At 41.6% G+C, this 72,089-nt stretch overlaps 3 protein-coding genes across 5 annotated transcripts; 1 reads left to right on the plus strand and 2 right to left on the minus strand.

The window, feature by feature from the left end:
* Positions 1-17,056: 17,056 nt before the first annotated feature.
* On the minus strand, positions 17,057-53,676 carry gcgra (glucagon receptor a). 3 transcript variants are annotated; one of them, XM_040123710.1, is made up of 14 exons: positions 53,391-53,676; positions 27,741-27,894; positions 27,065-27,161; positions 26,027-26,134; positions 25,720-25,814; positions 25,430-25,524; positions 25,020-25,209; positions 24,352-24,511; positions 24,075-24,135; positions 23,359-23,428; positions 21,599-21,687; positions 21,302-21,446; positions 20,346-20,387; positions 17,057-20,250 (listed from the first exon to the last, which is right to left on the minus strand). In XM_040123710.1, the coding sequence occupies exons 2-14, from the start codon at positions 27,792-27,794 to the stop codon at positions 19,843-19,845; spliced, it is 1,614 nt and encodes a 537-aa protein (XP_039979644.1). In that variant the 5' UTR covers positions 27,795-27,894; positions 53,391-53,676; the 3' UTR covers positions 17,057-19,842. The 3 variants fall into 3 exon arrangements, with proteins under 3 accessions (XP_039979644.1, XP_039979642.1, XP_039979643.1); XM_040123708.1 differs by having other exon boundaries at positions 25,014-25,209; XM_040123709.1 differs by lacking the exon at positions 53,391-53,676 and adding an exon at positions 28,433-28,474 and having other exon boundaries at positions 25,014-25,209.
* A 13,019-nt stretch (positions 53,677-66,695) lies between these two features.
* Positions 66,696-67,664, plus strand: LOC120784032 (G-protein coupled receptor 183-like). The gene has a single exon (XM_040117453.1). The coding sequence runs from the start codon at positions 66,696-66,698 to the stop codon at positions 67,662-67,664; it is 969 nt and encodes a 322-aa protein (XP_039973387.1).
* Positions 67,665-67,992: 328 nt separating this feature from the next.
* Positions 67,993-70,968, minus strand: LOC120804997 (nuclear factor 7, brain). The gene is made up of 6 exons (XM_040154808.1): positions 70,382-70,968; positions 70,019-70,114; positions 69,708-69,938; positions 69,600-69,622; positions 69,391-69,509; positions 67,993-69,276 (listed from the first exon to the last, which is right to left on the minus strand). Exons 1-6 carry the CDS (start codon positions 70,778-70,780, stop codon positions 68,738-68,740), a joined length of 1,407 nt encoding a protein of 468 aa, XP_040010742.1. The 5' UTR covers positions 70,781-70,968; the 3' UTR covers positions 67,993-68,737.
* Positions 70,969-72,089: the final 1,121 nt, after the last annotated feature.

Consider the following 72,089-nt stretch of genomic DNA (forward strand, 5'->3'; position numbering starts at 1 on the left):
GCCACGGCACGACCGGCACTGTTAACGCTGGAGCACAGACGGGAAAACAGCTCAGAGAAAACAGAGCTGGAGCATCCTTTTAACTCATAAAGTAGGAAGGGGTTTTTGAGGGTCTGAAGTGCTGGTAGGATAAGGATTGCAGAAAATAGGCCGGTTGACCTTTACCTAATGAAATGCAGACGACGAAGCCTGAGCTGTTCTACAGACATGAGTGGAAAAACCAAAAGGTCACTTAACAGTGGTGTTCTGAAGTTGGCAAGCTAACATTACTGAGGCATGTTGTAGATGGTAATTAACAATGTATGTGTCTAATTATGTACTTTGTACATAAAGTATAATTGTTTGCAAACGGTGTACTGTATGTGACCAATTATTTCAGTACAGAGAATGACGAGGGACACCCAAATACTACAACTCATTAAAAAATAACGTTTTTAAATAGGATGGTTTTCTGTGTGATATATTGTTTTCATGTCTGCATTTAACTTAAGAAGTATACATTTATTTAGAAGACCTCTTTCATTTTGCCTGAAACAAAAACAGTAAAAGTCTTGTGCTGGCATTAATGCATTAATGCCTAATAATAAATGATCAAAGGCTTCTTTGTGTTCTCACTGTTTTGCAATGTGAGAGTATCTGCAGGCAGTTTTTTTTTTTTTCTTTAAAATCTCAGCAACCACCCTAAGGTGGTAAAAGAGGTCATGGTCAACACATGCAGGCGCACTTTGAATCTCTGTTTCATTTTATTCCTAGAGGGGAATAACATACAAATTATTCAGGAGAAGTCCATCACCTCTTACTGAAGAATTTCAAAATGTACTTAATAAAAAAAAAAATGCTGTTGCATGCACAGTTATCATGCATATTTATGTATTTTTTGTATGAGTTTGAAATTAATGTTAAGAGGAAGCAGACATGAATCTCCAGTTGCGTTTTTAAATTGCTGCTACAATAAGGCCATGGTAAGAGTAAAATTAAGAGTAAAGAGTATAGTTAAGAGTAAAATCTGAACTATAATCTTCTGAAATAACACCTCTTTTATAATTGTAGAATAATTGTTTTATTTTACTTCACAGTGTTTACATCCTGCTCATGGCTGTGTGCCTCCGTGAAGAAGGGCGGCTTTGGGCATCTCCGTCCCCGACCGATGATGCAGCATGGCTTTAAATTAAGACGAGCTCTGTTCCAACTGGGCCTGATTTAAACTGACTCAGAGTCGACCATGCAGGGTCGTGCCTTTAAGGTTAACATGTTGGAACTGAATATGAAAGACATCCGTTCTGTGGGCTTAAATCAGTGGGTCTGCATGCTAGTCTTTTTTTTATATCATGTGCCTTTCTGATTTGTTTGTGTTAATTTCGCTGTCCACATCAAGTAACCCTGTCTCCTATATATTGCATTTATACCCAGCTAATTTGTAATAGCAAATAAGTTCTGGAGGAAACTCAATGCCACCCCGATGATGTTATTTATCAACATAATGAAGAAACATTGTTAATCACTATGGCGTATATAGCAAGTCACAAAATTATGATGCTGCAGACTGTAAAATGGTTAACTGCAATATCCAGTCTTGCAGTATAATATCATAGGAACTAAGGCATGATTAAACTTATTTATGCTCCATTATAGGCACTCACTAACCCACTGGGTTAAAGGGAAAGAGCTTGGTTTAATGCAAAAAAAAGTCTCCAGTGATCTGAAGCGCAAGACATGACGTGTTTACTGTATTGACAGTTCAACCTCTGTAGACATTACGCATTTTTATTAGTCTTGCACACTGACCTAATTCATACTGCAAATTAAAATCTGCTTTTCCACACAGCCAGAGCCTGCAGCTTTAATGTTCACATGGTACGGATCAGCTGAAAGGTCACGACGGAGGTGCTCACACTGAACGTAAGCGGGGAACCCAGGGTTTGTTTTGTCCACTGACAACCCCAATAGAGTTTATTCAGACAAGACAACCCCATTCTCAATAATGCTGTGAAAAAGGAGAGCAAGGCAGCATAACTTTGTGCCATTCTACTATGAATGGAAAGAGAATATAGAGCAGCAGGTAGCTCAAAGAGGCAGACAATATGGTGTCTATACAACAGCACAGTCTCAGTCAAGACTACGGGTTCAGCCACGGCATGTAAAATAATGCTCCAGTGATATCAAAACAAGCCTACTACAGTTTATAGGCTAACAGATCTTTTGACAGCCGTCATGTGGGAAATGAGATCACGGAGGTGCTCAAACTACACGACACCGCCGACTTAACTTTCGGACCGGTCAGAAATCCAGCCGATGGTCCGACGGCCGGATTGTTCATTGTTCAGGTGTTTTATCAGACGTCGTGACTCCCCGTCAATCTGACATTGACGACAACGGATCTGGCAGAAATACAGCCCTGCTCTAAAATTAGTCGGTGGCAACGAATTCAGGGTCAAAGTCAGGCTTAATTCGTACAGTGTTTTACTATACGGGACGGAAAGCATTGCCGCCACACTGGTTTAACCAAAACTACGATCGTTCACTTACATCAACCAAAGTGCCTGAAAACCCAACAACATGCTGGGCTCAGGATGCAAACCTCTGCTCTCCGGTGTCAGATTCCTGCACTTTGTACGCTCACCATCCATCCAGGGCACCTCCGAACAGCCTTCTGTGCAGAACAAACATGTAACACTTCCTGAATTTACAAAAAAAAAAAAAAGGTTCCTAGTGAACATAACTAAGGCGGCAATCACATTTCTTATCACAATGTTACCGGGAAAACAAATATATACACACGTAACTTTTAGGAGATAGGGTTCTGTGATGTGTCTGATTTTTGTACTGCATGAACAGGTGAATCAAATGAATACATGTACTTACACTTACACAAAAGTACATGAACACACGGAAACACAGTTGTTATTTGTGTTATTTGTGGTGAGGAGGGCTTAGGCGGCCACAAGGTGGACGACAGATGCTGAAGTCGTGGACTGGCAGAGTCAGACCTAACTACAACACAAGCTGTTTGCACTCCATCCTATCCTCTTCTCACTGGACATGTTTAATCAGCTGCGGGACGTTATCCACCCCACGCTTCTTGGACTGCCCACCTAATTCCACTCGATCTGCACCGAGGTGTGCACCACACCGTTTCCCGCGCCAGCCCCTGAATTATTGCGACCTGCCTTCCAAAGATAACTCCCTGCCTCCTCTCTCTCCCCTCGTCCACCGCAATACTCCAACGTGCCTCACAAACTCCAAGCTGGAGAGTCAAACTGTCACAGCTGTGAAGTATTTTGACGTCAGTTTCATATTCAGTCAGCAATATGTGAGTTATAGAAAACCACAGAGTCTGAGGAAATTGCCTTTTTTGTCAGGATGAGGGTTCTTGGGAACGGACAGTGTCAAGCAGATTATGACCAGCAGTGACGGTGAGAAAAGATACAGACACGCGGACAGAAATAGAAACTTGGACGATCTCATAAACACTTTAGGTTTTCCATCTCTGTAAGTATCTCATAAAACACCATATAACAAAAACACTTTCGTGTTTTGATGGTTTAAATTTAACAAATCTTAGTGGAATTTAAATGAATCTAATTTCATGATATTTACTGCAAAAGTAAGTTATTTCATTACTCGCTCAGGTCTCATCTACAAGTTTTCTTGGTGTTTTAGTCTGAGGAAAAATTGAGCTGGAGAAGTCATACTCACTTTGGAGTGAGGTAACAAAGTCACTGGTCTTATCAGTAAAACCAGTAATTTGGTTCATCACAAATCCCTTTCTTATACAGATCAGTTTACCCCTACCTCACATGTTGCAATATTATTTGGGCTTCCACTTATTCCACCAATATTATTAAGAACCTTTTATTTGTCAGACTTGCTACTTTTAGTAATCGCATTGAAGTCTTACATAATTTGATAATTGTTTTTTCATAGTTTTATTTTTTTTAGTGAAATGTTTATATTCTATAAGCCCAATTTTTTAAAATCTCCACAGCACAATCCCTTTTCTAATCCTCTAAAGTTTCGTTGTTGTGTTTTGTTACATCTGCAACTGAATAAACTAAACGTTTGCTCTGTACTTTTACTCTAAAATCTTCTGTCTCCTTGATAAATGTCTCTGCTCCAGTTATTTTGCTGATCATGGCAGACACACAGTGCATTTGGGGCTTTCGAAAAAAAAAAAAAAAAAGTGACAAAGAGCACTGCAGGAGAACTGGAGGCTGGCACTCTAGGCGCTGCTGTGAATGAAACTGAAGAAATCGCAGCGAGAACAACGGGGAGGGCTGATGTTGCAAAGCTGAGGATTAATCTCACAACAGCACAACTGCAGAGGAGGAAAACAGTGTTTGGGGGTAATACTGTGAATCTCTCCTATCTGTCCTATGAAGGAAATGTTACTCTCATCACACGCCGCAAGGTTCCTCTGACATTTGAACATCATAAAGAGCAATTTCTGGACAGAATCTATTTAAAACTTATTTAGCTGTAACACTCTTAATTGGAATTGGAACTGGAATAATTTGCCATCTGTTTGCTGCCCATGATGGATATAGTTTGTCATTTTTATTGACCCAATAAAGCAGGAATATCTAAGGGAACAGACTTTCCGACATACAGTACGAACTGTTCTCTCTGATATTATATAGTTGATCATACCAAGCAAGATGGTTTCATCCTTGAGGGAAAAAAATAATGTTCATGGTGATGAAGATGTAGTCGGGAAACTGTGCAAACTGAGGATCTTACAACTGAACTTCCACAGATTTTTCTTATATGAGCCCATTATGGTAATATTAACATTTTTCCCCTCGCAAGCCAACCTGACACCACATACCCACAAAAACAGACACGAACACACACATACATCTACCCCCTTACTGTTTCTAAGCACTCGATTGCTTGTAATTAAATCATTTCCTTGTGTTGCAATTAGGGTTCCTAATGCTTTAGTCTTTCCTGCTATATTAAAATGCCATAAAGATTTCTTTAGCAAATGGGAATTGCTAATGACTTACCATTAATATCTGCAAGCTCTGGTGACGGTATCAACCCACTGATAAGCTATAACTCTAATTACTCTAGATTGTGTTAATGGTACACTCGCGATCATTGAGGGTATTCAACACTCCCTAAAGCCATTTTGAAGAGTAATTAGCATCACTCAGTCCAACTTTAATACAGCTAAAATCTGACTCAGATACACTGCATTTAGTCCTCTCCGAATGGTCCTCATCAGGTATGCTAACCAAGATGACACAACATCTCCGCTCCGGCTTTTTTGTCAGCTGCTGAAGCTGCTGCTCAGCCTCCCTATTTACTGTCGCTGGACCTGTCAGACCTTCCATTCTGTTATGTTGTTATTGAACATATCTGCCAAGTGGCAGAAAACGCTGATGCTGAACATGTCAGTAAAATGCCTGCTACCTGTTTCATCATTTTTCCGCCAAAATAGCTGATATCGCAATGCACTACGATACTTTCTCTTAGAAACTACAGCAATATCAAACTTTTTCATGGTTGTGTTTAGGCACTCGCAGTGCTTGGTTAAGGTTTGGGAAAGATCCGGGTCTGTTCTAATACAGAAAAAGTGCACAGTGATTTGACGCACGAGACACAAAGTGTTTAACATTTAACTGAAGCCAGGATCTTTCCCTAACCTCAACCACAGTGCTTTGGTTTCCTAAACGTAACCACAGAGAGTACCCAGGATGCAAACCTCCGGTCTCTGCTGTCAAAGTCATGCGCTTCATACGTCCACCATCCATCCCAAGCAGCAGGTACTTCTGACTCTGGGGTGGGGTAAAATGTAGCGTTTCATTGACTCAAAAAAAAAAAAAAAGGTGCCGAACATAATCCAGGCAGGGATTGCATCTGCTGCAACAAAGTAATTGGGAAAACAGTTGATTAATGTATGAACACAATTTCCAGGAGTGGTCTTAAATATGCACTTCATGGATACATAGTATGATATTGTGTTAAAAGACCGAGGCTAAAGCTGCATGTCCTCCTCCGCAGGGATCCATGTCTGCAAGACATGGATGATAAGCTATGACTGAGCAATCACTGTCTGGGTGAGGGGTTCAGTGCATGCTAGAAGAACTACAGAGAGTGAGCAGAAATGAGAGAGATGTAGACATTATTTAATAAGGCGCCCCTTCCAGGCACTTTACTTTGTCATAAAAGGTTTATATAATTTTCATCATACACTAGTCTTTCTGTTTTCTTACCATTTCATGTTAAGGACATTTACATGCAAGTTTTGAGCAGAGCAAATGGCTGTTGGCTGTTCTTCAATCTTTTCGTTATCCTGGAGGGTTTTTGTCTTCTTTCTTTATTTTTTTAAACTGCAGTTCTAAGGAGCAGGGCATCTGGGACGTGAACCTCTTTCTATTATGTTTAAATTTAATATGCAAGGAAAAACTAGCTTTCGTTCTCCTGAGGCAAACTAGCTGATACTCAAAGAGATAATCTGTGTGTTTAAAGCAGCTATGTGTGAGAGAGAGAGACAGCGAGAGAGGATCCCAGTACTGCCTGCGAATCTCTTCAGATGCGCCATCACCTCTATACAGTGCAGATTGGAAACGCTTAACCTCAGGGCAGAACATTCATGCCATACATCCATACAGGGCTGGAGGAACCCAAAGATAACCAAGTGAGGGGAGGCATAAATAGTGGCCCGATTCTGTCTACAGTCAAGTGGCCGGACTGCATCATATCTGAGTGTTTCCATTTCGGTGGTCCTGGTTCCCATGATCCTTTAGACTGCCGGGTGATGAAAGCCTCTGTAACAGCGCGGACCTCTTTAGAGCTGACAGAAATGTGATTCGACCTGTACAATATTTATTTGTTGGATAAGCTTCATGATGGAGGAACTAAAACTGAATTAGTACATGAACTGTAAAGAGAGAAGGACTATTTCTTTTCTGCCACAAGCAGCTGGAGCAGCTCTTTTATTTTTAGCCTCGTAGCAGAACATGATTAAATGTGACTATAAGTGAGATAATGACTACAATCTAGCTTGACATGTTCACACCTGTTCTCTGGGGATTATGGAAAGGCATTGTAGGAAATCAACGAAATGTTGCAACTAAAGACGTAGAATAAACCAATGTTAAAGCTACTATAGTCAGTATTTTTACATTATCAATGAATCGTGTGAAATGTGAAAATGTTGCTCGAAGTGGCAAAACCCACAAAGAATCAGCCAACTCTGCAGTTCCCCTCTGCATAGTATCTTTTTACCGGTACTTATTGCTTTGTTTTTACAACCTTTAACTTGCTGTTTTGATTCATTCTCATCGCTCTCATCAGCTTCGTGTTCCCAGCCAAAATCAGGAAGCTATTTTCAGGGAAAAGCTCTCATAAAACTTCTGTGCGATACCTGCCCAGAAACCAAACAGCAGACGGACAAAGTCAGCGACCATCTTGTGAACGAGCTTTTAGCAGCTAAAGAGCGAGATAGTTCCCTCAGGAGTTGGTGGAGAGAAAACAGAACTAAAAAGAAAACGAATATTGAACTTAAATTTAAGGCTGCAACCAACCATTATATTCATTATTAATTGATCTGCTATTTTTTTTATTGATCAATTAATTAAATAGTCTACAAAAGATTGCGAAAAAATACCTATCACAACTTCCCAGAGCCCAACACGCCTTAGATGACAAAGAAATGCGGCAAATTATCAGAACATTTTCTTTGAACGACCTTCAAAATGAAGTAATCGATTGTTAAAAACAGTTTATTTTTCTGTCAATCTAATAGTTGATTAAGCAACGAATTGTTTCAGCTGTACTTACAATCATAATGGACAAAGAAGTGCAAACGTTGCTCCTTTTATTCTCAATGTGTAAATGTGCCACTGTTTGTCTGTGTATGTCTATCTTCTGCTCACAGCTTAACACGCTGTTGCCAAGTTGCCAAAAAAAATTCATTAAAGCTGATTTGGGTCAGTGGGTACACCAAGAGGACAAGACTGACATCATATAAGCGTTCGCTAGAGTGGACTCTTTCATTAAAGGAAACAGCCTTCTTGCTCTTAACAATTCAAACTGAACCTTGAAAGTGATAAACACAGTCTCCTTTAGTTAAATCCAGCAACATGCAGACGTTCGGCAGCACCGCTTCATGGTAGACGGATTGTTCTCGACTCACTGATGAGTCTGGCAAGAAAAACACGATACATTGCTCAAGTGAGGAGACATGATGTCTGTTCATAAATGTTCTTGACAAGAACATGCGCTGCATGTTCTAGTAAATTCTGCATTCCCTAATGTATGATGGTCTAATGGTATGGTGTGAAGTAACAAATGGGAAACTGTCAGTGGAGATATAGCTTGCTTTGCTCGTTCATTGCCAAGGTGCTTAACTTTTGCCTGTTGACGATTGATGGACTCATCCTAGAGGCCGTCACAACTACTCCTCTGAAAGTCCACTGGCACTGTGAGAGCTACACAAAGCAAATTTATGGATGTGTGGTTAGAGTGGATGTTTTAATCAACAAGGTCCTTACGTAAGAGGAGACTTGAAGTCTGCTTTACTTTTGGGGCAAAAACCGACTACATCCCTTCAACAGACACTGCTCAGCTTTTTTTTCCCATCAGACACACTCGCTTTCTGTCACTTACGGTCCGGCTGCAGGCGGGCCGGCTTCGCTTTGCTCCAGGATCCTGCTTGTTTCGCTTCTCTCGCTTGGACACACACAGAGATGAAGATCAGTGATAAGACAGACATTACCTTAGCGCGGACGCAGGTCAGTAACGCGGGATGTGGTGCTTGGGATACGCAGTAAGATGCAGTGTTACCGGAAGTTCACAGCTGTTTAAGCTTCGCCCACTTTGCCGACTTCGTCACTTGTAAGTGTGGTTACATCCTCAGTCAGTGCTCTTAGCATTAAAGACTCCACTGGCAATACAGGGTAATTTTTAGCTTTCTGTAAGTACCCTTGACTAACTATGTGTACTCTGGGATCCATTATTCTACTTACAGAGACATAATAGCAGCATCAGTTAGTTTATTAACTATAGTAGTTGCTTCCAAGTTATTCAAAGTACTACATTTTTAGCCATGCTAGCATCATGGCTCTGTGGGTGGCAATGTCAGTCTGTCTGTCCACCAATTTGGTCCAGGATGAAATATCTCAACAGCTATTGGATGGATTGCCATGATATTTGGACACTCATGCCCCAGGCTGTAGACTGTGTGTTATTGTTACATAAGCAAAATGCATCACAAAGATGTAATGTACACTGGTGCTGAGATATAACAGAGGGCCTTTAAAAAATACTATCACTTTTATTTTATCTAGAATTGACCACATTAGTAATAAAGCCTGCCTATGTTTTGCCTCTAAACTAGTTACTATCGCACTCATCTCTTACACAAATAACTGCAAAAACCCAAAACCGTTAGACGGACTAATGTCTGGCCTGGTTCTAGTCACGTGGTTTAGAAAATATTAAACTGTATAAATGAATATTCATTCGCTTATTTTTTTCAAACTGGACAGACGCGCAGACATGTCGGTATCACAGTAATGATGTACATCACTGTCCGGGAGCAGTCCTTGGCACATGAGTGCTGGTGCTGTAGGATAACATCAGGCAGACCAGGTAAGGTTGATAGAGAGTGAAGTGCTCTTGTATCCAGGTGAAATTGCAGGTGGGCCCATGGATAAAACCGTGGATGTCTCAGATGAGACTAATACTGTGTTTCTTATTCTTCAAATTATAGGGGCTCATAGGGGGGCTGCAGACGCCAACCGCAGAGAGGCTGTTCACTGGGAGAGTCTGTGGTCAGAGGATGTGGCTTCGGGGTAGGGATCTTACAATAGATGGATTATATAGAGAATGGAATGAACGGCTTAGAGATGAATTCTTTTTATAATTTCCAGAGGACAAGACCATGATTCCCCCTGTTGGATAAAACATGGGTTCCACGAAGGAGGAAGTTTTGAGGAAAGAAATACAACGCGTAAAGACTGAACAAACAACCTCAAACTCAAACATAGCAACTATGAGATGGCAAAGGTGTTTCAATCAGCATAATGAGGAGTTGAGACAGGTTTGACCTTTGGTTGTCTTCTTTTTTGAGTGCAAACATGTTTGTTGTGATTTAGGAGTCTTGAATCGAGTTCCACTTTATTCTCCCCTCATCTGTGACTGCCAATCAGGAAAGTGGATGAAAAATCCTGTTTGACCAGACACTAATGAAATGTCTGATTGAAATTCAACATCTGCGGATGACGAGTCTTTGCAGCACCTCAGTCAGGCTATCACTGCAACAATCCTCTGCCCCGGTGGGGCCACTGGCTCCGGGGGATTTAGCACACTAGTGGGTCCTGGTACACGTCGAGGATTAATGAGCAAAAATGAATTCAAAGCAGGCAAGTTTCTGTCTTTTACTGGAAACCACCTGCTTTGCAGATGAGCAGACAGTCCAAATCAAACAGGTAATTAACTTGTTAGTTAGTTTGTGTACATCTCCTACCAGGGGATATTAGTGTTACATTGAGCATCAGTATTCACTCACCGGGCTGCTGAGTAAATTAATGTGCAGAAAGCCGGGCAGACAGCTTTAATCTCCTGGCAGCCTCTCTTCACTCGATCTGTTTCTTCACTGTGAAACTGCAGCAGGTAGGAGAACAGCGTGATGCTAGCGTAGCCTCTCGCCCGACGCTCAGCAGTCCCTACTAGAGGCCAGACAGAAATGTCATAAAGTCTGTTCTTGCTAGTAGGGCTCATCAAGGTGGTCGTGAAACCTTAAGCAGGAAGTTACATTTTGTCCCGCAGGCGAGGGGGTGGATCCACGGATGTGACACTGTAATAAGAAGGTCATAGTCTGGTCAGAGAGTCCCATTAAGAAAGTCACACAGATGTCAAGGTGACCGCTTCTGGTCACGAGGCTTATTGATTTCAGTGGGCAGGAAAATCCATTCCAGCCCGAGAGCGGTTGCTCAGTTTTGGTGGTTTATCTTATGACTGCGCATTTCTGCATCCTATGCAGAGCTTTTAATGACCTAATCTGGGTAAAAAGAGCAAAGCCGTTAAACTGACGAATTACGATACAGCTGAAATTTGATACCCAACAACGATGATGATGTCACTTTATTACAGTTTTATCATTGTTGTGTTATTTACCCAAATTGAAATACGATGTTGGAAACAACAGTTGTAGTTGTATAAAATGACTTTCAAAACGGCAAAGAATACATATATTATTATTATTATTATTAACAATCAGTAACACATAGTGATGTAACAGTGCTGGAGTGGATTACAGTATAACAGTTCGTAACCATATTAGGGTAAATAACCCATCAGAGAACAATGGTCCGTATTGAAACAGGGTGAACTGTCTGATCTCTACCTGGAACTTTCAGCTTTGAACAACATGACAATCTTGGCTTTTGAATGGGATGAGTGTTTTATGAAGACGGGTTATCACTGAGTTATTACAGGTCAAAAGTTTAGTACCTCATGAATATCATATTTTGCATGTGCACATGTGTAGGCCAATTTGACAGGGCAGGTGTAACAGCCTGTTTGTATTCTAGTAACATAGGTCATATATAATGTGATTTTTTTTTTTTTTTTTCTCTGTACACCTGACAGTAAAGCATAAAATGAAACCTGTAGCCTTTGGGAGTGAAGAGGACAATTTGTCCTCCTGTGAGCCACAATAAACATGTTCACCCCAACACCTCGCTCTGTCCACACCCGGATCATCTGACTTCATCACCGTCATGGGAATAATTCAGGCATACAGGATACAACCAGTCTCTGATTCACCATCCTTGCTGTTGACTAGATGAACATTACTGGCCTGTTTGCCTCCTGCCATACTGGAGCTCAGCTGGTGATACAGGTGGGCAGACGTTTAGCTTTGCCAGAAATCAGCATTTTTGCAGGGTATCAGTTCATCCAGAGATACCTATAGGTGGAGAAAGTGATTCATTGTTGATTTTTTTTGAAAGCTGTCACTAGAAAACGTCAGGACAAATGCAGTATCCGTTACAGAAAAGCTGACATGAAGAGCTCGAAGGGAGCTAAACGTAAACTCTGAACAGGCTCAACAGTCTCCGAGGTACAGTAGTTGGATCGGTGCCGCCTGCGGTGAGGTGGTATGAGTCTCTAAACATCAACATGAATTTGGCCTCCCCGACTCTTTGAGAGGTTTGACTTAAGCCATAATAGCTGATTTCTTCGCAGTAAGGTTTTGTAATTCAGACTAAACTAAAGCACATAATAGTAACTACTCAGAAATCTGTCTTATTGAAAGGTGATGAAAGCCTGGGCCATATTTGTTTTTCTTTAATAGTGTTTTATAAAGAAATGCAGAAAACCCAAATGCATTCAGTGGAATAAAATAAATGATGAAATGAATTCAAATCTCATCAGGCTTTTGGCTTCTTCCCAACAGTCCAGTCAGACTGGAAATTCTGGATTGGAATAACTAATGAGTTAATATCATATATGATAGACGTTTTCATCCTTAATCGCTCTATTACATTTGCCTGGATGCTACAGTGCCCCACGGTATTTCTCAAGTTTGGATACTTGTAAAGTAAGTTTAAGGTAAAGATTAAATCAGGAAGAAAGAGAACATTGGAAAAGCATTCCTCTTTTCTGATCCTGATGCAAAGTTTCTTTCTGGCCCCACGTCGCAGCCCCCGCTAAGACTCAGTATGGACAAAACTGTCTCCTTTTTGTTGCGTGAGTTGCTGGTTTGACTCAGAGGTGAGGTGACTGTAGATTATCAGTGTTTCCACTCCGAAGTGCACATCTGTCTTTGTGAAGAAAATGTTATACTCCTCAGGCTGATACGGATCGAATATCTGGTCAAGCATAGCTAAAACATATGCACTCGTGGTACCGTGAGGCACATTAAAAATGTCCACTAGAAGGTACAATTACAGTATCCCAGTACCAAACAGTGCTTCTCAGTGACAATAAGCAATGACGAATGTGATACTGAATACACTCTGCATCATTATCCACATTTACATCTGTTTGGTCAGTGTCTAATTATTTTCCTCACAGTCTTATGACCATTGTTAATAATCTATCTTGTCCATCAAAGCGAATGAATCAGCAAGTGGATGAAAAAAAAAAACCCCACCAATTACTCATGTGTCAAATACATTTCAGTGCGTGTGACAGTTACAAGCTGTTATGCAAAGTTATCAAGTGATTTATCAGCTTTGGAATAACAAACTAGTCCAACTGTGTATGGGTTTCTAACATAATAGAAGTGAATTAGTGTCTTTTAAATAATAGCAGGATGAAAGCAGTTGAAAGAACCGTTTATAGCATGTGTAAAATTGCCTTTCTATCATTGCCAGGGCTTTTTTGAGGCTATTGCTATAGCAGTTACATCCTAATTTGAGTAAATTATGGAGAGTCTGGCTGTCTTTTTTTTTTGTGTCTAATCTCCTCTGGAAATTATAAGCAAGCAGAAAGTTAGGAAAAAAAAATGTCTCTCACTGTTAAATTGACAGTTTTCAAATTAAGGATGAAAGTTTTTTAGATCGGGACTAGTGTGCAGCTGATTGAGTCCAACTTTGCAGACTTAAAGGAATAGTTTCTCAAAATGTTGATTTATTCCTTTAAAAGATAAATCGAACTGACATTACTACTGTGGGACATCAGCAATGGCCTTTTATTCCCTTGGCCATTTTGAGCCACACTGCTGATGTGCATGGAAAAAGCCCTTCTTTTAATCTTCCTCTGCGAGAAGCTTTCGGTTATCAGACTCCCATCCAGGCCAGTGAATTTAACGAGAACCATGTCAGTCACTCTGCCTCAGTGCTTCCGCACCAGCCACCACACTCTCTGACATATTGGATTTATTGGACTTATTCTCTGTTTGATGGCTATAATCTGATTGCACGTTTAGTTGATTTAATTTGGCGTGCTTGTGACCAGAATGTGCATGGGTGTTGACAGACTATCAGGCTGTGGTGAGGGGGATCTCTCAGATGAGGCTGTGTGTGTGTGTGTGTGTGTGTGTGTGTGTGTGTGTGTGTGTGTGTGTGTGTGTGTGTGTGTGTGCAAGCTGAGCGGGTCTTCTTCATATTACATGGGGATGCAGTAGCTTTGGTAGATTGGGTTGCTTTGACCCAGAGCGTGTGTACCCAGGGGGACTGTGCTCTGCTTGAGAGAGACGATAACGTGACTTCTCAAACACAGCTAATGAGCTCTAACAACCTGACTGATGACGCTCATGCATTAACCAAACCGATGAGTCCGGTCTCTCTTTGCTCTGCTCTCCTCCACCTTCTGCAAAACTGAGTAAACGATGTTAATTTAGCGGAGAGGCACGCCACACTTGAAACATGAGGAAAAGGTTTTTTAGTGTAGACCAGCTACACTTTTCTGTCAGCCATTTTTCATGCTTTCACAGGCCGAGACAAAAATCACATGACAGGCAGTGGAGTTCTGAGTCATTGTGCAGGGGAGAATATATAGAATATAGAATAGAACATTGTCCAAAACCTATTCCCGTTCAGATTAATTAGCCTATGTAATTGCTTCATTGAGTTGTTTGTGCATTGTGATCATTTCTAAAGGGTCCTTAAGGGATAAATTGATATCACCTGCTTTCTACACACATGACTACTCTTAACGTGCCTTTTAACCTGCACACATTTTTTCCAGCTAAATCCTTTCACCTATATCTCAACCCTCGAAATCACCATAGTGTAAAATGGTTTTCAAACATCTTTAAAATCAGTGACGCTCCTACTTAAATAATCGAAAGGCAAAGTAAATGCTGAACTGGTCAATGCAAAAAAAAGTCCAGTTTTTCAGAATATTGCTCATTTTTGTCTTTAAGAGCTGCTCCTGAGACTGGCAGCGCCCATGCTCCATTACTAAGCGAGGGTGGAGTGGCGTGATAAATGGGAGCTGCCTGGTAAGGGGATTTATACGACAATACAATAGGCTGGTAATTTATGACTCTATGGAGTTTACAGTGATCAATAGCTAAACCAAGTTAGCAGAGAGCAGTTTAGATAAGCCTCTAACGTATTTAATAGTTTTCAGTGATTGTTTCCAAACTGCAAAAGTAAGGAAACATTCTTTTACTTTCTTTGTCCTTCTACTTCTGTCGCCCTTGGGCAAACAGAGGCAGGAAAAGAAGAGACACAGAGACAGAGGGGATGAGTAAGGACGATAACAAGACCAAGAGAGAAGCAGTACACACTTAGTGGGAGTAGTCTTCATTTTCATGTTAGCAATGCCATATCTGATATTTTCTTAAGTCTGTGCTCCGGGCAATGCCATAACTGCAGTACTGAGGCTTGTTCTGAAAAGGCCTGCCTTTTACAGTTCAGCGTATTCAGTGACTTTGCTACTCCGAACCAACATGACACACTTTCCTCTTCAGATAAAGTGCTGGAACGGAAAATGACCTCTTACTACCCATTTAGACATCAAGAACTTTATGGCAGCACTGATATTACACACATTAATATAGCTTTATATCATATATATATAGTATATGTCACTTATGTTGTTAGAGCTGTTGAAAAGTTGAAGTATTTCTTAACACTGATGTTATCCCTTGTGATGTCATAATTTCACATGGCCCAAAGCAGATGTCACAGTTCACTTACAGTGTTAACTAATCTTGTAACATTTTTTTGTGTACTGCATTCAGACATATAGAATTTAAGTAGCTTGGCGACTGGGTGAAATATGTGGATGTTAAATATTCACTCACAAATGCACACCATCTGCGCACTGTGCCTGGCCAGCTGTGCCATGCCGAGGATCCTGGGAAGTGATGACAGCACGGGGGACATGAAGCTGCCCTGAAAACCTGTCAGGGGGCTTGAAGGCGGAGGATAACTCACTGGCTTTATGGCCCAATCACAAACAATCTCTTTGTACACATCAGGACACGAACCCGGCTCACAGGCCTCAGGGGGAAAACATAAACACCACATCTATTGAACTATCCTCCCAATATATTTACTCATTGCGCATTATGGAGCACAGAAAAAAGATGTTTCCACCACTTCCCATCTTATTATACCCAAGGGGCATTAAATTGTTCCATTAAATAGGCCCCTTTTTGGTCATAAAAGAGGGCAACCCTACTAAACCACATACTGTACATAATTAGTTGTTAAGGCAAACAAAGATATGTCAGTAATTGAAAATAAATGTACAAGCTCTACCTGAGATTTTTTACTATTACATCAAAAATCTGGTAGCAATAGAAACTTCCTCTGTCATTGGATGTTTCTCTCTTTGCTCCACCCAGCGCTCTTATTTTAGTGTGGGTGTTTCATCAGAGTTCAAACAGCTGCTTTTCTTACATTAATCACATACTGCTGAAGAAGTGGTCAAGGAGACTCCTTTGCAGAGAGTTTTGGCTAGAACGTACAACACAACAGTCTGCGTAAGCTGTGAAAGTTAACACAATTGAGTGGCACTTTTTTTTGTTGAAATAACAAGTAATTATCAACCTTTGGAAAGTGAGAATCTCTAACAAGCGTCACTGTCTCATTAATTACACAACAGGTTTTGATGTGGTTGTAAATGTGACCAATGATCGGTTGATGCTAATGCAAATGTCTCAAAGCCAAAACCACAAAGTTTGAAAGCAGCACCGAAGATGCTGTGAACCGGACTCTGTACAGTTTTTGCTTGAATCTGGATTTTAACATTGACTAAATAGACTTAACTCAATTAGACTTTTAAAATTTGATGCATAAATGGGCTACCACGTTTTAGAAACATGTGTCCCTACAACCAACACTATGCTGGTGTTATCAGCTGCATTAGAAGGAGAATTCTGATGGAGTATAGACACCTTAAATATACAGGTAAATTGAAACAGAGCGGGTTTAATAAGTCGGCGTGAGCTGACCTATCCAGTGGGTCTTGGCCACAATAAGGAACAGTGTGTGCTATCAAACAGCACCTGCCCCCGGGTTGGAATCAATACTCGACTCTCTTATTAGCCAACCTGGCATTCAGCCGGCCAGCTAGCCAATGCAGCCTACATCATCAGGAAGAAGCCAAGAAAATGGATCTGCACATGCTTTCTCTTTTTTATTTTAACATTCTGAATGTTCACCGATACAAAAAAACACAGCAAGTTAAAATTGTCTTTCACATACATTGTAATTTATTCTTTCACTATTTGGACATAGATTGATAAGCGGACACAATATATGATGAACTGTATACACCTGAACACAATCAGTTTTTGCTGATCGGTTCCTCACACCAAACATACTGTACAAAACCACAATTAAGAGAAAATAAAAAGGAACATACTGATTTGGGCCTTTTAAAGAATACATTCAGACAGAACCGCCTTGGTCCATAAAGGGGAGTGACCCAAGCTGCTGGTTTCAAAAACATACATGGTTATGGTCACAGCTTAAAATACATGTATTTTTTGAAATAAAATCAGCAATATACTTATATAATCTACTGAATCCTATTTTTAGTCAAGGTGCAAAGCATCCCTTTGTTACCGTGTCGGTATAGAAACATTTCTCCTGCTCTGCAAAATAAGAAAAACACTGCGAAATTCACCTCTGAGCAACAGCAGTGCCACCACTGTGCACGCGTCACGCTCCCAGCTCAGGTCTGAGTATTGGATATCTACCTGCTCTATTACAATCCTCAGCAGATGCTGGTGAAAAATAGCCTCAGTCTGCATTTTTTTTTTTTTTTTTAATCGACTCAACACCAGCACCTGGCTGAAGTGTAAATGCACAGAGCTATTATGTGAATAACAAACACATCACTGTTGTGCTTAAATTTAACAATGAACTATAAAATGACAGCGAGGAATATCACTAGAGTAGCTTCCATAATAAAACACAGAATTGTGTCTTAATTATGCTTTATATGGGCATGACCTCCGGGAATGTCCTGTGGTGTGATATTGTGTGTGCCAGAGTGGGACTGACTCATATCGACCTATGACCTCTGTGCTCTGTGCGAAGCCAGTTGCACTGGTTTATATCAACCCATTGCTCCTCTGGCTGCACTCAGTGATTCATCCTCCTGTAACACATCCACTAATCTGGAATACTGAAACTATACACATTCATACCCACCTGAAAATATACTCATACACACACACACATACACACACACAGACATGCATGAAACGTATTGACAGCAATCAGATAAATCACCGGTTTAAACACATGTATACACACAGTATTCAGCAATTATAAATTAACATTGTGCAAATAGTCATACATACAAAGTCAAGTTGAGTTAGTTCTGGCAAAAATATTTAGCAACTCAAAGGTTAACTAACATTTAAAAAAAAAAAAAAAAAAAAAAGCTTCCCTTTAAAAAAAACTAATGCAACTTATTCAGAAGCAAATGTACCACTACTAATTTAGCTTTTTTTGTCACTAACATGCTTACCAGGGAGGATTTGTTCTACCTTTAGGGTGAAGAGTTTTGTTCAATGACCAAAGCCCTCGCAGACACAGAATAAGGCTGAATACTTACCACTGTCGGTAGAGTTACTGTGCGCATGCAGTCGTCAGCAAAGTCTGTCTGACTTTTTGGCATTTGCAAAGTGGGGATACTGATGTGGTGGCACTGTACAGTACGCACAATTTAGAACTTAAGTTCACTAAATCAGCGTAATCTGCATGCATGACAGCCTATATTTAGCATGGCTAAAAGCACCCTTGTGCCAGAGGTGACATGTTATTTTGAGTCCCAGTGTTGGGTTCATACTTTATGCATGCGTGCCTTTACAGGTCATGTCTGTATGCTGTGTATTTTTATCCTTGATCTGAGTGCACAGTTCCCCCTATCAGCTCTCATCTCAAGGGGTTGAATGGGCCACTGTGTAGAAGTTCATATAGTACACCAAGGCATGTGAGTCAGATAACATCTTGATGGCAAGAGGGAAAGAAAACATATTTAATGGCACATCATTGCAACTATTCCCCTTGAAAACACACCTGGCACATTTACACAGTAACAACTGTAGCACTCCGCAGTATTCAAGGTTTAGACCCATATAAAAAACATTTATTTTTATTGTAAAACACACAAGTAAGTCAAGCGATGATCACTTTAGCTTATTTATAATTCATCCCATGCCATCTCTTGACCACCTTTAAGGTCTATATGTAAGCTAGGAATGACCTGGTGAGAGCAGCTGCCAATTTCCCATGGGCCCTGCTTGGGGCCGCGTGAACAACACTGTGGTCACCTTACTTTATGAGGTACAGTCAACAGAATATTTCTCCTTTTTCTGTACATGTTCATCAAAGTCAATATAGACAAGAGCCATTTACAGATATCAGAGTAAAGCAAAGAAAAAAAAAGCCTCTGATCCCTACCATCTTGTTTTGGGTCATTTGTTTGTTTTTTTTTTTTTGTGTATGCAGTTCAATGTCCAGTTTGTCTTCAACCTTCAGTACCACAAAACACACATTTGATACACAGCACAAATTAAAGCAGAGGCTTAAGCAAGGACCCTGTGTCTTTGTTGTTGTTGTTGTTGTTGTTTTGTTTTGTCGTGGTCGTAGGTGTTTAAGGTTTCTGGGGGTTTTTTTTCGTATTATTTTACATGGCTTATCTGCCTTGAGATACTGTTGTTGCAATGTTCAACATGCAGCAGCTTCTTACACTGTCTGACGAATATCTACAGAAATCCATTCACAAAGCTCACAGCACAGTAGACCTCTCAGCGTGGATGTCTGCCATATTGTTCTCCATTCTCAGGCCTTGGAGAGGGCTGAGTGCTGCTGGGTCTCCTGATGACACTGATCTCTGAGCAAAGACCGCCCTGACAGATCAGCCCAGCTCTTCACAGCCAATCAGGGCAGTATGTCAGATCCAGATGAGCGCTCAAAGCCCTCCATCTTTCTTCACCAAGTTCTTGGTAACAGTGTCTTTCACAGGTGGCTCTTTCTCTCTCCGAGACTCATAACACTGCAGCCTGTCCGTAAGGCCGATGTCCTCCACCAGGGTGCAGTTGCTGATGGTTCCCTCTTCCAGCGGAGAGGCGCACTGGTCCTCCCCCTTACTGTTGGCCATCCCGTTAGGGCAGCCAGCCACAAGCATGTGCCTCTCCTCAGGGCTGCAGACCGGGACAGAGGTTTTGGCGATGTCTGGGAGGTGAGGCAATCGAGAGACATGGTTCAACAGGCTGCCTGTCTTCGTGTTGGGGGTATTGCTGTAGGTGTGGCGGTATTCCTCCTCGATGTTCCTCCCTAGCTTCCAGCGCTTCCACTTCTTCAGAATCTCCGACTGCACCTGAGGAGAGGACGGAGACAAAAGTAGATTGTAGAGAAAAGTAGAAAAGCCAGGGGTTGACGAAAATGTTTTGCTGTGCAAATGAGGAGACTCACTTCTTTGTTGACAAAGCAGTACAAGATGGCCACCAAGAGACCCTATGGAGACAACCAATACTGAGTCAGTCCTCTACATTAACACATGACAGCTACAACATTCACTGCCACATTAGCTATGAACACGTGAGGCCATGTGCTCTGGTGCACACATCAGTGTATCCACCTTTTTGGTTACAATGGGCAAAACTGAGTGCAACCACATGCCCATTAAAAAGTATCTTCTGTCTTAAGATGAAAGTCCCACAGCATCCTCCTCTCTCTCTCTCTTTGCTCAAGTCATTGAGGCGATTCCCCTGTTGGTTGGCTGCAATCCTGACACAATGTCATCTTTCTCCCCATAGCAAAAGGTCACTGTCATTATGTCAAAGTGTTACGCAGCCAGTTAGCAGTGTAGACAGCACATTATGTTAATGTAAACCCTCCTGACAATTTAGTAAACCCAGCACTTGTCCAGTTGTCTGGGGGAAGGGAAACACCGAGATGCTCAGACTTCCGAACAGATCGCCGAACAAGCTCATCTGGAATGACACCTCAAAGCAATACAAGATGGCGACCAAGGGCCACGCTGCGGTTGTGGGTCTTCCACTTAATCTGGTTAGGATTAACTCAAATTTGAGAACAAAGAAAGAAAAGTTGTTTTTATCCTATTTAGGCATGCCTTACCCCTTTACCTCCTATGTTACTCAGTTCTCACATTTCGCCCCCAAAACAAATAGTATGCCTTTCTTTTTCGATTTTGTCTCAGTACAGGAACAATTGGGGGAATTATGGAACCATGAGATACCCCATCAATGTCTAAACTCTCAATGACCCAAGTATCTCCCCAAAGCTGAGTTTTTTTGTTTGTTTGTTTGTTTGTTTGGTTGTTGTTTTTTTGATAAATGGTGTATGGCATCTGTTAGTGAAACTAATAATTGCTACTTTGCTTCAAGTTCTTCTTTTCAGCGTCCAACCTGGAAGGAGGAGAAGAAGAGGTCGATGAAGAGCTTGGTGAGACGCAGACCGATGGTGGTCTCGGTGGATTCATCCGTCACAAAGATAAAGACCACTTGATGGATACCCAGCAGAGGGATCAGGGTTAGAGTCGACTTAGCCAACCTGAGACAGAGATAGAGAGAGATAGAGAGAGAGAGAGCGAGAGAGAGAGAGAGAGAGAGAGAGAGAGAGAGAAAGCACAGAATAAATAGAAAGAAGAAAAAACACCACAGTACACAGTACAGTAAATGGAAAAGTGCTTTGTTTGAACTCACCTGAACTTGTAATCTGTGTATCTCATTTGGTGCGCTTGAAGTTTTGACACAAGAATTTTAATAATATGGATAAAGATGAGGAAGTTGATCTGTGAAAGACAGAGGCACCAATGTTAATAAGTTTTGATTGCATGTGAAACAGATCTTAAAGGGTCAGTTCAGCCAAAACTTTTTTTCTCACTTAGTTATAGAGATGTGTCGTCTCGCAGAAAGTATCGGTTTTAAGTGCTACGCTGCTACGCTGATATTTGTGCAGCCTCCCCAGTACAGTGGAGGTGTAGGAAATTTTGTTTGTGCTGCCAAAAGGAGTGAGAAATTACAACAACAAAAAAACATCACTTCCACACACACACACACACACACACACACACACACACACACACACACACACACACACACACACACACACACACACACACACACACACCACACAGAATCAGGAAAACGTATTTCCAATGAAAACTGCTGAACAGGGAAATGGCAGAAAGCTCAGTGAGAAATATCACAATACCTCCGACGATAAATCACGATGTGACATTTTTACTTACAAAAAAGTCATTATGGGTAATTTGCAGCTGCTTGGAAAAGAAAGTGAAACTGGACCTAATTTGTACCTACAATTATTGTCTTTTCGGATTATACAAATCAATTGCTTTCTTTTTGAATTGTGTTTTTTGCAGTTTGAGTATGTTTTGTTCAGTAACATTGTTGGAATAAGCAAAAATTACCAACCAAGGGACAAGGTAGTAAAGAACATTTAATGCATATATATTTCAACTCAACATCAGCCCGGTATGTACTAGTCTGAAAGGTTCATGACAGAAACTTTATAAACTCTGCCAGTTTATTGAATGTTTAAAACACAACTTGTATTAATAAATACAGGCATGTTAACCAAAACCCAGAGTTGGCGCTTTTGTCATTTCCTCATCCACAAAATTACAAGCACGCTGTTGCTTTAACTCATCCACATACTATATGCACAGTACATACGCTGTAATGTGTACAGCATCTATATGTGTATCGATGTCTTATTTCATATTTGCCTATACTTTGATCGTTGGAGAAAAATACTGAAGGAACTTGTGGAAGTTACAGTAATTTTTTCCACAGGGACAGCCAAACGGACACACACACACACACACACACACACACAAAGAAGGAAACAGTGAAATGGGAACCAGCCCTCCCGTCTCTGTGACAACTCAAACACAGGAATTCCTGTGAGATACAGGCCACTTAGCAGGACGATTAATGCATGGAAAATGCCGGCATGTCTGTGTAATCGGCCTGACATAAGAGCCATGAAAAATCCGACTTATATAAAAGCTCAGGACTGACCTTTGCAGAGCGCAGCTACAATAAAAGGCCCGGCCACAGTACGGGTAGAGGGCAGCTAAATTTCTTTAATCCAAAAATCTTTGACTCTAAACATGTTTCCCAGATGTTAGACCTTAAGCGTCGCCTTTTAAACTTTATGAATAAAAGAGATGTGTTTAATATTGTATATTGTATGAATGGAGAAGGAAGTGCTGGGAAAACAAAATGGAAACGCAAGAGTACTGGGTACACGTGAATGATTTTAGGGTGAAAGCACTTCTTTCCCAGTACAATTTCAGCGCACAGGTAATAAACCACTTACATGACTATTTGGATAAGAATAATCATTACTTACATTGCATGATGTGAGAGGAGAGGTGTAATGGTCAGAAAAAGCAGGAGACAGAGACACATAAAGAAAGGAAGGAAGGGGAAATTACCACAACTGCCAGCAGTATCGGGGAACGGATGATCCACCAGTAATTCATGTTTATGTTTTGTCCCCAGTACCTGAAAAAGAAAAGCACTGCTTGAAATATCACTGGGAGACAAGCAGGAGTATTTCCTGTACTTAACGGGAAACACCTCACTTGCTTTTGGACATGGCTCGTCCTGGGACACATTTTGTTACACTGTTTTGCAGCTCTTGCTAAAATAGAAAGCCCCCCCCCCCTCGGCTGATATGGGGGGAGTAAGCATCAGTATCAAAATCGCTTCCATCCCATTTGTTGCTGAAGTGTATGTGTTACACCCTAAGGGATGGAATATCGGAAACTATGGGTGCTGAACGTTTATTATGAAATGTTAAGCATGTGCAAACACAACTGTTGTTCTGACATGGTTTCCATATTTGCAGAATATAAAACGTGTCTGCATGAAATGTTCAATTGCAGCCAACTCCTCATAACATGTTAAATTGACCATGAGCTGCTGAGTGTCAACATATGCATATGTTGACATATGTGCATATGTTTAGGAGAAAGACCATCTGCCAACTCTTTTTTTTTTTGATATGTGGTGTCTTTCTGACCCAGGAATCAACACAAATGAGCTTAAATGTAAAATGTTTGGCAGGTTCTCATACCGGCTACAGGACTAGGAGTGAAGGAAAGAGAGAAGGAGAGAGAGAGAGGGGGAGAGCACTGTGGAAACTTACTCTTGATTTTCATACAGGTATTTAGCTACCACCCAGGGCACAAGGAATATTAATGGGGTACCTGTTAAGAAATGAGAGTTGTCTAAATGCAAAACAGTCATTTTGCAAATGCAGGTAGACAGACTTTTGCATTTCTCTGCTCTGACTTAATTTCCCTTTGTGCAAAAAGTATTCTACAGCACATAATGAACTTGAATCCACTGACTTATTACTCCAGTTACAGAGACAGATCCACGCAAACACGCACCCACGGACACACCACACCAAGCCGACTCACCCCAGCCAATGCACAGGTAGATTTTGAAGTAGTTCCTCTCTGTAAACACAGTGATCACCAGGAGGTTGTGGAGGTAGATGCCTTCCACCAGCAGCCAGTAGCTGTTGGCCATGATACTGTATTGCATCATCACCACGGCGATGCGACAGCTAACCATTGTCTGCAAGACAGCAGTGGGGTTTCTTTTGCAAATGTTAAAATATCGAGCTGTGTTATGTCAGACATTATTTGGTTGTGGGAGCTCCCATCTGCGGCGGGCAGCGCAGATTGGATCTACCGCCGGGATTCAGGCTTTGCGCCTGCAGCGACCAGGTTCCACAACAGCAGCAACGTGAACCTCAGCCTCAGCCAGCTGTGACCCAGCAACAAACACACGAACTCAAGCACAAACACGCTACACATCAACCTCATTTGAGACTATTTGTTTCTTTTTTCTATGGTTTTTAATCAATCCCTCAAGTGAAGGCTGAAACATAAGTTTTGTATGCTAAAACTATTATAAGACCTACAAAAACCCTCTTTTGGGCAAAAAGAAAAAGAAATACATAACCCTCCACCTTTTTTGACCTCTCCTCCCCCTCTGATAATTGGTGTACAATCTCTTAATGGTCACTGTAGAACACTGTCCTTTACAACTTGTCGTTTAGAGGCAGATCACTCACTCTGACCTCATTGTTGACCAGCAGCTCCACCGGAGGCATAGATGCCCGGGGGAATCCCTGCTCCTGGTCTCTGCTGAGGTCCTGCGATGTGATGTTGGCCACCAGCAGGGCGTCTTTGATGAGGATGGACAGCGCTCGCAGGATGAAGGAGGCAAACAGATTCATGTGGATGTTGTTCCTCATGCAGTGCAGTTTCCTGGTGAATGAGAGGCAACAATGGTCTTTTTTCACTTTAATCCATAATTATCAGATAAACCGCAAGAGATCTCTTTACTTAAACACTACTATACTACTCAAATATTATTTCCACTTCATGCTGTGTTTGATGCAGAATCTACTGTAGCAGTCGACTGCAATTGCCTTTTAATATTTCACTTTGTTTCTTTGAATTGATTTTAACTGAAAATCGTTATTACCTGAAGAATATGAGGATGCCAAGTGCCAAAACCAAAGCCACCAGTGATAAGGAATAGCCCACTGTGTACATGATCCGAATATGGCCATAGTACTGCTGCAAATTTAAACACATATGAACACTATGACTTAGATTTTTCTTTCTTTCTCTTGAGAGGGGTGATATGTGACAGTGGTCCAGTAATTTAAACTCTAACAGTAACACTGAGTCTGTGGAGAAAAATATTAGAATCATCTCGTTGGTCTAATGCCATCTGGAAAGAATAATGAGAGAAAGAGAGATTTTTCTTACCAGACCTGGATCATTAGAGTCACACTCGCTGGTATTCCTCATAGTCACCCACTGGCCGTTTGCATCGCATTCCTGATGCAACAAGCCGTGCTGAACTACACACACACACACCCACAGACACACACACACACACACACACACACACACACACACACACACACACACGCACACGCACACACACAGTCTCTGTGATTTACTGGAAAGACCAGTCATCACAGACAGCTGTCTTTCTCTGTAGGATATTTTAAGTTACCTTGCATCAACATGAGTGCCATACAGTCTGTGGCTACTAACCCACGTCTCTCACCTTTATGGTGCCACGGCAGATACCACGGACATGACACACTGACAGTGGTGTTGGGGAGTCCATCGGGCCAACAGGCGTAATTGTCAAAAGTCCTGTTGCAAACGAGGCCTGTGGATAAAAAAACATGAAACTTGGGAGGGATTATCCCTTACAGTCACAGCCCGTACACATTTTTCTCGGCTGCCTATGTCCTGGAGATGTCCAGATAGTGGAATACAGTGGCATCTCTTTTAAGAGATGGCTACTGGTAGCTGTATAGCATCTGTATAAATGGCCTGTCATCTTGACTTCAATGTAAAGTCCTTCATCGATGACCTTCCGCTTCTAACACACCTTTTATCTTATCAATAGAGGATGTAAACAATGCCGGCGGTTAATGTTCGGACAACTGGATGTTCCGGTGTACGATGTGGTCTGTCCAATCTCCTCTGCACCTGCAAATTTGCTGTTGTTCTCATGCGGTGACAGGAATGTTATGTGAGTGCTGCAGAGTGGGAGAGTGGAGTGGTGTGATTTTGGGCGGCATGTGGGAAGCGGCCCCCTTTGAACGTTGGAGCGACAGTGTTCTCCCGCAAGCGTAAATCCTGCTAACAGAGTATAATGCAACCGAAGGGCAGCATTCGCCACGTAGTTGGGCACTGCTGATGGAGCGAACTGGAGCCGGTTCTCTCTCAGCGTGAGCCAGGAGCAGAGAGTGCATGTGGTGTAGCAAATGAAAACCTGCGAGCGGCTGCAAGCGGAGAGACTATACAATGGTTTGAGCAAGGAGTGGAGACTGCTTCCACTCCATAGTCTGGTGATAGTCAACCTAACCATTGCCCAATGCCCTGCATTAGAGAGCTAACACAGAGCCATTATATTATAAAAATCTCTTACTTTCATATTTACCTTGTTGTAACTGATAGTGATTTAGAAATCATAGCTTATTATAATGTTGCAATTCCCTGTTTCAACAAAAATAGCACTACAGTTTTTGTTACTATAGAGAACTGGTGGTGCTAGTGTAGTCAAACATCTCATCCAGTATGTTTGGCTCACCGGTGCTCGGCGGGTCTTGGCTGTTGTTGCGCTCACACTCCTCCATGTACAATTTCCAACTCTCCTTCAGCTTATCCAGGGTAGCAGCAGGGGACACCTAAGGAAACAGTGTAGAGCATATGAGGTCAGTTATACCAGGAAGGTCCATTACTGATGTAGTGTAAGCAGACGGGCAAGAAAAATGTTGAGGACGTGAGCCCCACACAAACCATGTGGACAAAAACGGGTGCATTAGCTGAAATGGCATTAGTCTGTTTCACTTCATTTCATATACACAGAAGCTATAAACAACCCATCATCAAACGGTAGATATAATCCATCAAGATGACGGTGTTTCCTACTGTAATGTGTTGTCAATATGGGGGGGATTGTGCTACTGTATGGACAGACTGATATATTTTACACTGTAACACTTAGGCTTCCACGCCACAGCTCTCTGGATTGTTTCACAAGGCAGCAGAGCTAAAGAAACAGCATCCGCACCCATACTGTAAATGCCAGCAACTAATCCAAGCTCACATGAAGGCTGTTTACCTCTGGGAAAAAGTGTGTACGTGTATTTTTTGGGTGTGTGTGTGTGTGTGTGTGTGTGTGTGTGTGTGTGTGTGTGTGTGTGTGTGTGTGTGTGTGTGTGTGTGTGTGTGTGGGTGGGTGTGTGCACGCTCTTGGGACCCACCTGGATGCTGCAGGAAACAACGAGCATTGCCAAAAGGAGGAACAGCCGTGACATCCCTATTCCTTCCGTTGGTGCTGGGGTGGGGGGGGGGGTACTGCAGGATGGGTAAGAGTTTTCACCTCATAAGGGGGCTTATCTACGCTCGCCACGCTGCCTGGATGACACAGAGACAGACAATCCATCAAAGCTCATTGTAAACACACTACTTATTACCTCAGCCGGGCCAGGCAAAACAAGAGGAACATAACATGAAAAGGCTGGGTAATATCTATCACAACACAATTACACCAAGAGTTGAAGGCATGCAGAAGTATAATAGAGAGAAAAAGTCACTGTGACTTGTATCCTAAAAAAGGGTTCAGTTAAAATAAGGGGGTAACGATAACCATCGTGAGCCTGACAAGTCCTAATTTCCATCCTGGGCCACTCATTCATACCAGGCATGGCCAAAGTTAACAAGGTGTAAAGCTGAATAATGCAGCAGGATGGACAGCCCAGAAACCAGACCGTCCAGAACATCAAGCACAGAGCCCTAAATCCCCAGGAAATGCTGTTGGTCCCATCAGTCAGACAGCTGCGGCTCAGCAGAGCAGCACTCACTCAGTGACTCACAGTTGGCTTCCGTCCACCTTCATCTAAAGCTTGTCGGTGTTTGGTTGAGTGTGTGTCAGTGTGTGCCAGAGGTCACTCACCTGCGTATCGATCGACGCCGCAAACTCCAGTGAGAGATTTGGTCGAAGCCGGAGAACGGAACGAAATCTGAAACGTTTCTGCAAAAAACACCTTGACCATGGAAACATTTTTGGCTAAAACGTTTCAAATTCCATTCTGTTCCAGTCTTGTGGCGGGGAGGACGGGCTTGTGTTTGGGATTTCTCTTGTTTACTGGGGGTATGGTATTTGTTGAAGAGATAAAGGCACAGCTTGTTATGACAGATGTACATGATGTATGCGGTTGAGAAAGCCTCTGTTCAAATCAAAGACCTTTTCAGTCTGCGTTTTGACTGAACATGTCAACAAGCTTAGACAGTCTGGGGTGAAATAGCCACCAGAAGGTTCCAGTCACAATCTCAAAGTCCACAAAGCTCCACTGGAAGTCAGACTTCAGATAATATCTAAAGCAATGAGCCATACTTTCTAAATGGCTTTTTCAACGTAATGACCACAGGATGCAGTTAGCATTAGCTATAGTACAGACTGAATGATTGCCCCAGGCGCCTGAGGGATCAGAGATAGTCTTGTCAAGTCTGACATCGGGTCAGGACTGGCCCAGTTGAGATCAGCGCACTGACTTTTCTGCCCTTAACACTGTCAGACACGTTGATGGCACAATTCTGTTTCCACAACACTTCGCACTCAGTTTTATGGCAACATAAGAGGCTTAAAACAAACAAATATGTCGGCTTCGATTTAGAAAACTCCAGTATCCGTTACGGCTCATTAGGAAGTGGAATGTATGCCAACCACATCGTCTTGCGAAAACGACTTGTGCTTTAGACTAATGGTATGAACAAAACAACAGCTAAACTATATCAAACACACCAGACTGAGCATTAAGCTCCTCTATACCAAACAAATGCGAGAGATTAGGTCTTACCATATAAAGTGATCAGGCATCATTCTGTTAGTGCATGACGTTTAAGCATGTGTCAGAGGTTGACATACATGTGGGTGAGCACATGCTCTTGCTTACGGCATGGGTGTTACATCAAGGGTTTCCCTCCTTAACTCTCTCTCTCTCTTTCTCTCTATCGCTCTCTCTCTCTCTCTCTCTCTCTCTCTCTCTCTTCCCACAAACACATACAGACACTCTCTTCCTAACACACCGAACTGCCTGCACCACTTTCTGCAACTTAGCACCAAGTAGGAGCAATGATTAACCAGACTCTGAGCTCGGAGGAGACCTGCGGGAGGGACAAGGGGAGAGAAACAGAAAGAGGGCACGCCAAAGTCAGAGAGAAAGACGGAGAAAAAAAAAACGGTTTCTTAAAATCTTTCTGGACCCTGACCCTATTTTTAATGACCACAATACAAGTAACACCAGCCATTACATATTTTTGAATGTGTCACATAAATTGGAGAATAGCATATCTTGCAATATGTTCTGAAGAGCATGAGAGAACCCCTAACAGATTAAATGAAAATTACGGTAACTTCATCATTCAGCATAAAAAAAAGTGAAGACCCATCTCCTGTTTAATCCCATTCCATGAACTTTACACCAAACTGTTTCCTTATCTTATACCTCCCCTCAAATTTCGAACAGTTTTCAGCAGTCTGACATCACAGTTGTGGCAGTTTTCTGCTTTAATTCATATTGCTCCTGCATATTCTTAGCCGCGAGATACCTAAATGCCCCAAAGCTGAATACAAAATGAACATTCATTCCTTAAAAAGTATACGAGGCCAGAACAAGACGGAATTTTTAAAGACACATCCTGAGTACATGTGTTCGTACATATCTCACGCTTTATTTGTGCAGATTTGTCACATATCATATGTCTGCCTGAATGCCTTTGATGCAGGACGATGGGAATCACATCGGCCATTTGGTGGTAGCTGGAGTGGAACTAATGGGCTTGGAGGTCTGAGGCTAATTAGGCTTGTATATTCTGCTGTTATCCTGCCAGAGCTACAGCTCTCGGCCACCACTTAGCTGCGATTCACTCGGCCCACTGTGGATCCAGACCAATCAAGGTCCTCTGGAACATGTGTTGCTTAACCCTGCTAGCTGTCTGTTCCAGGAAAGAACCTTTATAACTATTGTTGACCAGCTGATTGAAGAGGTGGAACGACGGCTGAGAGTCCCACAGGCAGAGCCAGTGGGACTTCTTGGGTTGTTTGAGCCTGTTTCCCTTAGTGTTTTTCCTAAAACAAGTTACCAAGCCAAAAGGTTTCATCTCTGCCTGCATCCAATGTGTGAAAAACAATATAATGCTTTTTTCAGATAAACGCAATAATGTTGATGCTTTGCCTCTGACATATTTATTGATGCTTGGCCAAATACTAACCTAGATAGATGAAATTGTAACAAAAATACTAAATGGCCGTTGCTCTCCTTGTTTGAAAGGACAGGCAGCTATTTGTTTGAATAATGATTTATATTTGTGTAGGAAATACACTGACAATCACAAATGAATGACGCAAATTCCCTGTATGTCCCCCCCAAAAAAAACAAAAAAACAAAAACAATCTGTGTTCAAGTGCATGTTGGATGGCTCAATACAATGGCCGCTAACAATTGCTGTTGTTTGTTGGAGAGTACTTACCTTTCATTTGATTACATTGTCTAACAAATAAAATTACAAAAGGGAAGTATACGTGCATGAATGAGGGGCAGCGGGGAGCGACAGGGATTAAAAACAAACCTCTTGGGAAACACAATAACTGTCCAGTTCAGAAAATGCCCCGGAGCGGCAATCTATCATGCAACTGTCCAAATGCAGAGGAGCTAGTGAAAGTAAAGGCAAAATCCTTCTGCATCACCCATCTTCCTTGCCACCTATGGGGCCAAAATGCATCTATAAAATGCAGAAGTGATATTCAGTAATTTTGTTCTTCTATGGTACTGAACCAGAGACATTAGTTGTATAGACTATAATTAAAGCTAAAATGGAGCACAACTCTTGTCAAGCCACCGCTCTGTGTATTCTTCTCATTATTGCCGTTCTTTGACTTAAGCCAAGCAGAGCAGGCCATGCTCATACCTTAGGGTTGCAGATGCTGAGCATGACATTGCTGTATGAGAGAGTCACTATCTGATAATGAGGTGAAGCACAGTTGAGAGGAGAAGGAGCATCATGTTGCAACGTGCCCTGTGACTTGGCTGCTGCAAGGAAGACGGGACATCGCATAATCTAGGCTTTGCTCTCTGCATGACTAACGTGATGTTTGGTCAGACACCACACTACTGTGTTAATGCTCCATCAACTTCTGCTGTTTGACTTTCCTCTGTTTGACTCTCAAACTGCTGGGTTGTGTGTTTTCTCCACAGTAGCTGAGTGATAGATAATGTTCTGTTCAGCAAACTAAGCCGCCTGAGGCTGAGCCTCAGTGTTGAGGCTCAGCCTCTTTTTCTGTTGGATAGTACTGCAACTGTTAAAATACCATAGACCATATCTTAATGGATTATTCTCCGCTGGAGATTCACTCAATGCATCTCAGCCATTGTTTTTCGACCCAGTATTTTATCTGATCTCTACTACCTGTCTACTGATGCTTCCATAAGTGATTTCCTCAGAAATTCTTCTGAAAAGCCCCATAGAATAAGCCCATAATTGTACGGTAGACTCCCTCAGAGTTTTCACTGGTTGAAGTTTCTGTGATGCACACATGCATCGCAAAAGCTGTTTTTTGTGGTATCTTTAACACAGAGAAATTTATTACACAATCAACAGAACATCGAAGTCATCATGGCAAAGTTACACTTCAGATCACTATGACTCAATAGGAAATTGATCCTGACAAAGGCTTCCTGTTGATGTCCTACTTTACCGAAAGACAAATCTGCATATAATAAATATAAGCAGTGCAATGATTCTGTTTCATCTGAAGTAACAGCAACATTGTGTTTCCAAGAAAAAAAAAAATGGAAGCACCTGGGTTCTTCCAGAGAGCTCTTTGTAGCTGAAAGTCCTTCAGTTTAAGATTACAAATACACAAATCAAAGAGGAAGCTTTGCTTCAGCTGCTCATTGAGCTCGCACAAATAACAAAAGCCCATTTTTTCGTGAGAGTATCATTGTCAATGTGTGTCTTAAACATGCACAAGCAATGAGAGCAGCTGCCCTCTGCTTAATTAGAACACAACACACTGTGTAGAGTGTGTTATGGCAACAGGCATGAACAATAGTCGTACCTAATGGTAAGTAAGATTAAAGCAGGATCTTTGCTTTTCTTTTCTCTTGCCTTCTTCTGAGAAATGAGGATAGGGGCCTTCCTCTTCATCTTCAGCCAAAGTGCCAATGTGCAAGGCACCAAAACGAGTCAGTGGTTGCACTGGGGAAACCTCTGGTTTCTTTGTCATTATACTCAGCATCAATATGCTTTACTGGTGTTGGCCTTTCTCTCAACCTGCCCCTGCCACTTTTTTTTCTTTCTGCAGGTTTGTCTAAAGTGTGACGGATGGATGTCTGTGATTCTATGTGAATCTAGAAAAAAAACTTAATTTTCTTTGATTCAGAGAAACTGCTGTCGTTGCTGAAGTTTACTGAATGATTTTTTTAGATTCCTGAAAAGCATAGTGCTGTCAAACTGCATTACAGCTGTTTTGTAGCGCCACACGACAAAATGAACACTAAAAATGCACACCAACAGCTTACAGAGCTAAAATCTTTTAAGTGTAGATTTCCCTTTACTGACTGTTTAAAAAGACATGAAAAAACACAGAAAATGGAAAATTGGTCCCCCACTCTCAACATTTGCTTCTCGGCCATCTGGTACATTAAAGCCTCAGATGTTAATACTCATTTCACATACAGACGCTTGGTCAGGGCCCCTTTGGCGTCACTTTTTAACTAATTTTTTAACGAGCATGGTAGTCCGCTCGGAGAGCTGTCTCCTAAAAAATACGTTGATATACAACTAAACTGCAACAGATTTTTTTTTCTGTACGAAACTAATTGCAAATGGATAAGGTTTTTTATTAGCATAATGAAGATATGTTGTTAATTTATGTATCTAGCATATCACAAATAACTTGACACTGAACATATCAGTAAAATGTTAGCAGAGTATGTGTTTGATTTCCACCGAAATATCTGATCTTGAAGCACAACATCCATTTGTAGTGACTACAGCATTATTAAACTTTTTTGGTTAAGGTTAAGGAAAGATCCTGGTCTGGTGTAATACGGAAAAAGGTTCACAGGGACTTCAGACACAACGTGTTTATCTATATTTAACCAAAACCACAATCTTTCCCTAAACCTAACCAAAGCGCTTTTGTTGTGTAAAACTAACAACAGACAGGACTCTGGATGCGAAGCCCAGTCCCCGGTGTGGCAGTGTAAGCCCGCCATTCACCCCAACCACCTCCTGGCGACGCCGCTGCCATTGATAAATGCAGCGCTTCATTCATGCTGTAGCGTAACCCGCATGTTGAAAAAAGGGGACGACTTGGGAGTGAGAATATGTTTTAATGTTCTGTAAAGCCACTGCACGGAGAACAGTTTCCACACATTTCAGTATTTAGTTCTTGTCACAAGGTCTCCAAAAAAAAACAACAGATATGTCTCTTTCTCCAAGTCTACATTAGTCTGACTCACCGGATGTAGGGAGTGAGCATAAGACTACCGTTGGCTATGTGTCTCAGAGACACCATTTTCAAAATCCCCTTCGCTATGTGAAAAACCAACCTCCGAGCTAGCGACCTACACGCTGAAAATGGCAAGTTTTGATGAAGATTTGGATCATACAATCACAGTCAACATACGTCTTTCACTGAAGCGCTTTCTTTGTGGGGAATTAGCCATTTTAATGACAGTGGACCCCCTCCCCCCAAAAAACACTATTTTGCAGGGGCACTAGTGCTGCATCCTAGGCTTAGCGCCGTGTGATTGGTTTAAAGGATTACAAACAAGCCAGAGTGTTTTTTTCCCCCATATACCAGAATGATATAGGTGCAGCCATTCTCCAGCACTGACAAAGCGCTGAAGAATGGTCTGGTTATGCATGACTAAGTCTACATAATCCAGGACGTGCCTGTGAGGGATCGGATCCCCTGTTAAAACATGGTGTATATACATTCTTCACTTGCTAGCAACCAAGTAACCATCATCACCACGGTGGTAGCCTAATTTGGTCAGTCTGTCAGAGGGATTCACTTGTCAGGTCTGTTGGCTTTGTTAGGAGATATGACATGCACATCTGAGCTAATCGTTTGCCGCCTGCTGGCGTTTCTCGTGTCAAGTCTAAGGTTTTGCTCTTCCTCTGTCTCTTATGCACACTTCTACATTTCAGCTGTTCCCCTGTGCAGTGAATGTGATCATTTTGATGAAATCATTGCTAAAGTGCCCTTTTCTCTGCCATGCTAAAATATTCCACTACTGGGCTTAAGTTGCTCTTATATGCATGCATTTCAGAGATGTGTTCAAAAAGTCAACGGGACATTGTGCCTCACTGAATATGCAAGTCAAATGTGTTAGCAGAAACACTGTACAACATTTTGTTGAAAGATCGACACAACACTTCCCGCTTGATTATGCAAATGTTCAATAAATGTGCTTTGTGTTTGCAGAGAAATTAGAAGTCACAGAAAAATTGTCACATTTTTTTCAGGTATTTCACTGTATGTAAGTAAAAGGATTTAGCGCTGGCCAACATCCTTGTCACGCTATTTTCATTCTTTCACATGGACTGGAAAAGGACGTTATCGTGTCTTTCTAACACAAAAACATGACCGGAACGGTAGTATGTGCCAGATATGGAGATAGTGTAAAGCCTCAAGAACATGTGAAAAACAGTGGCTCAGATTTCAGCAGCAGTGTAGCCCTGAACTGATCAAAATGTTTGTCACTGACCCTGTTACAATGTGGGAGAGCTGTTCAGAGGGCGACCTGTGTGTGAGGATGCACACACAGCTCTGGTCACCGAGCGGCTGGATGCTTTAAGCCCCTCCTGTTCATCGATTATTCACATGTTTTGGTAAACATTTCCCATTCGGAGGTCACATATGATGCACGTGGGAGGAAAACAATGAAAAACGGTTGTATAACATTTGAGACGTACCTGTGTTGTGTGAGTGTGAGTGTATGGGGCTTGTCTGTGCTCTACATGAGCATGTGTGTGGGAAGTGTTTAGCGTGAGCTGGATGCTGTTTCATGCACTCTTTCATGAGGTGTGCTGGACCTTGTGAAGCAGCAACAACCCTACAGGGAGCCCTTGATTACCAGTTACCATGTTCACCATCCCACACCGTTTCAGCTGCATCTCTAGCTCTTGTGTCTAATTCAGTCGTCTTGCTGATTTGTCCAGTTTAAAGATTCACATGTTGTGATCGCTGTTTATTTGTTACTTTTAGGAATATATCATCAAAATACAAACAGTGAAGTCGCAAAAACATTGACTATAAACAATTCATTCATCCTCTGGCTATTCAGTCACTGATCATGACAGATCGCTGGGATTTGTGCTTTCAAGCTGGCATGGCTGTGCTGTAGTATTTTGTCTCTCTTTTTCATTGCTTACTGTGTATTTTGGCAACCTTACCTGATTGCACCTGCAAGAGTGTGTAATTAACAATAATTCCTATTAGTAGTGCAAATTTGGTGTCAAAGATTACAGGTTGTTTTTTTTTTCTTGTATCAAAAATACATGGTGCGTAAACCTATCGTGCTGTTTTTGCGGTTTTAACATACAATCTGCAAAGGCTTTCCGAACCCTGGTATGGATGACATGTTGGACACTTTCATATACAATAACGCAGTCCTTTCTGCGTCACACATCGAGTAAAATTTCTGCTAGTCCAACAATAAGAAGGAAAATGTGTTCCTCCCTCCAAATTCAACATCTTCTGCCCTCAGCTGCATATTTCAGTTGATTCATATTCATACGAGGTCATTCTTCAGCCCCTGCACGAAAGTGTGGGCTTCCTCCTGGGAGAACCTGTTTTGTTGTGCAACCAGGCCTGTGCTCCTCATCACATAAATTGTTAAGATGCTCATTATACAAAACAAACTGCTTCTAAAGAGAGGATTATATAGATCATGAGCCCAGTCAGGCCAATCACACCTCCCGATCACAGGAGGTTTCCAAGTGTGCCGTAGCCTCTTACCACAAAATAAGCAAAGATTAGTCGCCTGAGATTACAACCCTGATTTTGAGACATCAGTGTAATTACAGCCCAGCAGTGTTGCCAGGTACGGCAAAGAGCGGGAACACCGTCCTGTAGATACTGTCTGTGGTCTCTTGGCAGGAGTAATGCTGTATGTGCTTCAAACAAGCACACGGCGCTTACTGTATTTGGCTCTGCCCATGTATTTTGCGGATATTCACTGACCTATCTGGCACAGAGATGCGGGGAAAGGAACTTGAGGAATAACGACACACCACTTGTATAGCTTGTAGCTCTGTGCTGCACTCACTGTTTTCGTGGTAACCCACCTGCTGCAACTACAGATCCTATGTTCAATTCAAGTCTCAGCAGCCATGAAGCTGGTTACACATATGGCAACACATGTGTGAAGTCTTTACATACATGCCAGAAATTATATACCAATAATCATAACCAGAATTTAATAATGAGTATTTGATGCTTTAAATAAATTTGGTAAATAATACTTACATATATTTACTTAAGTAATATTTTGATTTTCAGGACTTTTGCGTGGAATGTATCCACTTGAACATCGAAATAAGGACAAATATATAACCTGAGCCAATTCAGCTCCTGACTTCTCCGTTTGAGTGATGCTGAATGAATTCATCACGGCAAAAAATGCAAGCCAGTGGGTTGTGACTGTATATTTCTACAAAAAAAAAAAAAAAAAAACACTATTCCAGAGTTGCCTCTTGAGATACTGCTTTGTTACAGTAAGAAATCTCTCTGTGACATTTTTCACCAACGGCCAGAGATCTGGTCTAAACAAGCAAGCAGAGAATGAAGCGAACGCAGCAATTCAACCTCATTTCAAACACACTCATTCAGCTGTCACCCGATAGAAAACAGTCCTTAATGTGACATCTACTTAAAGCATTATATGTGCCAGAACAGTATGGGAAGACTGTGCAGTCTGGGGAGTCAACAGCCTTTTATATGAAAGGATGTGGCTTGATACATGAAAAAATGGTGCCCATGTTCCAGCAGCTGAGTGATTCATGGATGAAGCTTTCATCCATTACAGTAATTAGGACTAAAAGAAGAATATCTCATTCAGACTCCCCTTAGATGTGATTGTCAGTGGGCTTTCTTGTGATGTTCTGGCACTGTACAACTTCACTTAGTCCTGATAAGGGCTCGAGTTCAGGGAAAAGATCACTGTTTGACAAATAAACACTGTTATGAGAGCCAAGACCTCATGATAGACCTGGTAAATTAAGTCCAATGGCGACCAGACAAGTTAAGGGAACTAAACAGATACAAAGCTTAAAGCAAGACCAAAAAAGAAACCCTTTCACACACACACACATTCTCTCCAAGCAAAAAAAAAAAAAGTACAATCATACCAGGAAGAATGAAAGAAGACTTGGCAGTCACAATTCTGAAAAACTTCAAAGAGCCACGATCAACACTTCAAGCAGAGATGGAGAAAGTGCAAAGCAATTCATTCTTGCGGTGACCGCATCGCTCCTGACAAACAGCGTGTGTACTGCTTGATCTACTGATGGGATTGTAAGAAATGGCATAAACAGAAATGAAAACAAAACAAACAATAGAGAAGAGAGGAGAACGACACCACAAAGGATAAACAGTAACTTACTTGACTCACTTTCAGTGTAGCTACATTCAGTGGTATTCCCAGTATGCGCCTATTCACACACAAACATATGAAGGGGCATATATATATATATGCCCGTGTGTGTGAGTGTGTGTGTGTGTGTGTGTGTGTGTGTGTGTGTGTGTGTATAAATGCAGCAGAGGAACTCACAGAACCCCTCCTACAATGCCCTCTGTAATGTTTATGAGGTAATTCCAAATAAACCTACTGAATTATGAAAGGGCCTGGGTGATCCCTACACCGCGTCCCCTCTGTTTTGTATCCACATGGCTCTATAGTATGGATGGATACTGGCAGGCAATGTTTATGTGCAGTAATCCCCTGAGCTCCTCTACGCTGCTCTGTCACTCTGCCATCAGCCTGGAATTTATCAAACACTTGGAGGAAGGGGATGTTTGTCATACACAGTGGCAAAGCTGCTCAGGCTAGTGGATCCCATACATAGATACGCTGGATCTCTTAAACCTTATTTAGTCAGGCAGATCAGCCCGAAAAAAGAAAAGAAAAAAAAAAAAATTGCATCATTTACAGGGGGGAAAGCTGCGGGGGAAGAGGTCATTCTGTATGCTCAGGGGCTGCTTATTAGAAACACCTACTTGGAACATTTGAAAAGTTTGGATTAATCCTAGCCTTAGGTATTTATGACGTTTGCGGACCTGCAAAACTGTTCAGCAATCATGCGTGAGTCGACACCATCAGAGCAGGTAAAGAAGGCCAGAGGGTGACAGTAAAGACAGTGAGTGAAGGCGATGACTTCTTGTGTTTCCTCTGCATTTTCATTTTTATCTCAAACTAGCTGCTGTTTTTGCTTCTATAAAAACACTCCACAGGAACGTCATACTTCAGGGACATAACAATAGCTTACATCAGTAAATAAAAGCACATATGAACATGATATTTGGTGAATCCCTGCTGTAATAGAGAGGATGAGGTTGGTATTTTTATAATCATCAGCAAACACCCTGAAGAGACCGAAACCAACAATGAATTTATCCCATAAACAATCTCTGTAGCCTCATTGTGATATTTATTTGGAAAGTTTGTGCTCTCTGTGCCAGTATTGCTATCCAAAAACTATTGTCAAAAAAAAAAAATAATAATAATAATAGATCTATGTCAGGCAGATGTCACAGAGCATGCAGGGAGTTAGGTCTGTGTTTGCTAAAACTTTAAGCCTCCCTATTTAGCATTTTTAAGCAGCATATAAACATTTAATAGATGGTTTATAACGTTCTATAATGGAGTTGTAAGCATATGCAAGTGTTTATCAAAGTCTTTTTTTGAGCAACTATTAACTCCTCCTGTGGGCACCCGAAAGTGGAGTGGTGTACGAACAGATGGATGACAATATACTGCAGTAAAACACAGTTGTAATAATATAATAGGAGTAGTTATGGATTTTGACAAATGCTTCACATTAATAAACATTTGCAGTGCCCTTGTCTCTGCCTACAACCACATTCTAGTTTTTAAAAACCACTTATTAGATGTCTACATGTAAAATAGAGCGATAAAGCAGAGTGCTAGCCTCTATTCAAATTTGCTGAGAGCAATAAACAACTGATAAACTATCTTCATTATAATGACAGATATGTATATGTCAGCCAAAAACATTCTGGCACTTTAATGCGACATTTTATGTGTTCATGTGCTTGTGAATTATACTTAAATGCCATGCCACTGAAGCATAACCTACAGTCGATCTGGTTTTGGCTAAACACTGTTAACAGGATTAATCCCTTGTTGGTTCTGGTCTTTTTGTGGGATTTGTTCATAATGACAAAAAGATAAAATATCAGTAGCCTTGTATTTTAATTCCAAGAAAAAGGTTATGAATAATTACTTTGTTCACTGAGATTATACCAGCTGGTTACTTTCTAACCTTCAGGCTACAGCACTGAATCAGGGAGAGATATTAATGTAATGTGTGTGTGTGTGTGTGTGTGTGTGTGTGTGTGTGTGTGTGTGTGTGTGTGTGTGTGTGTGTGTGTGTGTGTGTGTGTGTGTGTGTGTCTGTGCATTAACCCAGGTAGCATAAAAAGCGAATCATTATAATTGCTTAAAAACTCACTACTGTACTGACAGTTTACTAATGTTGCACGAAGTACTGAGCAACATTCTCACTCAGTGGATACTGATGATGGATTAATTATCTCCAGAAGAGTAATATGGCCATAAGCAGAGGTTGTAGGTCTTAATGCAGAAGTTGTTGGTGTAATATGGGGACTTTCACAATGTGAAACCTAAAGTAAATGGGGGTGATTTGTCTCGATTGCATTCGGCTCCCACACCTCCCGCCCCTCCTTTTTCTTTATCGTTCGCATACTTGATCTGTGCGACCGCACTCCGTTACCCCATCTTAGCAGCCATATCATCCTTAATCTAAATGAACCGAATTCCTTACCACCACTTGGCAGAGACAGCAAAGCGACTTATCTGCCGCTCAGCTCTCGGTTATATACACATTATGCACTGCCACTCTCTCTTGCTCACCTCTCAAATGCAAGCCTGCACTACAACACGCCCACACAAACACACACTTGCAGCAGAGTGATAGTAGATGCTCAGCGCCATCATTATGGAAACTTTGCCTCAAGTGCTCTGTAATGCTCCCAAAATAATTTCACTTTGCCTGAGGTGCCTCATTTGTGTTTTTTCATGTATAGCCAAGTTGTTGTTTGTTGTTGACTCCAGCTGCTTGTCAGCAACAAGGAGGGAAAAGGTGCCTCAGTGTATTAAACTTCAAGAGCACAAAGCTGACGAGCTGCAGAGAAGTAGTAAAATAGGCCTCAGGGGTCATTTATTCTCCCATGAAGAGCTGTGGGTTCACTTATTGCAAGTGACCCCACTTATGAATGAATTAACAACGCAAACAGTCTGGGTCGCAGGGACAGATGTTGTCTACAAGCACAAACCAGTGCGTTCAGCCTGAGATACAGTAAAAAGCAAAACAGAGCGCTGGTCCGTGAACGTGGACTGTGTGTCGTCAAGCGCTTCCCGTCCTGGTTTGCTTTCAGTCGTTTAATTAGGCAGGCGAGACCTCCAGCGTTATCGTTTCCCATGTCTGTACAGAGGAGATGCAGTGTATAGACCGTAGAATAACATATCCTGCTTCTCATCACTGAGGGGGACTGACATGCACTGTGCAGCATCATCCTCTTTTCAGGCATTCGTGAGAAAGCGTGGTGCAAGGCAAACAAGATATTAACATGTCAAGCCACAGCGAGCAGCAGAGTGAGCAAGGAGGGAGCAAAGCAGCTCGGCAGCTGTAGATGTAGGTCAAGACAGTTAAGAATAAATCTAGAACCTACAGTCTATGCTCTTCATCTGGGAGTGTGTGTGCTGCAACAGTATAATACAGTCATGCCACTACAGTATATGTAGTGTATACACGATTTATTTTTAATGTTGAATAATCTGCCAGTTATTTTCTCAATTAATCATGGGCTTTAAAATGTCAGCAAGTAGAAAAAAGGTCCATCCCAGAATCCAGGGTGCTGTCTTCAAATGTTTTGTTTAATCCAGCCAAGAATATCAAACACAAATATTTTCAGTTTACTGTCATAAAAATATTCACATTTATGAAGCTTGAAGCAGTGAACTTTTGACATTTTTACTTAAAATTTAAATAGTTGACTAATCATTTCAGCTTGAGTTAGGAATTTTACTTCAGTTCTATTACACTTAACAGTAACAAACATTTACCAGTATTGGCTTTTGAAAAATCAATCAAGCAAAATCATCTGGGTGAAAATCTGGGGAAAAAATAAATGAATTAAAAAAAAACATTTGCAGGGCAAATAATGACTTAGTTTCTCAAATTAAGGAGAAACCTAAAGTTGTGACTTAGTATCTCAAAATGAGAAACTTTCCCAAAATAATGAGATGCTTTCTCAAAATCAAGTCAAGTCATTATTTCGAGAAGCTTTCTCATTATAACGACTTCCAGGATTTACAGGATCTTTTTTTTTTTTTTTTTTTTAATGACACCGGCGTCAGCAGAAATGGGCTTCATACAGTCACAGCTGCAGTGATGTCAGCCTGCATAAACACGCCTGTTCGAAACGTTTAGGTGGCTGTGGGATGCAGGCAACGTAATCCGCAAACAGACTAATTAGGCAGTAAAAGGGATGCACACACTTGCATTTCTATCCTTATGAGGACCCTTCATTGACTACATTCACTCCTTGCTAAGCATGAACCTTACGATCTCAACCCATCCAAAACCGGGTTGTAACCCTCAAATGTCTTCTTGAAGAACTGAGGACCAAAAAATAACTTCACTTAGCCAAAACGCTTCAACTCTGAAAGTGTAAAACTCTGAAACTGGCTCTAACGGAGACAGGAGTATTCACCCGCAGAAAAAAACTTTAAGCAGAGATGACACCCCAGTTTCACTACCGTAGATGGATTTGTCTACTTTACAGCCACTCCAAAGAAATGTTAAACCTTGTGGTGTTGATAACCTGCTGGAAAAGGGCAAACAAAGAGCAACGGGATTATAAATGAGAGGGATTGAGTTTTAATGTGCCTGTCTTCCACTTGCTCCCACGTTTGCAGATAAGATCTGTTGTGCTGATAACCGGCGGAGAGAGCAAGAGCTGCCGGATGGATGCAGTGCGCGGCTGTGTTGAGCTTCTGCGAGGCCCTCAGCAGTTCAACACAGGCCCGTGGAGAGCGTGAATAATCCTGGCGGCGTAGCAGCAGTGTGTTAGCGTGTAATGAATATTTGATGTGTTTAGTTTGTGACAACGCGGCTCAGTGAAGGGAGGAGAGCATAGCTAATGGCAGCTCTTTAAAGGAGAGGAGGTGATGGGGTTTTGACAGGAGAGAGCTGTGCGGCTGAGGTGACGGCGTGAACCAACGCGCAGAAAGACGAAGCCAGCGTGTCGGTCAGCGGCAAGCAGGCGAGCGGGGTCATGAAAGCAAAATAAATGCCCTGATATTACTTGGTTCTGCAGGTTTATACAAAGCTCATGATGAAACGGAAACGGGAGGTTTTGATGGTTGAGGTTTCAATGTGCCACAACTTCTATTATTAGTCAGATTGAACTTTTCCGCTTCCTGCTTGTGACATAGCAACAGCACAGCTCCAATACAGATTGTATTTGTTGTACGTCTATTTTTAATGCACGTCGGAAAAGGGAATAAATAAATAATTTTATTTTTTGTTTAGTAATGTTGTTGCTTATCCTAATGACTTTAGCGGCCCCCTGACTTTCCCCTCTAGCGCCACCATGAGGTTCATATTTGTGGTTTTGAGTAAAATGTCTCAAAACCTGAAACAGACACTCGGGACGAATGGCGGGCACTTTGGGGATCACCTCTCATCCTGCAGTCAAACTGTAAACTGTAAATGACTGTGCATGTGCAGGACATGTACAGTCTAAGTACAGTCTGACAGAGCAGATAGCATGACTATAGCCTGACTCTTAGTCTTTTTCATTTTCTACGGCCACTGAAGTGTAAGGAGCAGATTGTGACATTAACATCCACTGAGCACCAAAAATCCTTCATAGATAACTCAACAATATATTTATGATGAACAACAAAAAGAATCCATTTGATAAACATGTGGGGTTTTTTTTAAAGCCCTAAAACAATATTTCAGTGTTTATCAACAGACGTTTTTTTTTTTTTGGACCAGAGGGTTGATTCAGTCACTAAGACTAAACCTTGCGGGTGTTTTCCTCTGTTCTTGTGACAGCACATGGCAGGGAGTGTGTGTGTGTGTGTGTGTGTGTAAGCGTGTGTTGCATGTGGATGGAGGTCAATGTCTCCCGCTGTGTACACAGCATGTAGAGGCCCATGTCCACCCCCCCCCCAAACCCCCAGGTCAAAAACACACTGATTTCAGCACTCTCTCCGGTGACGCAGGAGGACATGTTGTTTTTTTAGTCTTTTTTTTTTTTTTTTTACTTTAGTCTGACACTGTCTGCGATTCCAATCCCTTAATTTCTGTCCGGCCCTCATTCCGAACCATTTACCGTTTACAGCACCATAAGCAAGGAGAAGTGCAGCAGTGTTTGGCCGCTGCACTCACTTGAGGATATTTGGGTGTGTGGAGGTTTTAGGATCAGTGCTTTGTTACTCTCTTAATGTTTTTTTCAAATACAGTTCTACTTATGCCAGAGAAGAAGAGGTAAAACTATGTTGAAAAGTCCCCTGACAAAAAACATTCAAGGCTGAAAACTGGAAGTTTTGAAGTAGCAGAATTATGTGTTTGGATTGTTGAGGATTTGGATATCACATCTGGAGATTTTAAAAAGTCACTTGAAGAGAGTGAGTTTCCTTAACAGTATCATGTGAATTTATTCTATATTTAATGTGAAATAACATATCCTGCTCTTTTCTTTTCCACATCTGTAAAACACTGGATTTTACACACTTATTTCACATTATTGTGAATATGAGTCGCATGAAAAACACTTTGGACTATCTGTCCCAGTCGTAGGAGTAGTATCCACTCCCGTGGATACTGTACGCGGCAGTAGTTCATCACGCGTGAACTGCACTCAATCTGCAGTTAGGGAAGATATATGTGTATATATATATATATATATATATATATATAGAGGTATGTGTGTGTGTGTGTGTGTGTGTGTGTGTGTGTGTGTGTGTGTGTGTGTGTGTGTGTGTGTGTTTGTGTCTACTCCAGAACTCATTTTTTCCCCAAAGCCGGAGGAAAAGTAAGCCAAGGCTCCCTCTGTGATTTCATCATTTGTAAGGGAATTTGGGCACATCTTCTGGTTGAAGTCTACTGGCCAAAACGATGATCTAAAGCTCTGCTGAATGCAGCAACTATAACAAATACCCTAAAGTCACGATCCATTTCGTGAGCAGTGGTTAAGTGCAAGGGTAGTCTGCTTTCATAGATTTGTTTGAGGTATTGAAGACAGAGCAAAAAACATACTGGCTCTTTATTTTTGGCTTTAATTTTTCAAAAATTAATCCAGGATTTTTTTTTTTAATATTAAAATTTTGAAGATTTCTATTAACTTTAAATTTCAGTGACACAGAAATGTGCTTTACATTCAGATTTAAAAAAATACCATTTGCACCACAAACCCTCTGTAGTTTAACAATTGTTTACTGGTCTCTGGTGCATAATTGGCAGCTAATTTGGGTTTTTCTCCGCATTTTTCTCATCATTTTCTAGTACTAAAAGTATTTTCTGAGCTGTGCTCCTCGGATGAAGACTTCATTTACTATATTTAACTACAGTGAATTGATTTTTTTAGATTCTTTCAAATGGAAACACAAAAAAAAAATAGATGCCTGGGAGCATAAAATTTGTATGAAAATTTGGTTTTATTAAATTGCTCCTTATGGGTCTTTTCAAAATCGCTATAATCTTCAAATAATGTGCTTCATCTACCATTTTAGCTGCTTTTTGATCTTTGTATTGTATTTTAGACTTTTATTCATTATCATCTGTAATAGTATTTTTTATTCATGTGAGTCAGTGTGAGTTATACTTTAAGAAGAGAGCTATAAAAATAAAGATTACTATTATTTGATATACTTGATAAAGACTTACAGACATAAAATTGTGCGACAGAAGTGTTTGATGTTCGTTCAGACTTTCACAACTTTCTGTCCTCATACTTAATTCAATCATTTCACTCCAAAAGGCAAAAAAATCCATGTTCAAGTAGAGAGTAGTAAACATAATAAAAACAGATTTGTGGCTGGAGAAAAATTGTCAAGTGAACAGCGTTCGACACATAGGTCAGGGCAAAGACATGGCTGCGAGAGTTTCTAGTTGAACAGTTGTTGAGATAAAACAACTGTTGTTTGTGCTCTGTACTGTGATAATAGGCTGTGTTGGGGAGCAAAAGGAGCTACACTTGACCCTCGACCCACAAACGTTGCGAGGGAGGAGGGGGTATTTTTAGTGCCTCACCAAAGTGGATCTGAGCAAACAGAAAATGGCTCAATACTGTTACCTCCTCCAGGGGTTTACAAAGCAGTTCAGTGAAAAGTAAAACCTTGTTGTGTTCTTTTATCCTTTCAAATCCATTGCCGCAACTCTGCTGGTATTGATTCTCCTGCTGTAAATCTTTTTTGCTCCTGTCTCCACCTTGCGTGGAAGCAACTCTGTGCACACTGAAGAGGAATTTACTCCGCACAGGACCGGCAGGTTAACTCCTCCACGGAGTGAGACGTGAGCCAGACATGATAACAACTGGCACCTTTAAAACTCTCAAATCTGATCCACAACTTGACCAGTGGTGACCCCTGAAGAGCGATGTTGCACATGGCCGCCCCTGCTCCGTCAACAGTGGATCGTGTGGGTTGGTCATTAGAGAGTAATCATATAAGCCACATTGAGCCTGATTGTGCGATCAATCTTAGAGTAAGAGAGCACAAGTGATGTGTTTCCATCATCACAACCCACTGGCTCCTCTCCAGGCAAGCAGGACTTCTCCGAGACATGAGAGATTCCAGTCATGACCTCCTGAGCATAAAGCTGCACATCTCAGTCCGTCTACAACACGTGAACTCTGATTGAAATGAATGGTCTGATTGATCTTTAGAGTGCTATTTACCAGGAACCCTAAGAAGTTAGGTTAAGCATGAACATATGGGAAGGAGCCCTACATTATTATCTGTCCACATCTGTTGAGCCCAAATATCAAAAGGACTTTTGGCTCTCCACCCCCACTCCCATACCTCGTTCATTTTATATAATCAAGGGTGTTGACAGTTTAATATACGCGACTTCAGATTTTCCTTTGGATTTTCATTTAAACAAAATCACTTTAAGAAATCTGGTTTGAGATTACCCATAAGAAAGCCAGAGTCTGGTTTCATCCTGACTAACATATTATGGCGAATTCAGCAACGCAGGCCCCGTTCATTCCTGGCATTATCATGCGTCTCGGGGGATCCAATCACGAGAGGACAGCTATAAGTGCGTCAGTTTACACCTGCCGTTGGACTGCGTCTCCACATGGGTCTCGAGTGACCAGAGGATGTCACTTGACTGGTCAGTCCTTCAGACACATTTGCGATCACACTCCTTAAAAGATGTGGCCGTATGCGACTCAGAACCACCTCTGAATGTGGTCTGAGCGATTGGATCTCAAACACATCCCCAATGCTTCTTGGGCACATTCACACCTGTACTTAGAGCTTTCCACTTGTTATCGGATCACCCGAGTCGCATGTTAATGCCAGGTCTGAACGGGGCCTGAGATCCGATCACTCAGACTACATTCATAAAAGAATGTGGCGGTCTGGGCCGCATACGGCCACATTCTTTTAGTAACAATTGGAAGGGTACAGTGTTAGTTCTGCTCGTGTTATAATAATGCTTGGAATGTAAGAAAACGTATAGTTGGAATCTATTTCGTTTTATAAAGATGAAAAAAAATCCTTCTGCAGAAGCACATTCTCTGTAACAGCTGTTCTGTAATGAGAAAACAGGATGAGTCATTATCAGTGACACCAGTGTTAACAGCAGGTATAGATTTAAAATAATGGATAAATTCATCTCTCTACTTCCTGTATCAGCATCATCTCCAACTATCAGACGTTCGCCTTTAAACCTCACATACACTTGGGACGCTCTGATACTCAAAACTATTCCTTGTGGGCCTTTCTTGAAGTGACTGAGTGAAGACAGGCAGGATGTGTTTTAAGTGTTTCGGTGTCTGGCTGACACCAAAAGGGATTGTGGTGAGTCTTCGTGCTGTGAGGCTGAAATAGCAAAGTTCTTACCGAACTAAGACTTAAATGATGTGCCGGGTCTCTCCATAGCACTGCATTTCTGGTTTTGCTTTATTTACTATATTATAATAGTTTTCTTGTGTTCAGTCTGCGTGAAAGTGGAAAAAGGAATGACGCAATATTTTCTGACTACGGCAAGAAACACACTTACTAAAACACAAATATATATATAAAACAAATTTTAAAAACAGGTTTTAGCTCCTTTTTGTTGACAAAAGCTGAAGCACTGATCCCTTTTGCCCCGCGCTGCAGAAACAATGCAGCCTGTCAAGCCTCGAGGAGACTCTTTTGGCATGTCAGATTGATTAATCTCACCGTTTTCCCACTGCAGAGCAGGCAACATCTAAACACCGTTTGGATTTGTTCATAGGAAAGGAAGGTAAGATGTTGGCAGCCACTCAGACCACAGTAAGTGATGGAATGTGCTGCGCTCTGTATGTGATTCTGGTTCTGGTGTTGAGCGGAGAAGACGGAGGGAAGGGCAACCGACGCTACCCAGAGACCAGAGGGCCACGTCAGGACACCGCTCAGATGGGCAGCGAGGGAAATCGTTTCCAGCAAACACGTTAAGTTTGCACAAGGAGCGAGAGCACAATCTGCTCTGCCTTGTGGCCTGTATAAGGAAAACCAAAGACGTAACAAAAGGCAGCTGTTACAGATACAAAAAAACAACAACCAAAATGAAGAGACAATAGCGTGTTTTGCATTATTCATGAGACATGAACATCCCTCAAAACCCCAACAATGAGAAAGTGTAAGCTAAACACTGTGGACATGCTGCTCTTTCACCGGCAGTTTTCTGTTGCTATAGCAAGCATATCTGTTTATTGCTCTGAAAAAAAACACAAATTAATAATTCAATTTGCCTCCCGAGGTAAAGAGCTTGTTTCTAAGAGGTTAAAGAGGTCATTAAAGTGAACTGACAGTTGTTCTGCTACTGGCACACTGTTGGGTGTACTTGGGAAGATTTAATAAACTCTCAACTTATCCATTTAACCCAGCACATGCCTGAAATTGGGAGAGCAAAATCACCCATCAAATTGTTGCTCAAAGCAACATGGGAGTCGATGTCTATTCAATAAGGAGTAGATGTTTCCTGCCGCTAACAGGAAGGGATTGGTTCTGATCCTTCCCGTTCAATTGTGTATCTGTACATATACAGTGCATGGCAGCAAAAAAATTAAAAATGTCTTTATCAGCAAGTCATTTAGTCTCCAAGTGGGTCATGAAATTCTTTTTTTTGTGTGTGTGTGTGTGTGTGTGTGAAACAAAGGTAAATGAAGTTAGTTTTAAACTTATTCCTAAAGTGAATATACTTGTTTAAAAATGCTCTTGTCGATATTTTGTTGCTAATGACGTGGGCAGCCTATGTTTTAAACATCCCACCTTAATGGCAGATTTTTTGACACCAGTTTGACACGATTGGATGTTTATTCATAAAACAAATGGGAATGATGGGTGTCATTGCTGTGTTTTTTTTTTCTCGTTTCCAAATGAATCTGACCGCCCTGGGAGAAACACTAGATTTGTTTAATTGGCTGTGTGACATGCACAGATCCTTGGCTGCTGCCGATCGGAATTTCTTAGGGCAGCGATGTCTCTCACCGCTTCTTATTGCATTTTAAACTAAACTAACTAAACTAAGAAGAGACAAGGTGCAATGTCTGTTTTTACTTGTCAAGGGGAGGCCTGCCTTTGGGTTCGTTCATGTACACTGGAGTGTGTACACGTGTGTGCGCGTGTGTATGTTGACTAGGTGTTATGAGTCGCATGGCACACAGGGCTAAGTGGAGCCCGGCGGCGGGATCCAGACAGACCCTTATCGCCGCTGTGTTACAATCCAGGGTGACAGCTCTTTGTAGTGGAAGCTATTCTTAGACACCCCTGGATCCATTGTGGGGGTTCGATTGGACCGGTGCCTGCAGATTCTGCACTCTACATCTGTGGTCAAGTAACTTGATGGGTGCCGTCACCTACACTGCTCCTCATACCTGTCGTCCGCACCAACCCCGGGCCGTCATCCAGCTGAGGATCGCCTGATCACCCCCTTCCTCTTTAGTTCTGTCTCCTTTGTTTGCGCGCTCAGGCTGTTTCTATCTGTAAGTCTCTTGTCTCTGCCTTGTCGCTTTCTTTCTCAACTCCATTCCCTGCACCACAGCCAAAGAAAAAGTACAAGGGAGCAGAGCAAAACATCGGCAAAGCTACCGTGTTTCCTTCCTCTCTCTCGCTCGCTCGCTCTCTTTCGCACTCGTCTTGTCAGATGGCTAATACTCAGGAAACCACAAAAGGCAGAGATCCACGAGGCTGTCCTCCCTCTTCTTTTCTTAAGCGCCAAGTGCTTCTTTTATTCACCACTCTCTAAAAGAGTTTCTTTTTTCCCCTCTCTTAAGTGTTAAATACTTAATAAAATGCCAAAGCAATTGGTGTCAGGTACAACACAATGCATCTAACAGTGGCCGTCAGCTGTCAAAATGCACTGCGCACTTGAGTACAGAGATTGAGCTGATCTCTGTCATGTGTCCTCCCCGCCTTTGATTCATTCTTAACTGAATGTCCTCGCCATATTTCCGCAGCAGCCGCGGTGACCGCAGACGCAAACCTGAATGTTTACAGGTAGGATAGCTTTTCTCTTTGCCGCCTGGGTTTCGAGCACTCGACTCACCAAGTTACGGATCAGAAAGATTTACAGGACGCACAAATGTTTTTGAACAAGGAAAGACCTAAAGGGCTTTTGCAGAAAAGCGCCGTGACGTATGTCTGTTGGACTTGGATCAGAATGCAAGTGCAATTTTGGAAAAACAAAGACATCACCATCTTATTATTATTTTTCTTCTGTTTGGGACTGTAAGAAAATTATTAGCCAGAGAGGAGGGTTCATAAAAGGAGGAGGGTATTGTATTTTTTGTTTTGGCTGAAGGTAGGGGGTTCTGACTTCTTTGGGAGAGCAGTGGAGGGTCTTTTATGTTTTTCTCGTCCTTAATTAATATTTCCTTTGCAATACAGTGACATGAATAGTTGGATAATAAAGGCAATGGTTCACGAAGGAACACCTGGTTTAAATTGAGGTATACGATTAAACGAGAAAAAAACCTGGTGGGGGTCTTGCTTTTTTATGAAGTGCAACGTAAGGTTCTGCCCCTGCACCACTCCAATCATTTTAATACAGGCCCTTGCTGAGTTGTAAAAGTTTCTTTTCTTAAAAAAGGTAGACAGGCAGTACCTGCTTTGAAAGACTGTTTCACTAAACTGCAATTAAAATCCCTTTCTTTTAAGATGTTTCTGTACGTACCCAGTCCTTGATTCGGATGTGCCCATCCTCCCTTTAAGTTATTAACAATCACTTTCTAGACATTCATTCCTAGTCCTGAAAATTATGGCTTCAAGGTCGAATGTCAGACTAAATAACTTGTAAAGAAAGATGAACTGACCTGTCATCAGATATGACGTGCATATAACATCTGTTATTACTCAGCTCTGTCACTTGCTGCTGACAACCTGTCAAAGCACGATTCTACAAAACAGCATTAACTCACTGTAAACGGTGGCCTACAGTGTGATATAACATCTAAGGTGACCATTTTTGAAACAGCTTCGGGCATGTTTCCTACCACATAAGTACACTCAAGACTCAAAGACCGTCAGCAGCTGATGCTGTTTGGCTCGAGCCACAACATTATACTTGCAGAGAGAGAGGAAGCAGAGACGAGTAATCTGAAAAGCAGGCCATCCTTTGTCACATGGATTGTTACAATACAATCCTTATCCAAAGCAAAAACCATGAAACAGTGGAAAAGCTCCTCTTTGCAAAACCTCGGGGTGCTGGAGCCGAACAGTCAAATATGGTGTATCGCACTGACATACAGTGCTGAGGGGCGTGAAAAGATCAGAAAGCACCCACTGCTTTACGTTTGCGCTCCTTGAGGCCAATCACAGGCTGAGTCCTTTAGCTGACAAGATTTTTTTTAGACCACACAATGCGCTGCATGCATACAAAGGTAAAATATGTATGTAACCTGTTGACAAATGCAACCCCTTAACCCCGTGTAATCACTCAAGATTTTCAGCCACATACATAATGGAGCTCGCATCCACGAAAAGTTGCACTTAGAAAGCCGAGGAGGACTTTTTCCATCACAGAACTGCACTCATATGTATTTTGTATGCGTCGAAGCACCTGTGCCGCCAGCTAATGTTTGCAAATGACCACTAAAGACAACGTACAGCAAGGCATCACTCATTCATGGAGCGCACCTGTATGCACGGAGCCCGTGTCTCTTATGTCACTGCAACAGATGCGTTGTGACAGTAATGAATGTTTGTCTAGTTATGTTTGAGAGCTTTTTACTTAACAATATGCACATTTATTTGCCGCACTGCGCAGTGGAGAAGATGCACGAGGGGCCGAGGGGCCCACATGTTGTTCTCTCATTTGCGTAATGCTGCCCAAGTGGGTCTAATTAGGATCAAAATCACTCCCGGACAATTAACTCCCCTAACAATGAAACTCTTATGTATTCAGTGTTAAAGTGTAGAGAGAGAGAAGTGCTAATGGGTTTATTCTGCCTGGTACGCGATTAGACACATCCCTCTAATTTACAGTATAGCACAGGAAACCCATGCTTCATCCGCAGCTGCCTTGAAATTGCAGCGTTTTCTCGGCTTGAATGAGTTTAACAATGCTGTTGAATAAATGCACTTCTTTGCACAAAGAGTGCAGAATAACTGAGTTATTCCAAACAATGTACCCCAACTTCATCCATCAACATAGTCTCTTCCAGGAATGCAGTTCATTTTTCATAAATTCAGTATTTGATGCATTATATTATACATTATATTATATTACATTATGTTATATCATATTAAAGTATATTGCAGATGTAGTTATTGTGTTGATTCCTGTTTCAGCCTGTTTCATTTTTGCTCCTAATCAAGCAACAACATTACTATGTACTAACTCCAGAAATTGTGCAGTTGCGTTTCACCAGGGGTTGAAGGTCACGCCGAGCCAGACACACACTCAATCTCCGGTGGGTCCGAACAGATGTTTTGTGACATAAAACACCGCACGGGTGCACAACCCTGACACCCACTTTAACTGGAACACACGAGTGGGTTTGACAGACCGGGCCGCAGACCAAGGTGCAGATTCCAGATAGAAGATGGCTTAGATAACGCGGCGTTTGAAAGGGGGCGATAAGTGGCACTAAATGCAGTTGCTGGAAATTTTGAAAACATCCCCAGAAATGGTCTGTGGCTCTCAATGTCGAGTTCGCAAGTCGTATAAATCGCATTTGGAACAAAAACCAAGCGTATGATCTTCCTGTAAAGTCACATTTTTATTGATATTTGTGCAAAGATCTTTAAAGGCTACTACAGTCTACAGATGTTTGTTTTTTTTTTTATGTGAGTGATGACATTCAGCCGATTTGAAGCACATGTGGAAATGTCTTTAAAATAGACGTAAATAAAAGGTGTAATTACCGTTGACAGCACGGGATTCCGCTGATTTCCCCAACCTCTACTTCACTGCTGCTCATCGTCTGAGCAGCATCTGGCGGACAATATTTCCTCCCAGCTCAAGTGGCTCCGCCGTAATCCAACTTTCAAAATAAATTACCGCCCGCGTTCAGCGTCGGGGAACCGAAAAAAGTCCTCTGTCGCGTCAGCGCCTGCGGGGAAGACGAGCCGGCTCTGGTTTGAGAGACGGGGGCTTCAGAAGGGGGGAGGCAACGTCAAAATCGAAGTGCGCGGTCTGGCTGGTGCGAGCGGGGCTGGTTTGCACCAGTGGCGGAGTGAGCGCGAGCCGCACCGCTGCTTATTGCGCTCTTTGTACCCGTGTGACGTAAAAGGGAGAAGTGAAGATGGAGGGGGGGGGTCTAAACCTGGGACCAGGTATAGTGTGTGTGTGTGTGTGTGTGTGTGTGTGTGTGTGTGTGTGTGTGTGTGTGCGCGCGTGTGTGTGTGTGTGTGTGTGTGTGTGTGTGTGTGTGTGTGTGTGTGTGCGCGTGTGTTTCTGACCGTCATGGTTTGCTGAAAGCAGCTACGGACTTGACCTCTGGATGCATTGTTTATAATAGCGTTTTTTTGTTTATTAGGTGCCCAACATTTTGGTTATGTGTGTGGAAGGGACTCGATAAATGCGATGTGCAGCACTCATTGAAGGAAAGGAGTTCGATGGGAAGATTAATTTCACTGTCGTGTCTGCATGGTGAAGATCCAGAGTGAGTTTGCGTCTCCAACGACACTGGCTGCTGGCTTCATGGTTACGGCACAGACACGAGAGTGGTATCAGTCTTCTCGTCTAACTCGGGGCCAGAAAGGAAATAAGTCTATTTCTCAAAATGTCAAAGCACTCATTCAAAAATGAATGATTTATGATTTACACAGAGTGAGATTGTGTGTGTGTGTGTGTGTGTGTGTGTGTGTGTGTGTGTGTGTGTGTGTGTGTGTTTGTCATAGGCTACTTTTGGAGACAAATTTCAGACTGAAGACCAATTAATTGGGGACTGCTTTTCCTATTGGGGACAAAAAACGTGTCCCCAATCTATATGTGTGTGTGTGTGTGTGTGTGTGTGTGTGTGTGTGTCTGTGAGTGTGTCTGTCTCTCTCTCTGCCATAGTGGTTATGGTTAGGGTGCAGGAAATGAATGCAAGACAAGGTGCGTGCGTGTGTGCGTGTGTGTGTGTGTGTGTGTGTGTGTGTGTGTGTGTGCCTGAGAGACTGAGGTCTCCAAACTTCACTCCAATTTCATAAATAGTTTATTGGCCGAGTGAACTTTGTCCTGCTGCCTCCGGACGCCTCGAATCTCTGATGTGATCTCACTTGTCATTGCACAAAACTGTCGTCCGTCGTTCCCTTGGCAAGGCCATTTCATTTTATATACTGGGCAGAACTAATGCCTGTATTAAGCGGATTTGGGGGCAGGAATGCTTCTTTGCTGAAAATGAGGCTTGAATTTTGCGTGACGGCCACTGAAATGCCAAGGCGAAAAAAATCAGTGCCTTCCTCGGTGATCTTTGTCCCTGACTTGATCTGAATTTGTGCTCTGAGCAGAGGATCTATCGCTTAAAAAAAGCTGGATTGTGCTGTAGCGCAAGGTCGGATGGATGTGATCACAAAGCCTTGGACTGAGCCAGCTACTAAAAATGCATCGAATACTGTCAGCGTTTTACGAACGAATGGGGAAATCTCAGTTTTCCCACTATAGAGCCTCCAGTATATCAACACTCAGTCTGGGGAATTTCTTGGACACTTAACCGGCAAATAAATCACCTCGCCTTGCAGTGAACAACAAAACACTGGGTTTTTTCTTGCAAAACACATACATACTTTTTTTTTTACATGAACTTTGCCCGTAAACAGGGTTCAAGGACATTCTGCATGTGTCAATAAGCTCTGCAGGGCTGAAGCAATGGTGGGCTGGACAGAATTTTTATATATTTTTAAAAATATAATATTGTAAAACACAGTGTTCTGCCACTTATGATATGATTTAATGTTTATTGCATAATCATTGTGCATTCACACTTTATGTCATCTGATGATGCTTATTGCGTCTTATTGGGTTTATTTGGTTTTAGGTTGTTTGTTTTGTTGTTGTTTTTTTAAAACTTTTTGTCCTTTCTTTCGTAATCTTGTTTGTAGAGCACTTTGGGGCTGCATCATTGAATTAAATGTTATCATTGTTATTATTAAAGTTTTTCTTTTGGTCTATCAACCCTTTGACCTTTTGTTTAATACCTGTTCTTCTCTTTACTTCCTGCACTGTAGCAGTAGACAGTGTCAGCAGATCGAATTTCTCCACCTACACATTTTTTTTTTTTTTTTTTTTTCAAATCAGTCATGTGCTGTCTCAGCAGTTGTTGAAGATGCCTGGCTTTGAACGGGGCAATAATGGCCAGCAGCAGCCTCTGTGACTTTTGCCCTCTTGATGTGAAACATGAGCAATGCAAGAATAAGACTCAACCGAGCAGCGATGCTAAAAGTGCCTCGGGCTCTCTGAGGCTGCATTGTCACCCAAAACGCAAAGATAACGTCAACCAAGCAGGCATCGCTGCCTCTTTATTGAAATGCATTTAAACCTGGTGGAAATACTGAAAGGTTCAATCATAGCACCATCTGTATCTTTTTTTTCTAGCCGCTTCATATGCTATAAAAAGAGAAATGTCTAATAATTTAACAACACCAACAATGAGATGATTCCCTGTTCTTTAAAACAGACCCTCAGGGCACAAAATGGAAAACGCATTAAGTCTATTCATATATGCAAGAGTGTTCTGGCTGAAAATGGAAAAAGCTATATAGTATTACCAAATGACAATGAAAGTGTGTGTGTATGTGTGTGTGCGCGTATGTGTGCTGGACGTGTAGAGGGGGGTGGGGAGACCAGCCCCTAGACCATCCAGCAGAGGGAGCCAGTGGCCCAATGCCAACACAGTGAGAGTAAACCACTGAGATACTTGTAATGTTTTCAGGTTTTGAAAAACAAAAACAAAAAACAGACTCTGTAACCTGGATAACAGAGCCGCTCTATGGTTTCATGTGACTGCAAAAACCGTTGATGTGTAATACAGTCCTAACACGCCACTGTACACCTCCTGTGGTATCTAAACACCTAAAAGTAAAAATAACTTTCCTGTTTTGTCAAGGTATTCATCATCAGAATAAACAGATTGTGCAGATTTAACCAGTGGGGCATGCTGCTGCTGCAGAGATAAACTTCTGCCCAGACAAGGTAACACATTTCAGCTACACGCTGTTTGCTTCCATGAAAAATTAGCCCGAACAGAGGTGGGAACACTCAGTGCTGAGCTGCGAAAGGTCTACACAGGCAAACTGGCAATGGGAATAGACAGGTGAGATTGCAGTACACAGCAGTGTGTTGTGTGTTTGGGTCAGCTGTGGCCCAGCCTCTGGTCCCTCCGGGTCCTCGGAGACGAGCTTGTTTTCAGAGTTCGGTCACGCTCTTCGAGTCTGGCCGTTCAACTGGCATTTTGGCAGGATCGTATTTTCCATGCCAGACATGCAAAAATCATTTCATTTTTTCACCAGATCGGAGGCTTTTGATGTAATGGCTTGTTTTTGTTCGTAATATACAGTGACTGGCCGGATACGTCTGGCTTTACATTGCAAAGCAATTTCGGTACACGCGGCATATTTGGGTCACACGAGGCAACAATATATACCATCCTATATAGGTTTAATGCTTCACGTCCTCATTATTCACCACAGTATCTTCCCTGCAAGTAGTTGGGGGTTTTATTAGAGGACGCATCAATTAAGGCTTGGTCAAAGTTTCACCATAAAGCCACAGAGTTAGGTTCATGACTTTGACTCGTTTAACATAAATTTACGTCTTTTGCTTTTTAACACTCTCACTGATTTAGAGGCTAAAAGAAAACAAGGCGCAAACCATATTTATTAACTCTGACCACTGTGACTTTGAAAATAAGTGTGCATAGTGAAAATACTCGAGCCACTGTAATGGCATGGGGTAAGTGGAGTGAGTTGCCGAGCAACATGTAATGGGGCAACACGCATACATTACCCAAACCAGGCAACTTGAGGCAACGCAGTGACAGCCTATCGGTTTCCATTCAGGCATTTCCTCATGTGACGGCCTGAGTGTTCTTCGGCCAGACGTCCATCAGCAGTAGTGGCAGGGTGTTCAGAGACAGGCTGAGAGATGCACGGTCATGTTGAAAGGCTATCGGCTCTGTTCTTACCCTGATTCTTCTGAAAGCTAGCTGGCCAGAGCATGACCCCCCCCCCCAGGGAGGCCACTACAGAGACCAGAGTGGGCGGCGCCTCTTATCAGACGTCCACTCTCCCTCCACAGGGTTAAGTGAAACTACAGCACACCCGCTGAGTGCAGTATGGCTTTATGAGCTTTTATAAATGATAGAGAGGCTTCAGCGAGTCAATATTATTTGATAATACATTTCAAATTTGCACTTACCCATTATGTAAATGCATTGCTTTATCAGTGATACTTTATTTTTAATTCACCTATTTCTCATTTATAATCATCATGTAAAAATATAATAAACAAATACAATGTAGGTAAAACTTATATTTTGTTATTACAACTGGATTATATTATATTTTCATTCATTATCTGTTCATGTACCAGTTTATAGTAATTGAATGCATTACAGGAGGAGTAAAAGTTGACCTTAAGTCTCCTTACAATTAAATTACAGTGTGTAAGCCATAATATTTATCATATTAAATCTTTGTATGACGCTTATTAATGCTACATAACATGGGTCTTATTTTAGTAGCATTTACTGTCATATGTCAACTGAAACAACCTTACTCAGTGGCTTTATTGTAAAGTTTTTGAATGCATCTGCATTGCAACAATGTCTATTGTGACCAGCACAAACTTCAAGCAAGTTCAAAGACCCTAAAAACTTGGTTTCAAATTCTACACTTTTTTCACTGATATTAAATATTCGTGACTAAATAAGCAACAATCAAACTTGGAGTCCATAAAAACATCCTAAAGTATTATTTATTAAGAGTCTAACACTCGTAAACTACGCAGACAACCCCACAGCTGTCTTCACACAATATTTCAAACATTGCTATGTCCTGATTGGTGGACGGAACTGCGTGGCATCCTCATTTTACAATTTGGCCCTGCCCACTTCACGCCAGTGACAAAAGAAGAGCCGAGAGCACAGAAACAGATATCGGTCACAGAGAATAAGCAAAACTCCTCTAACTATTGGCAGAAAACGTCGTGTTCATGTTGGATCACTCATAGTAAGAGGCTGACTGAGAAAAATGTGTTTTCATAGCCTTTAAAGTTCAGTCTAACACACTTATCAACCACTGATACGGAAGTTAAAGAGAAAGAGGATGTTAAATGTTTTGACCTTTCAGTTTCCCTTTTTATGGATCCCCTGCATTACGGAGCGTCTATATTTACCCAGACATGGACGCTGAAGAAATTTTCGCTCTTTTCTGGATGGAGAGCACGGTAGGCTACACACCGAGAGGGGCAGCTCTCACAGAGTGTATAATTATTCTGGGAACAGCGGCAGGTGTTTATTCCTGTGCAATACGGCGCTGCAACGGAGCCCCGCACCTCATGTCACAGAGTTGGACCATGTCCCTGAGTGTAAAAATAGCCATTCGACGGACGGTGTTATCTCCCTATTCACACAACTACTGACCAAGAAAGATGCACTCTTTTACCCCCCCCTTGTCCTTCCCTCATGTTGTAGAGACAACGCCTTGCCAACTCTCTCCTCCACCCAGCAGGGTTCACACTACAGATATCTGCCAACCCCCCCCCAAAAAAAAATGCCGAGGCGATATAATAGAGAGTCCAAACCAGAGTCAAATTTCTCCTCAAAGGCTTGAATAGTGGTCTAGTAGTCTCCAGTAAATAATCCAAACACAGACAAAAGAGCAGCCCAGAAGGATTTTTCCTCTCACATTCATCCAAGAAGGTCCCTCTGGCAGCATTTGACAACAACACAGAAGTTTTTAAAAATGCAGCATATGATTCAAAAGTTTGTTTTCTTTTTTTTTCTTTCTATTTTGTCTTTTTTTTTTTCTATTTCTATCTCTTCCTAGTGAACTGTGCAGCTTTAGAGGCATGTAGCTGTTATAAAGAAAGAGGTCAACATTCATGAAAAAAATCAAAGCAGGATGAGTTTAGATTTCTATTCATAAATCTGCTCCCATGATTAGATTATTCACTCTTCCAAACACATTTCACAGTCCATTGCTGCAAAGCAAGTAACCTCTGTGAACAAATAATCAAGCCAAACATTAGGCAGTTCGGTACTTTTGGAAACACGAGACTTTGACAGCCAGACACAGTTTAAAAATGCACTCAGTGTATCGCCCTTTAATATGTTCCTGTGAGGTGTATCTGATACTGCTGTGTTCATGCCTGGTGTGTACGGTATTGATCATTATTATTATTATGCAGGGTCCTGTCCCCTCTGGTAGGGCACGTCACAGGAACGTCTAAAATACCTTGGAACGCATCAAGAGCTGCTCTGGGTTTGATCTTTGTGCTCTTTAATGCCATTACATCGGCGTAAATTCAGCATAGAGTGATAGAGAGTTGGACTGGTTGAACCTAGACAAACAGCGTATTATTCAAAAATACATCTCACGTCAGCATTTTCAAACATCTTTGACTCGTTCAGATTCTGCCCGTTTGCAAAACTGGACCTATAACAATTACCCAGATTCATCATGATCTCGGATGGATGAGCACATTTGTTTTTGTGAGGGGTAACCCCCGCTACCGTGTTGTGCTGCTTAAACAATAAAACAGTTTTGCAAACAGTGGCAAAGAGCTATTTTATATTCTGTCACCAGAGCAGAATTAAAACAATCAATTGCTCAGTTAATGGGTAAAATTCTTTGTCAGCGTGATTTGTGTGTAAATTTTGCTCCGAATACAATATCTAACAGTTTAAAACAGCAAAATTTATTCAATAACTGCTGCACTGACTTAAATCGTGAACATTTACTCTGATTTTCTAAGTGGCAATTGATCTTAAATTTCCCACTCACCCAAACACAGCTTGGCTTGACTGAGCCGCTGCTTGATTTAACAGGCCCTTTGTAAATGGATTACTGAGTGTAATTATGCATGAAAAGTGTAAAAAGCAGATAAAGGGACAAACAAATTGAAATTTAGCACATCGATAATTAAAATCCCTTCTCCAAACCGGTTTGAGTACAGTTCGATACCACGCGGCTCTGATTACTGCATGCTACTGAGGAATATCCGTACAACTCTACTGTACAATAGCAGTTTTATTTTCAGGTAGGACACTGTTGTGTTCTTTGAATTCCTCAAGGTGACTGGGTGCCACTGGCATCACAAATCTGTAAATCATCTTGAAATAGATCTCACTATCTCAAGTACTGTTTTTTTTTTTTTTTTTTCATAATAAAACTGTGCCTGTCCGTATTGCTCTGACACGAATCAGCTAACTGGTTTTAGCAACAGCATAAAGCCCTTTTTATCATGACACACTGAGTGACATATCAGTAGCGCATCCTCTCTTGTAGCCCTTTATGCATTTTAAAAACTGAAAAATGCTGGATCACATCCTGTTGTTTGATTACACAGTTAACTCCATTAAGAAGTGATTGCTAAATGAAACTCTGGGATGGCTGTTTGTTGGTTAGCCATCCCAAGACTAAGGGGCTGTAATTACGGCGCTTACTGCATATTTAGGTGGCATAATTGTACTAATGGGTTGAAAGCTGATGGGATGCCCATTCTTCCTATTTTGGCTACAGGCCATTGGGCTAGTTCCAACTCTGAACATCCATGTTAAAATGCCATTAAAAGGAATTAGCTCAGCTCAGCTCAGCTGCTCGTCCCACACAAACATCCTCCGTAGCACAGCGCATGCAGTTAATGCTGACATTTCTATCAGTATAGAAATGAAAGCAAATGATGCACTGATATTGAGGAAATCTGTTGCACATATACTGTATAATTACCATCATGCTGCTTCAATCAGGAAAAAATTAAAAAAAATAAAACTCTAGCGCTCTAATTGTGTGTTAAAAGATATTATTTAAAAAGAAGCTTTGTCCTTTTTCCTTCCCTTTGCTCTCCATCTCTGTTTTTTTTAAATCTCTGTCCATGTCACGTTCTCTCTCTGCTTCAGTTCCCTGCCTTCACCCAACTGAGACGGCAAGGTCTTGGATTGATGGTTCCTCCAGGGTGTGTGCTTTTACAGAAAAGTTTCAGTCCTGTTTCTAATTCTAGCCCTCATTCCCCCGGCTGCCATGACGCACGTAGGTTTATGTTGCGGCCAACCTCATCTCTCACAGCCATTACAGAAAACGATGCATTGTGTAATATTGTTTCTTGTTTATATCTGATCATATTGGATAATTTGTCCTCCAACCTTCTACAGAAAAGTCTTTGGATTTCTTTTCACTTGTTGACACATGATTTCAATTAACATTCGACAACAGAGGATAGCTCCACAGATGAGCCACTCACTGTTCAACAGCAATCTAGAGTGTTATTTTTTTCAGGCTGCGTTCACTGCCGCAGTGTTTCCGAGGCAAAACATAAGACCCATGTTTCCACAAATAAAACCATCACAGCTATGGCTTTACTGTGAAACAGATTCTGAATTTTTGATTGTGTTCTCCTGGAAAATCAGTTTCCCTTTAACTCTGATGCCATGTGTTTGTACAAGTACTGTTATACTTTGTACTCTTGTCTTGCCTACGTATGTGTGTGTGTGTGTGTGTGTGTGTGTGTGTGTGTGTGTGTGTGTGTGTGTGTGTGTGTGTGTGTGTGTGTGTGTGTGTGTTTGTGTGTGTGTGTGTGGGAGCGGGTGGTGGGTGCACTGCAGGGAAGTTACCGGCAGTGCACCCTGCATTTCACCCTGACAAGACTGGATGCAAATATCTGACGAGCTCTGGATGTCTGAAATGTCTGTACTGTGGAAAATCATGGTAACAATGTTAACATACGGAAGATTTTCTTTTTTTTTTTTTTACAAATGACTTGTAACACTTACATGTATAATAAATTATTAAAAAACTGCTCCTTTATTGACCCACACAGCTTCTGAAACACATTTGCAAAAAATGTTTACTATTATTGTTATTAATATATGTTGTGAATTTCAGTATGAAAGATGATTATTCCATGTTTTTTTTTTTTCTATGTCTGAACTAAAGGAAATAAAATCACTATCTGGATGTTCAATGTGCACGAGTGGTTTGGGCACAGTGTCAATAACGGCTCCTATTATACTTTTTGGTTTTGGCTTCTGGACCCCCTGCAGGAAAACACATGCTAAAGCTTGATCCTGGATACCACATACGCTGCCTCCTGCAACAGTGCCCCTTTGCTTACACTACATTTGAGACAGGAAATAAGAGAAAGAGGGAGAGTTTTATGTAAGATGTGACTCAACTCTGCTACAATTATATGAACTATTGGAGCAGCCCAGAATATGCCTCGTGTTGCTTTGCCTTTTTATATAAATAGATTGTTCTTGATTTAATCCTAAAAATATCAAATTGCAGTAGATTTATCCAAGATTACATTTCATAGCTTTTTGTGTTTTCTCTCATTTATTTGATTCTGCATAAACACATTCTCTTGTGGATATGTAAGTTTTACCCGAAACTGTGTTAGCTGTTGTAGGTTCCCACTAGTCCTGGCAACACTGATGCTCATGCTGATGCCAGAAAAGCATGTTGAGTTGATTATTCAATTTGAAAAAAGAAAGAGGAGGATATAAACACACTAGGCAGAGGGATTATGGAAAAGAAATAATGAGGAAATTCTCAATAAAATTTGCCAAATATGAATAAAATCTAGAGAATAACATAATCACAAAGTCGTGTACAGATAACTGCAGCTGGTACATAGAGACAAGAATGTCCCACGGCTCAGTACCTGTTTGGATCCATAACTGTCACAGCTAAGAACTAAAGGTATTCGTTTAAAACAAAACACTAGGAATGTGGAGCAAAGTGAGATGTTACATCTGGTTGGAAAGACTTCTAGGAGCTTGAAAAGGGAGGACGCAGACCTGACAGATCTCAGACTGTCCTGGAGAATTTAATGTAAATATATATATGTAATATAATGTAAATATCATGTCTTATCTGCAACGTACTTTTGATGAGACCCTGCTGTCCTTGTCAAATGTTTAACCCTATGTGCAGACCGCTACTGCCCCCCTAGACCACAAGGAGATAAAGCAACCAAATGACGCTGTCCTGTCCTTTGAGTCTTTCTCTCGCTCCCTCTCTGGTGATTTCCACATCAATAAGACAATGGATAAATGTGGGTTTTGTCTCTCCGTTCAGGTGGGGAGGGAACATTGGGGTCAACTCACCCAAGCAGAAGTTCAAATGCAATTCACCGCCCCGTGAAACAATCAATCCCAATACACCCCAACACATGCTCACACACAGGCTTCACACACTTAGAAACTGCTGTCTTTTTCCACCTGCAGTTGTTAAGCAGAGAGTTCTTCAGAGGGGGCCACTCAGGCACTGGGATTTTCTTTAAATGAATGAGTGAGACAGAGCAGGGATGCTTTTATTTTTGCTTCCTAATGATGGAAATGTACTAAAACCAAACGAAACAAACTTAGAGACCAGTGACATTCGCTCTTGGCCGTTGATATTGTTCTTGTGTTCCTGTGCACGGCGTCTCCAGTAACAGGAGATAAGGATGAAGGGCTGAGTAAGGATGACACATATCACTTCAGGAAACCAACAGCATCACCAGGCCAGTCCCACGATGCTCCCTGAAATCCACATGTAAACCCCAGACGGACAACCCAGGGAAGGAGGGAATGACACAGCGCCAAAAACATCTATAACCTCCTGGCGCAATTCAGTAACAGAACTCCAGTATCAGGTCCCCAGACGTGCCCCTTTTTTTTCAATCCACTGCTTGGGGGCATTTTAGTAAAGAGTCTTCGACTGGAAGAGTTACTGTACTCTCATGATATCAAAAACTCCAGGAGATCCTCCCCTCCTGCTCAGCGTCAAATCCACGACACTTCATAGAACTTATAAATGAATCCCTGAAATACACACTGATGTTTGACACACGCTGCATCGCATTTACTACACAGCACAGAAAAATATTCCACGCTGGTGAGTAAAAACACTACATTTGCATTTTTACAAAGCTCAACGGGTCAATTAGACTTTGGTAAATTGGTTTCCAGTCAGTTTCTAATCAAAGTATTTCAATCAATACATGTCCTTAAAATAGAGACGGGCCTGCCTAATTATTGAGTTTCAGTCGCTCATATTATTTACTGAGATTCATGCAGTTAATTTGTCTTATTATGCGTAATGTCAACCTAGAAAAGTGTTTTATTCAGTTTGTGGTCGTGGATGAACTGAGTTTAGGTGGGTTTCCCCACACTTCACATCCCCTGTAACTTCAAAATCAGCGAGTGACTGCAAACGTTTTAAACAGTCATTGAAGACCTTCCTGCATAGAAAACCTATATTCAATTGGAAATCAATAGGATAGGAGTATTAGGGAAATTTTATGCATTTTTTTAGCTCTAAAAGTGTTTTCCATTCAAAAAACCTGAGTAAAAAAAATTCATATTCCAATTTGAAATATTTGACAAAAGCTGCAAAGACAGTGATACTGAATAATTCTTATCATTAATCAACTGCTGAATGATTTAAAACATATCAAATGCATATAAAACAGTTTATATAACAGAAAAAAGCCATGTATATAAATACATAAAAAATATTTTTTCCACTAATAACAAGCAACAAGTAATATATATTTTAGTGTGATTAATCAATAATTATTATGGACAAGTTGCTACAAATAGTTCCCAACTTCAGTGTTTAATGAAAAATACATCTACATGTTTAACTAAACATAAGAAATATCAAGAAATAATATGACACAAGTCACTTTTGAGGGTATAAACTTTAAATATTTTTCAGAATACATGCAAAACAGTGAACACAGTAGAGTATTCAGATCTAACTAAATGCTCAAAAATACTTTTCAATATTCTTTTATGTTTATTTAATTTTCAGCAGATATGCCTGAAGAAAAACACAATTAATTAAGTATCACATCTCCAGGGAGAAGCATCTTTGGCAAAGACCTTCACTTCTCCGTCAGTGTGATTAGTCTCACAGGAGTGTGTGTGGCCTGAGGTAGAGCCGGCAGCCGAGTGAGAGGTGAGAAACACCATCCAATGAGGGAGCAAAGGGAGCAAAGGTCCATGTTAAAACAGAATAGGCCCCTTGATGGTTGTACAAGGAACAATCACAGCCTCTGGCTTCAACAGGCCATTCAGCAGTGGGGGCTCAGGTGTACTGCATGTGAGGACTCTAACATTTTCAAAGAGGTCGTGCAAATCAGCCTGACTCAGAGCCGCTGTAAATATTCCCAGAGCCCAGACCAGAACCTGACATTTAGGGCCTGTATTAGAAAAAAACTGCAAAAAAAAAAAAAAAAGGCTTCCATTTGTCGTCCTCCTGTAGGGGCCAAAGACAGAGACACAGAACTCAAGGCCCAGGACACCTTTAACGGTTTTCTTCACGTCTGACTCCAGTTATTATTCCATCAATCCAGCCATTATTAAATTTTATGTTCCAGCTTATCGTCCTTTTCTGGTCAGAAATTAGCTTTAGGAATAGCTAAATGTCAGAGGCAGGCTTTTCAGAGTTCCAGGAAAAACCACATTTCCATTGCCCTTACAAACAATTGTCTTAAGCAATTGCCTGCGTGTAGAATATGAACTTTCCCATTTTAATTTGGGAATAGCTGCCCTTTTATTCTGCTGTGAAAGGGTGGCGCTTTTATCATGAGTCCCTTAAGTGAGTTAGATGTCCCTACATACGGGGAGCCACGGTTCCCAGAGGAGAGTCCACCCAGACACAATAACAAGATAACAGCCTGAGGAGAAGCCCTGACGGTGTTTTTAATGGGTTTTTGCTCTATGGGAACTGTCTGGCTTTACTCTGCGCCGACTTTAACGCTACGGAGAATAAATTTCTCCGCAGATTAGAAACAAGAATTCTAATGAGCAACAGTGTGTTTGACATGACACAGACTGTATCATTTGTACTGGGCGAGAAAACAAGATTAAGTATAAGTCCCAATAATAAACACCTGGCTTTAAAGGGAAACTGTACTATTTGCCATTGAGTGGGTGAGTGAGTGAGTGCTGTCCAGAAGATGGTAAATAAGTGTTTTTTTCAAACCTATTCTTATCCTTCTCCCATCAGAGTCCTGGTTTTTGCAGTCGATCAAACATGGAGAGGAATGTGTCTTCACCATTCAACGTGACCTCTCTCCCGACTCAACTCCCTCTCAATACCACCGGTGACATCAATGCCACAGTAAAACCCTTCAGTGTGTTTGATGGGTGCGATCATCAGGTAGAGGGCATTCTCTTTGACCTGATCCTGCAGTGCGTCAATGTACTTGTGGGCATCCCTGCCAACGTACTTGTCATTACAGTTCTCATCTACAATCGCAAAGACCCCTCCACTTCAGACATATTCTTGGGCTGCCTGGCCTTCACGGATGCCTACTTCAGTGCCATGCCCCCCATCAGCTTCCTTAACCTTTACCACTGGCACAGCAAAGAGGTTTGGTCCGCCCTTAAGTTCTCCTACGGTGTGAAAGACACCAGCGGCCCGTTGTTTCTCTCCTGTATCTGCCTGGATCGCTTTTTGGCTGTGCTCTTTCCAATTCTATTTGGGCAGCTTAAACACATTAAGTACAGGTTAAGCCTCTCAGTGATGGTACTCTGCCTCACCTTTGCCTATTCAGGAGCCAAAAGCGTGGGAGGCCTCCCCAACTTTGAGAAGGTGTTCACTGGTGAGATCCTGGCGACCTTTGCTTGGATGATGGTGTGTAACATGAGCATCCTGTGGGCCCTCAAGAGGTCCCGTGGTGCAGGGAAAGATGAGATGCACCCAATGAAGAAGAAGGCCTTCAAGATGGTGCTCTCTATCCTTTGTATCATTGTGTTTAACTACCTGCCGCCTGTAGCACTGTTCCCCTTTGAAGACTACTACTCCTCTGATTTGTTTCGCTGCTACGTGCAGCCCGTGGGCTTCGCCTTCCTCAACATCAGCAGCACCATCCAGCCACTTGTTTACCTGTCTCGTCTGGAGAAGATGCCTTTCCTCCCAGACACCTGGGAGGAAAGAAGTGTTAAGAAGTGCTGCTCCTGTGTCTCTGCAGAGAATACCAAGACCCCACGTGCACAATAACCAAAATGCTTGAGATTTACATCGGAATATCAGACATATTGAGCCCCGTGGATGCGGAGTCTAACATTTGTCTCTGAAGAGGAGCTGAATACTGTAAATCTAACTGTGAATTCATGTTTATTTTGGTCACTGATTTTATTTCTCTTTATTTCTATTATTTTCCAAATGTACTCTATAATTTAATCCGTTCTTATGCAGAGTAAGTTGTTTTCTTGCTGAACAGAACATATAAATACATCTTAAAATACGCACCAATAATGAGGAAACAAGTGGAAAATCAACATTTTTATTTCATGACTTGATAAACTGATTGTGTTTTCAAAAATTATTTTCCACTAATACAATTAGATGTATGTTTCAAAGCTGTTGTCTCCACTGTAACGAAATGCTTCAAAAATATTTGTTTGGCTTTGGCGCCATCATGTGTACAAAAGAGACCAATAAACAGTACCATACAGAATCCTTCTAGTGTAGAGCACCTTTTGACCAGTGAATTTTTCCTTCGCTTGACGAGTTAAATATCGTTTCATGAAGCTGGAATTTAATTGGGAATCAAAGTACACAATGAACAATGTCTTCCAACAAGAACCTTGACCTCACTTTTAGCGTGTGTGTGTGTGTGTGTGTGTGTGTGTGTGCGCGTGTCTGTGCGTTTGTGTGTGGCATATGTGATGTATATTTCTCAAGGTGCATGGTGCTGGACAGGTTAGAAACTTCTCCTCCATCCCAGTCCATCGTAACATGGATGTCATCAATAGGAAAAATGTAATCTATTCAAGCTCACCTCTGGACTGACTGAACCTTCTCGATATTTATTCACACCTTTTCATCAAGTGAAAATGTGCTCTTTAGAGGTGATGGGAGGCGGATTTTGTTACCCTTGTAAAGGGCCAGGCGAGCTTTTTCCCAAAATGCCAAACGTTTTTGAAGCAACAAAATAACTTGGATGAAGAATATTTTCCATGTCCTCTGTGAGAGACATCTACATTACAACCAGTCAGTCCATATCATCTATCAAAACAGGACTGAAATGGGGTTTTTTTTTCAACATAATTAATAAATAATTCACCCAGTTATTGACGCAACATTGTGACAAGTACCTTCTCTGGCATTATTCTCAATGGATGACTGCTCTGTGTATAAAAATACGGAAGTAAAGTTTCTGTAAATGTGTGTGTAAATGCACAAATGACTGTGTTGTCAGCAGGGTCCAAAAAAGACACTGTCCCTTTGTTGTAATCCAGATGCACTTTGATTTGTTTGGGCGTTCTAGAGAGTGTCAGGGGTGTGGGTGGGGAGGTCATTGCCCTGAACTCTCCGTCTCGGAAACACAAAGTCCAGAACCCATTTTCAGGCCGAGCGGAGATCTCAGCATTCCTAGGTACAGACAAAGAGGCCACACCCAGGAGCCAGTCCTGATTACTTCCTGTTTCCACGACCCAGTGGTGACTTCCTGAGCCAAGCGGGGTCATGGCTACCACTTCAGCGCTCATGTGGAAGCGCTCCGGGTTGTCAGGGCAACAGCTGGACTGCTTTGAGTAGTGGAGGGAAGTGAGGTTGTCAGACAGGATGAGGCAGGGGTGGGCTGTATTTGGGTCCAAAGTCAGTGGAGCTAAAGACGGGAAATTAGTCACAAAGTTTGATATATTAAACAGGGTTTGTTTCGTACAATTCTACTCTTTTCCAAGCATTTCGACCTGTGGAAAATTAAATGAAGTGTACTCACTGTAGTCAATATTGTCCAGCATTTTCTCCCAGACTCTGTACTTGAGGTTGCAGAGATGCTTGGTCACGTCAATCAGTAGTCCGGACATGTTGTCTGAAGCAACCGCAACGCTTTTGCCTCTGTGATAAAAACCGATATCTTACACTGAGAAAATATCACAGTCGACACATCAAAGAGAGAAAGAGTGTAAATATAATTTGTCGAACTACCTGTCCTGAGTGGCTTTAAAATTCTGGAGAAAAAAAAAAATACATTGTCAAGGTGGGAAGTTTTGGACACACTGATTAAAAAGCTGAAGTGAACTAGACTCTGCGGACCTTCAACAAAACGACATCTTCTTCTTTCAGCTGCTCCTGCATGAATGAGATGGTCTCTGTAAGGGACAGCATCTCAGCAGAAAGTTCTTTAATCTTATCCTTCATCCCTGCAATCTTCTCTTCTTCTTCTTTTTTCACAGCTGCTAATCTGGCTGACTCTTCTTGGAAGAGGAGCTGATGGAGCTGCTCGAACGTGCTCCTGATCAATCTCTGTGTTTCCAGTGCCTGACTCTGAGGGAGAATATTGCAAAATCTGACTTTATATTCATAACAAACGTGTAGGACTTCTAGGTCATCTCATCACAAGTTACCTTGATGTACTTGGACATGTCTGCAGAGGTCCTCTGAATTCTTTTGAGGCTGTCCGCTTTATCTTGCAAGATTTTAAGGGATAAAGCAAGTTCATCCTGAAAGTTAAGCAGGCTTCAGTCAGCAGAGATCAGCAAGCTTAACAGAATGATGTTTCAGTATTTTGAGTACTTTGGATATTTTAGGCCTGCGTTCATCACTAGAAGGTATCGGCGTGGATTACAGTCAAGACAGACTTGTGGAACAGCATTCTGCCTTTAGGTGTTATTATAAATGCTTTGTGTTAACAAAAACAATGGAGTCCGTTTGGCAGGACGCTGTTACAGTGTACCTGTGAAACACATTGCTTTGTTTATTTCCCTTACCTTGCAGTCCAGTGCTGCCTCGTCCATAGGCGAGCAGTCATGGGTCTTGTGCATCTTAGAAGACTGGCACACCACACAGATGGGCTGTTTGTCAACCAGACAGAAGAGTTTCATCTTCTCCCCATGTAGACTACAGTTCATCTTCTCGTCCTCTGGCACTGAACTCTGCCTCCTGACCTGCAGAAGAGTCTCGCAGACATTTCTCAGAGCCAAATTGGAGGGAGGACTGGACTTGGAGGCTCTTTTCCTACATAGCGGACATACGCGCAACCCCGTGTCCCAATAACGCTTCAGACAGCTCCTGCAGAAGCTGTGGCTACATGACAGCAGAACAGGGTCTGTAAAGATGTCACAGCACACTGGGCATGTAAGATCCTCCTCTGGTAGTGACATGATCATTAGCTTGTATTAGCATGTACAGCAAAGTAAATCCACAGTTCAAAACAGCAGAAGTCCTTAATGGTGTAACTTGTCCCCCTGAAAGCCTCAGACTGCATTAACTACCTATCTATTGTTCTTGACATGAAGTAGGAAACGCTCCTGGGTTTCTTGTGCATGACTTCTGTGGGAGTAACTCAACTCATGCAGCAGTGCGAAACACACTGTATGTAACAGAGCTGGGAAACAGGAAATAAAGCCCTATTGGCCAGTTGCTGGGGAGCTTAAAACCGCTTGGTAACTTGCTGCATGTTTTGGAATGCAATCATTCAGGATATGAATGTGAATGTTTCAGTGATGACATCCCTCCCACACGGCTGCTCTCTAGCAAACCTTTTAACCCTCTTATTAAATCAACAGGCTCAGCGATTGACCATTTAAACAAGGGATGGTCGGGTCAAAATAAAATACTACAAGTAATTTCACACGTCTGTGAATTGAGTAGCCGCAGCATTGTAGCCCAGCTCTCCTGCTGTGTTTACAGTATGGAATCGGTCTCGTAGCCGGTGAGTTTTGACCTGAACAGGATAAACCAGCTCAGAGCAGTCAGAGATATTTTTTCACCAACAGGATTTCATCATAGTAACAAAGAGGATATACATTAAAACCTATATAAAAAACATGTTAATGTACTGTATGCTAGATAAAACCGGTCAATGATAATATTTGTTGTCATAGTACATATGTTTTATGTGAAAATGTCTCCCTAATATGAATGTGCGTTGCATATGTTGTGTTTATCTTGATGATTTACAGAATACCATACAATATTTATGCTGCAGATCAATATAACTTGCTCACATATAAGGATCCAGAGGGACGTGGGTTTTTTTTTCACCCCGAAATCAGGCTGCAATCCAAGAAAGGGAGAATATTCGATATGTGGCAGCCAAAAATAGATTAAAAAGCACAGAAAACATCTAATCTGAAAGCCTACGTTTGGTGAGTCTGGAGAGGTGTGAATGCATGTTGTTATTCCGAGTCACAAACTTTTAGAAAAATACAATTTTAGGTTTGTCCTGGATTCTGAGTGTGAACATTCAATAACGTACAGTTAAGTGTCTGCCTTTTGGGCATCAAGGTGAAGAATATTTCTTGTTTACATCTTGTATTGGCTTCCCTGTCATTAAAAATGGATTGAGCCTGGGAATAAGACAAACTAAACCGTTTCAACTTTGAAATTTGGCTTTAGGACTTAATGGACATATTATTAATAGGTGTGAAGATCAGGTCCATTTTTTAAAAGATCACGGACACAAGTTATTTAGTT

Source organism: Xiphias gladius, chromosome 3, assembly GCF_016859285.1.
Source record: "Xiphias gladius isolate SHS-SW01 ecotype Sanya breed wild chromosome 3, ASM1685928v1, whole genome shotgun sequence".
NCBI lineage: Eukaryota > Metazoa > Chordata > Actinopteri > Istiophoriformes > Xiphiidae > Xiphias > Xiphias gladius.

Coding starts and splice junctions, on each gene's coding strand:
- LOC120784032 (XM_040117453.1), top strand. CDS start 66,696: ATGGAGAGGAATGTGTCTTCACCATTCAACGTGACCTCTCTCCCGACT.
- LOC120804997 (XM_040154808.1), bottom strand. CDS start 70,780: ATGATCATGTCACTACCAGAGGAGGATCTTACATGCCCAGTGTGCTGT. Junction 69,510..69,599: donor TTTAAAGCCACTCAGGACAG/GTAGTTCGACAA, acceptor TTTTTATCACAG/AGGCAAAAGCGTTGCGGTTG. Junction 69,277..69,390: donor GCTGGACAATATTGACTACA/GTGAGTACACTT, acceptor TCCCGTCTTTAG/CTCCACTGACTTTGGACCCA.
- gcgra (XM_040123708.1), bottom strand. CDS start 27,794: ATGTCACGGCTGTTCCTCCTTTTGGCAATGCTCGTTGTTTCCTGCAGC. Junction 26,135..27,064: donor CCAAGACCCGCCGAGCACCG/GTGAGCCAAACA, acceptor TTTTATCCACAG/GCCTCGTTTGCAACAGGACT. Junction 20,251..20,345: donor ACTGCTTTGTCAACAAAGAA/GTGAGTCTCCTC, acceptor TCCTCTCCTCAG/GTGCAGTCGGAGATTCTGAA.